Below are 72089 nucleotides of genomic sequence, written 5' to 3'. Positions count from 1 at the left end.
AGGTACATTCCGAGAGAGATATGGCCAAAATACTCGGCAAGCTGGAAATATACCAACACTCATCATCACTGGGAAATAGTCCGGGAAGCAGGAAAAGAATACCAAACCCATACGAAGTCATCCGAGAAAAGATCACTCACGATGTTTCCAGATTAAAGTTGCGGATTACATCTCTCAATCCAAAGGAGAAAGAACACAGCGGAGAGGGACCGTCAAGTTCCAAGCATTACTAAAACGTTGCCTAGAAGACAACCCTAGATTGAATGAAGGATAATTATCTAAATCCCTGCTAATCCCACCATAATCCTACATTACCTACCAAAAAACCCTCAAAATTCATCTACTCATGCTAAGACAAATTTCCACATCTTTCCATACTATCCGGGCCCCACTTCCACTTGTTTTCACATACTTCCACATGTTTCCACATGCTTAGTCACATGTTGTCACATGCTCTTTCATACTTTTACATGCTATACCATGTATATTTCACCCTTTTCACATATTTTAGGAGCTTTTTAGTTGTTTTGCCTAAAGTCCTTCACATGCCAAGAGGTACCCACTTGTAGATAATTTTGCCATGTAAGATAGGTTTATTTTATCATAAAAGTTTGTCTTGTAATAACCTCCTAGTCCTATATAAATGAGGCCTTGTAGTAGTTGGAGGATCATCTTGTAACCTTTGTAAATCTTTTGTGATATACTACATATGAGTGCTTTCTAAATTTCCCTCTTGTTCTTTCTTTCGAATGGATAGAAAGGACAGTCCATATATGAAAATAGAGTAAGAATACTCTTTGAAAGTTAGTTTATTGTAGTACAGAAATTTTCTGCATTATAAACAACTAACGTTGGTTATAGTACAAAAGTTTTCTGAGTTGTGTAGCTTAGCAAACTGTCCCTTATGGGTTGTTGAAGTCAGCCCCCTTTTAGGAAACTTTTGCGACTATAAACAAATTAATTGTTTGTGTAGCTTGGCAAGCCGTCCCTTATGGGTTGTTGAAGTCATCCCTTTTTGTAGGGAAACTTTTATATCTATGATTTAGTTTGCTTTCTTGGAGTCTCTTGCTCTCTTCTCTATACTGTGGTATCAGAGCCAGCCCATCCTTTCGGAGGGAGGAACAGTTAACTAAATATGTCTGTGTCATTTCTATCATCCTCGTCCCTTGCAAAAATGAATATGTCCCCTACTCTATATAAAACCTTGTCCAACTAATATGATTACCTCTATGAAGTAGATATCCTACCCGACGAACAGAAAGTATCTTCCACTGAACTACCTCTCACAAACCCTTACTCAGCCTTTGCCAAAAACTTATTTGCACCCTGGACCCAAATCCGTTCCTTAATCCAACATAGACCAAAAGGAGTCAAAGAATATGTTGTTGCCTCAAAACTTGACCAGCATCCTATTCTTGCCACTCGAGACGAACAATTCATCACCCTTCAAAACCCAGATGATTATCCTAAGCAATGGAGAGATCATGGTTTTACCCATATCCATTTTGGTGCTATCCGAATCGCTTTAACATATCACGGAAGAAAAGGTCAACCTATTGTAGTTCGACTTTATCTTCTAGATACAAGATATTTGGAGTACCAACATGCAAATTTGGGTATTGCAGAAGTTATCCTGAATGCTAGGACTGTCTTCATAACTATCTTTCCAAATTTTAGCATGTCCCTTTGTGATCCATACTTAGCCGTAGCACTAAAAATCCAAATCCAAATTCATGGAGCCCCTCAAGCCGAAGATTCCATCCAAGTCACTCTCCATCATCAAATGGCATGGAGAATCCAAAATCATGATATGGATCTTTGCCTACTCGTAGGAGAAAATGCTTTACTCTTAAATATTGATGCTACAAAAGGAAACACCATGTGCACCCAAATACCTAGAAAAATTTCCAGAGATGAGCTTGTAAAAAGTCTCCCTGATTCCTGGATCGCAAATTTTGAAAATTTAAGGGAACCAGAAGAATCTCTATAATCTGATGAACCAACTTTTACCAAAAGAAATGACAAAACCGTTTCTATAAGCTTTGACCATTCTCATCTCAAAAAAACCAATAAAACCATCTTCTCTTGCCAAATGATTCAACCCAAAGATACAATAGATACATACCATGAACCTGGCGGAGAGTTCTTTTGGAATATACAAAGCATCATGGAAGAACATGACTAGTGTCAAAATTTTGACAAAGAATGAAAAAGGGCTTGGTGGTTCAAAAGCCCCTTTACGGGACACTGCCCTTGGGATCTTGGTTGTGACTGCCAAGAATGTTGGAAGATCCAAAGCAATGAAACCTTTACGGGCTTCGTGTCATTGGGAAAGGTTCGGCCTCAATGAAACCAAACCAAAATTCAAGAAAAAGGGAAAACCACTGAAAAACAATTTCGAGCCAAATATGAAAATAAAGATCCTTCAATTGGCTCATTAAGTCGTCCAGGTAAATATGAATTTCTTGTCAGTTACAAAACCCAAGAATGGCAAAATTACAAGAAAAATTCACTCTAAGCTAGGAGGATAGTGAAACCACCCCCAAACACAAATCACCATCAGCTCATACCCAGAATCCAAAAAGCTACCTGAACCTAAAACTTCACCAACTCAAAAAACTACAAATCCGACACAACCACAGATAGTCATGCTAGGTCCTTCAAGATCCAATCATACTCAAGATTTTCCTTCACTTCAACCTTTTGAAAAAGAGGGTATAAGCCATGCTCCAAAAATTCCCAATAAAAACATAGTGCTACCTACTGGAGAAAAACCCCCAACAAGTGACATCGAAGCAACAATGAACTGGCAATCCGAAAACTCCATTTGCCAAAACAAAGCACTGAACAACATAGGCAATACCATAAATAACGTGGCCCATACACAAAACAAAATGATAAGCAAAGTGGAAACAATTGAGGAAAAGATGGAGCAGACATCGTCTCACCATGTAGGACTAATCAAAGCCTTGGAAATAAGATTGGCCAGTTTACAATATGAGATTTGTCCGCCAGGAACTTCACTTTTCCAGTTCTTTCAACAACAACAAAGGGAGATGATTTCCATCAAAGAACAGATTCAACTTTTGAGAAATGACCACTTTGAGACTCAAAAGGCCCCAGTTTTCCCCTCCAAACCAACCTTCTTCCCTATGTCTCCACAAAGCATATTCCCAACCTAAATTAGACTACACTTTTTCTACATTTCCATCTACCTCACAAAATCCAATCTCTTTCACCCAACCCTTAAAAGAAGAACATGATTTTGATATTGCAAAAATGGTTTTGGAAAGGAAAAAAGCTCTTGCAGTGCAAAAACAAATCAAGAAAAGGCGAGACCAAGGAGAAAGTTCAAAAGGATCGAACCCCGAAAATCTGGTGATTTCTGACCAAAAGGCTCCAGATCTCTATGTCTCCCAGCCTAGATACATATCAGAAGAAGATACTCCATGGTCGGAATCCCTAAATTCATCAGACAATGAAACAATGGAAGATAGCTCTCAATCAAGCAATAAATCCACAACAAACTCTTCCGAAGACGATAATCCCCCTATGTTTGTAAACCAGCCAAGAGACCCAGAAGTATATGAAGTATGAGGAACAAGAAGGCATGACAGATGAGACAATCCCAGAAAGAAGATATGAGCCCATGGCATCAAAACTAGTTGAAACTTGTATGCGGCGAAATCAGAGGGCTTAATTTCTTGCTATCAAGCCACTTCGGAAGAATATCTCGAGACCCCAAGGACATGGAGTCGCGTCCGAGTCCCCTCCCTTGGGGCTTGTCGAGGCCCGACTTAAAGAAGAGGAAGATCGAGGGTGGAACGAAAAATGGAATTCCCAAGGAACGCGACTAAGTCTGATAGAGCCGGCCTACCCAGAGCCTATGTCGAGGCGTCACTTCTAGCCATCCCATCTCCATGCTTTTACAATTAATGTATGGTGTACTATAACCGGATTCCCCTCCTATATAAAGAAAATTTACATAACTTTATAATGGGCTGTTGTTGCTCCAATTGTTCTACACAAGATCAATAATATCTCTCTCTCTTTCTTTTCTCCAACTTGCTCGCTCTTACTCGCTCGAGGCCACTCTTAGCATTTATTGATTTCATACTTGTTCTTCATTTACTGCTTGGTATTGGCCATAAAGAGCCTTCCTTAATTATATTCTAACTGTTATCCCTTTCCCGGTTACCCCGATAGCTCAAACTCGAGGCCGATATCGACCCCGAGGCCTTTCATCGACCAGTCCGAAGCTCAGGCAGCAAGCCCCTCGGTTTGATTACTGCTTCATTATAGTTTGTATTTCATCGTTAAACATCACACCCCTACCATCAACTGCTCTAACAACTAGCATAAAAAATAGATCACTAATTTTTTGAGTCCCATTTATAAATTTAATTGTTGTTACCACTTTCACGGTAAACAGTTTGGCGCCCATCGTGGGGCTAAAAATAATAGTGATTATTTTCTTGCTAGTTTAATTACACAAATGCAAGTTATTTTTCACACTTTTTCTTGTCCAAGATCTCTTGATTTCAGGTCGAAATGTCTAGCTCCGTAAACAGTGTTGAGAACGACTACCTCAGAAATCACGGCAAAAATGATGTGGCTATTCTAGTCATTGGCGCGCCACTGCAGAACCCCGATAATACACCTGGACCAATTCCAACAAATGTGGGTTGGCAAAACGTGCAACAGGTCGACGAAACCTCACACACCAACTGAAACATACAGCATGGCGGCCAACAGGAAGCCCAAAAGACCCCGGCTCGGGAAGCACAAGAAGTTAGTTTTCACGATATTTTTGAAATGTTGTAGACACAGCTGTTGGCTATCGCTCAGTTGCAAAGCCACCCGAAGACTCCCAGCACAGTAGCACCGGAAACTACTCCCCCAGTCGAACAGGTCCCCGAGAGATCGAGCAATAATGGAATGCTAGCCGACCCCGCCATAGTAATGATGCTTGTGGATCTCACCAAAAGGATCGAATTGGGCGAGAAAAAGATAGCAGCCTACGCTAAGAAGGTTGAGACCTACAACTCGAGGGTCGACCAGACCCCCGATCCTCAAGGGCTCAGATTAGAAGAAGTTCATACAAAGGTCGTTCCCCGAGGAAGCAGCCCCGAAGCCCATTCCAAAGAAGTTCAGAATGCTAGAACCGGAACTCCCTAAGTACAGCGGGACCACCGACCCTAACGAACACGTTACTGCCTACACCTGTACATGCGCGGTGAAAGGTAATTACATAAAAGACGAGGAGATCGAGTCCGTCTTATTAAAAAGGTTCGAAGAAGCGCTCCCGAAAGGGGTCGTGATGCGGCACCATAGCCTAACTCCCGACCCCATAAACTCACTTACCGTACTGGTGTATTCCTCCAAAAAGGAACACGCTGGTGCCATCGAAGCAATGGTGAGAAAGCCCGACACATCCGAGATTGAGCGAAGGAAGAATGAAATACTGTGAGAATTCGCATCTCATTCCCAAACGGAACGAACGGAACTACCACCGGTCTCAGACGACGAGGCGGTGTAGGCCTTTACTCAAATCTTAAACAAACAAAGCCTGATGATTTCAAGGTAGTTGAAACAGAATTTGTTCGGGTACCCAGCCAAAATCTGGTCGGATGCCCATATCCAGCACCAGTCGCAAACCAGGGTTGTGGATGACCATCCAGAAACCCCCCTCCCCCTGAGCTCAGTATACCTAAGCAAGCTCATGGAAAAGAAACCAATGCCAAACAGAGAAAGGTACCGCCCATACGACGCAAATAGGAGGAACGCCCCGAGACACAATCTACCTCGCAACAATCGGAGAATAGATCGAGGACAATATGCACGAGGAATCATTAAAAGAGCCAGAATCGACGGGTACACAAGGCCAGCGAGGGTGCCTCGCTCATCAAGATACAATTTAAACATCGTTGTATCAGACATCGTATTAGCCATCAGCGAAACCAGGGATACCATATGGCCCAGACCTATTCAGCAAAATCCCTCTCAGAGGAATCATAGCTTGGTGTGTGTACTGTATAACAAGCACGGCCACGGGGCCAAAAATGGCCACCACCTCAGGAGGAAAATAGCTGAGCTACTCAATAAAATTCACCGCTGAGATCAATCGAGCGATCAGACTCGAGTTCAGTTTCGAGTAAGGAAGGCGTCCAAGCAGAACGAAGCAAATGATTCGCGACGTATTTCCACGATAGTGGAGGAGCGATGACACTCTTCAAGAACTCATAAAAGGGAGTGTAAAAATGCTCGTCACTAGAGCAAAATGCATCCGGGGATATATTCCCGAGGACGCCCTCACATTCAGTAAAAAGGACACCGAGACCTTGTCTCGGCCTCACACTGACGCATTGGTAACCTTCTTCCACATTCGATCCATTTAAAATAAAACATATTCTCATGAATTCAGGTGGCTCGATCAATGTTGTCGGGCCGAGGTTGATAGGGAAGCTCGGACCATCAAACCAAATCACACCCACGTCTCGAATCTTTAGTGGATTCCATATAGTGGTCGGGACGACGAGACGAAAGACCAATCTATAAGTCTGCGCGGCTGGCGCATACCGGAACGCCAAGTCATATATCATCAAAAGAGGCGCAAGGCATGAACGCCTTATTCAGACGGCCGCGAACACACTGCATGAAAACGATACCTTTCCCTCTTCGCCAAAGAATGAAACCCCCAAAGAAGGACGGAATTGAAACCGTCTGCGGGAAACGACACGCAGTAAGGAAAATGTTTGCATCACATAATACATCGCCGGTACCAATATCTCTACTCTCGAAAGAGTCAAAGGGTAAGTGAACCACGCCTTCGGCCAAGCCCGATTAAACACAGTAGAGGGTTGTACTAGAGTCCTCGCTCCAAAACAGCAGGGACATATCGAACCTCGGAACATCGCCTGCACATCTCGCGGTAAAGTAAAACTGCCTCCCTCCTTTGTTATTTAACACTAACATGTATGTAGACACCCGACCAAGGCGTTCGGAAATGCTAACTCCACCGGAAGATCCCAAGGCCGACACCCGTCGCACTCTTTCCCCTCGGCCAGACTTTCGCCCTGAAAAAGGTCTCGCCAGAAAGATTCTTTGCAGAGCAACGTGCCTCTTAAGGAGGATCGAACAAGCTCATAGGATTTCTTTTGCAATCAACCCCGAACAATGGAGGGCACCCCCCTTAAAGGCGTCGTCCCCTCGGAGAGGCCGGGGAATAACAAACTGAGTTCTAATAGGAAATCATGTACCAGGCCAAATGGTCAAAGGAGTTGCGCCCACGAGGGCCGAGCTCACGACAATGAGGTAACATGTATTTACGCCAAGCAATTAAAGAATATCTTTCAGCATCTCGCACTCCAAAAAATAAAAATTCAGCATGCTCTTGGCAAGGATTCCCCCCATCAGGTACATCCCGAAATACTCGGAGACTTAGCGTCAATGGTGTAGCACCCGCATGACCTCAGGGTCGGAACCCTGTGCTCATAAGGCCTTAACGAGGCAACTCTTAGTTCATGAATAATGGCCTTCGAGCCTAAGCAAACTCGATGACTCAGAGATTGTCGTCAATCGCCATACACTGGAAAACTCGAGGCCGTAAGACCCCGAGCGGGTAGACTTGGTTTAGCCAGATCTATTTTACGTATCAACAAAAACTATAAGACCTCAACAGGCATGACAAACTATAAGACCTCAACAGGCATGACAAACTGTAAGACCTCAACAAGCATGAAAAACTATAAGACCTCAATAGGCATGAAAAGTTTTATATGACCTTACTACAGGCATAAAACTCAATCTCGAAGTTTAGGCTATATGTCGCATTTGTAAGACTCCTGAAAGGGCATACCCTCGATATAGACGCCTAAACTATCACTCAGGATCAAAAATGGCTCCGGCCAAACACATATGACTACAGTCAAAACGGCTGTACCAGCCAAATTAACGCAACTCGGGGATGCCCGTCCATCGCTAAAAAAATCATAGGCCATTACTTTGAATCTAATTCAAAAAGAATCGATTAAAACATGATACCCTCAATAGGCAAACGAGCTTCGACCATGTCAGCTCCAAATCACAAGGCTTCGAGCTACTCAGCTTACGAGCTAAACCTTCTGAAGTGCTTGAACATCGCCGCTAACGACTTGAAATCGAGGTTCTTCCCGAACCGATGATGAGTTAGGAAAAATTATTTCAAAAAGACCTTAACTAGAGGAAAACAAAGCCTACATATTCTTATCGGCAAAGCGTAAGAGCCATTGTCGCCAGCCAAACGAGCCTCAGGGCCACACACTAAAAGGTCTCAACGACCAAAAGCGTAAGAACCACTGCCGCCAGCTAAAAAATTGAAAACTTGAGGATTAAAATGAGTTCGAGTCATCACCCGATTCGGAGAACAGAGCCAAAATAGTTAACTATACATGCCTAAGGGCACAGTGTAAGAGCCATTGTCGCCAGTTTCACGAGCCTCAGGGCCACATACTTAAAAGGTTGATTCGACCTAGGGCATATAAAAGCCATTTTAATCTGCCCATATAGGCACAAGAAACTTGAGGGTCAGTTAAGCTCGAGTCGCAACACAACTCGAATACTGAACCCAAAATAGTTAAAATACAAATGTCCAAGGGCAAGGCGTGAGAACCTTTATTGTCTGCCCGCGCAGGAACAAGAGATTAAAGGTCAAGAAAGCTTGAGTCAAGCCTAACTCAGAGACTAAACCCAAAAATAGCTGGGAAAAGCACAAAAGCTCTAACACCTACTCGTGTTAAAAATTGCACTTGACAGAGCATGAAAGAGCCTCTAGGCCTTTCTAATGAGCTCCGGATCCGTAGGCCTCCCACCAAACACCGAAACCAGCCCACCTGGTCGAAATAAATGTAGAAAGAGATACAAAAGAGATAAAGCTTCAAGTTTTCTTTTATTTACATATGCAAAGGGTGCATTCTCCATCGACAAAATGGCGAAATCTATGCTCGGATCTAGAAGGCTACGGACTACCATCCCTAGCTTAGCTCTCTATGACATCGGCAAGAAGTGACCGAGCATCATGCTCATCTGCCCTTGCACGAGCCAACTGCTCTGAAAGAACGAAACACCTGGCGCTGATCTCTTCGAGTACCTCTCTTCGGGATCTGCAACAAACATATTCCTCGATCCTCTTTTCACGATCGAGGGCCCGCTTCAACTCGGCTTGGGCATCAGTAGCGTCCTTCAAATGAATCGCCTCTCCTGATCAACCTTAGTCCGACTCAATGTTGCTTCAGCCCGAGCATCGATTATCTCAACCCTGACCTTCGAGAGGTCGGCCTCGAGCTTCGCGATCATATCCACTTGGACTGAAGCATTGTAACGAGCCAAGCAGAGTTGGACCTTGAAGGCGGTAACTTTAGCCAAGGTACCCTTCTCGTCCAAAGCTTGAGCCTGCACCTGAGCCCCCCGTTCACCACAAGCATTCCTAACTCGGTCGGCTTCGCCCCTAAGGTACTCCAGAGCCTCAGTCTTTTTCTGCAACTAAGATAGGCGAAAGGATTACCCTTAAGGGACAAAAAGGTGAAACGCATACTACGAGAGGTTATCTTCTCTATGAAATAGCTCTCGTAATTCGAGCTCCGATACACCTCATATCGCCAGTGCATCAACTCAACCTCCTTCTCCTCGCTTGAGAGCCTAACGGATTCACCCTCATCCAGAGCTTTCCGAAGCCTAGCCCCATGACGGAGCAGCTCAGACCTGAGCCTATCAAAGGCTCATAGAAGAAAAACTCGATAAGGAAAGGAAGACGTGAAATGCAGAAGGACTATGCTAAAACTCACCGCGAAGTGAACCGGTAGACTTCCTCAAAGGCCGAGCACACTCCTGTTGGTCCAGCCCCTCCGGCCCTAGATGAACCAACCTCGGGTGAGGCATAATAACTCGAAGGAACCACACTTCCGGAACCTAAGACTTCGGGAACAGCAGGCTCGGGCGATGTTCTCTTCTCGAAGACACGTGCCTGTTTAGCCCCGCTAGAAGCTCCATCGCACTGAGAGTGCAAATCTCGTTTATTACCATCGTCCCTTAGCTCGGAGGCCGACGACTCCTCCCCCTATCCAAAGGAACACAGCCTCGCCCCAAGGAACCGCCCGATACCTACAACGACAAAGCTAGTACAAAAGAAAGAGAAAAATGTCATCTCAAACATACGAAGACCAAGGTAAAGGTAGCATACGTGCATACCTTGGTATTTCGCTTCCCATCTGCCTTAGGATACAGCTCGCCACCTACGCTCACCACAAGTCGAATGGGTTGTCAACCTCTGAACCTAGACGGGTAAATCGAGAACTTCGCCCGGCGTGCATGAAGTTGCTGCAAGAAAGAAGGCAACATAATTACTCAACTGGTTTTCACTATAAGTCAGTCTAAGAAAGCACGAGACACTCTACTCACATGCATAATTCCATCCCTCAGGGAATGGCATGAGCTCCATGGGGATAATGTCAGTCGTTAGAACCCGGATGAATCAACTGACCCACTCTTGATCCTCATTTTCCTCATCATTAACAACAAAAGTCATGGGCGAACGACACCGCAGGGTTACCAGTCCTCGATGGTGAAAGGGATGGTACAGCCTCACGACGTGACTAAGCATGAATTCAAGCTCGGCCTCCTCCGCAAAGAATCTCATCATCAGCACCACTCGCCAAAATGACGGGTGTATCTGCGCCAAAGTAACTCGATATTTTAGGAAAAAATCAAGCACGACCCTATCAAGGGGGATTAACACAAAAGGGTATAAGTATACATTTAGCAATCCATCAGTGGAGTTCGTAATCCTCTCATCCTGGGAAAGCGCCTGCAATGCTACCCCCTCGCCCCATCTGCAATATCTCCTCACCATCTAAAGATGTTCCTCTCTTATCAAATACATAATCTTTAGAGTAAACTCCCTCGGATCCTGAGCACCGGGAGTGGAACTCTCCCCTCCCTGCCGGGGCCGGCCCTGAAGTAGCTGCCAAGGCTATGGTAGAATTGGCAGACTAAAGCAGGGGCATACACCAACACTTTTGCGCTTAAGGTAACAAAGGACCCGATGCCAAGGCGGAAGGATAGCTATCTAAAATATGGGATCTTCCTAAGAAGCAAGAGCCACCCCATATATATGTGGGAAACAACAATGATTCGCCTATCTAGGGTAAGCCCGGGAGGCTAACGGCCTCGGTACAGATCCCGGGGTGGTACCCGACCAAGAGACCTCCATAATCTCCAGTCTCGAGGTGGTTCCCGACCTCGAGTACCTCCATAAAAAAGAAGTGAGGCTTAGGAAAGCCTTCAGCGCCATCATAGAGCTCGAAGCGACACCACCTCTCGTGGGTTTCTTTTTCAAAAAGAAAAATAAGCACTTCAAGCTCTTCCCAAGAGGGCTCGACGTCAGGAAGTCACTTAAGTATGAATGGCCCTTACTTAGAAACTTGCCTATAAACACCTTAAAAGGTTACCTCCATCAAAACTCAAAGGTAAAAGCTCCAAATGCCCAAAATTGATTTTCACTTTGGTGCTCTATCTCCACGAGGCTCGAGGGCCCCGATGATCCAAAATTACCGGACCGTTTTAGGCTTGATCTAGAAAACAACAATGAGCTCGGAGAAGAGCCATTTTTGTCGACCAAAGGCCAGAAAAATATTGGCAATCGTCAACAGTGGCATACATTCAAAATCTCCGTAAACGCACAAGAGAAGCTCGGAGAGATAGCGGACCAGGTGAGCCTCCGCCTCCCTTGCTCGGCTACTTAGAATCTATTTCATGGAACATTTAGTCGTGCAAGCTACCAGCTCGGGGCAGAGCGCCACGTCGAGCCGAGGTATGAAGGTGAGCAGCGGTGTATAATCCGAGCCCCTTTTTGAGCAACGGTATATAATCCGAAGAGCTTTTCATGAGAAAGGAAAGCTATCCCCCGTAAGTCATCATCTCGAGCAAACAAGGGCAGCAACAACAGTCATAATAGCAACCACATCAGTGATAAGACGGCATGGCCATGCTCAACAAGGGGAAGCTCTGGCAAAAGGCCGCAACACAGCGTACGAGAGCTCTGCCAAATGGCCTTGAGGCCACAAACACCAAACATGATGTTCAATAATAGAGGAAGATGACAAGAAGAAATGGGCGAATGAGCAGACGAAGGTACTTTGATAGAATAACAATGCCAGAACACCCTCATTCATAAGGGGTAATGACACGGTCATCGAGGCTTTGGAAGACTGACCGGTGAATGCAATTACTGCATTCTTGAAGAACCGAATTGATGGTGGTACTTTCACCTTGAAGAATGGGAATCGGTAGTGCATTGAATGATGTCAAATACACAAGTCCGTGGGACATCCCGGTTGTCGCAAAAACTCGTGCCGCATATTCCATCATTGGTATGACGTCACCACGAGAAGCTCGTAGAGTCAGGTGTTAGAATAATTTCCCATCACTTCGTTCTGGGAAACGCGGAGACTATCTATATGCGGCAAAATTAGAGGGCTTAATTTCTTGCTATCAAGCCACTTCTGAAGAATATCTCGAGACCCCGAGGACATGGAGTTGCGAACGAGTCCCCTCCCTCGGGGCTCATCGAGGCCCGACTCAAAGAAGATGAAATCGAGGATGGAACGAAAACGGGAATTCCCAAGGCACGCGGCTAAGTCTGACAGAGCTGGCCTACCTAGAGCTTGTGTCGAGGCGTCACGTCTAGCCGTCCCATCTCCATGCTTTTACAATTATTGTATGTTGTAATATAACTAGATTCCCCTCCTATATAAAGGGAATTTAAACCACTTTGTAATGGGTTGTTGTTCCTCCAACTATTCTACACAAGATCAATAATATCACTCTCTTTCTTCTCTCTAACTTGGTCGCTCTTACTCGCTCGTGGCCACTCTTAGCATTTATTGCTTTCATACTTGTTCTTTATTTATTGCTTGGTATTGGCCATAAATAGCCTTTTTAATTATATTCTAACTATTATCCCTTTCCCGGTTACCCCCGATAGCTCGAACTCGAGCTGGATATCGACCCCGAGGCCCTTTATCGACCAGTCCGAAGCTCGGTTAGCAAGCCCCTCGGTTTGATTACTGCCTTGTTTTAGTTTGTATTTCATCGTTAAACTTCAGACCCCTAGCATCAACTGCTCTAACAACTAGCATAAAAATAGATCAGGTATTTTTAATGTCCCATTAACAAATTTAATTGTTATTACCATTTTCACGGTAAATAGTTTGGCGCCCGCCGTGGGGCTAAAAATAATAGTGATTACTTTCTTGCTAGTTTCATTACACTAACGCAAGTTATCTTTCACACTTTTTCTTGTCCAAGATCTCTTGATTTTAGGTCGAAATGTTTGGCTCCTTATCTATGATTTAGTTTGCTTTCTTGGAGTCTCTTGCTTTGTTCTCTATACTGTGCAGAGCAAGAGACTCCAAGAAAGCAAACTAAATCATAGATACGAAAGTTTTCCTACAAAGGGGATGGCTTCAACAACCCATAAGGGACGGCTTGCCAATCTACACAAACAGTTACTTTGCTTTTAGTCGCAAAAGTTTTCCTACAAAGGGGTTGGCTTCAACAACCCATAAGGGATGGTTTCCAAGCTACACAACTCAGAAAACTTTTGTACTATAACCAACGTTAGCTATTTATAATGCAGAAAACTTTCGTACTATAATAAGCTAACTTTCAAAGAGTTTTCTTACTCTATTTTCTTACATTGACCGGCCTTTCCATCCATTTGAAAGAAAGAACAAGAGGGAAATTTAGAAAGCACTCATATGTAGTATATCACAAAAGATTTACAAAGGTTACAAGATGATCTTCCAACTACTACAAGGCCTCCTTTATATAGGACTAGGAGGTTATTACAAGACAAACTTTTATGACAAAATAAACCTATCTAACATGGCAAACATATCAACAAGTGGGTCCCTCTTGGCATGTGAAGGACTTGTGGCAAAACAATTAAAAAGCTCCTGAAAACATGTGAAAGGGGTGAAATATACATGGTGTAGCATGTAAAAGCATGTGACAGCATGTGACAGCATGTGACGAAGCATGTGGAAACATGTGGAAGCATGTGAAAACAAGTGGAAGTAAGGGTTTTTTGGTAGGTAATGTAGGATTATGTTGGGATTAGCAGGGATTTAGATAATTATCCTTCATTGATTCTAGGGTTGTCTTCTAGGCATCTTTTCAAAGACCTTGTGTAGTAATGGCTGGAATTTGAGGGTCCCTCTCCGCTGTGTTCTTTCTCCTTTGGATTGAGAGATGTAATCCGCAACTTTAATCTGGAAATATCGTGAGTGATCTTTTCTCGGATGACTTTGTATGGGGTTTGGTATTCTTTTGCTGCTTCCCGAACTCTTTCATAGTGAGGATGATTGTTTGTATAATTCCAGCTTGCCCAATATTTTGGCCATATCTCTCTCGGGATGCACCTATTTTGCTGGAAAATGATTCTTTGTGCCTCGCTATATTCTTCTTCCATTGATAAAATGGACACGGGATATTTCCACTAGAATGATGCTTCTGCTTGCGCCTGGACTTTTTCATTAATAGTCTTCACTGGCCTATCGAACATGAAAACCTTTGCTATGTAGGAATCGCTGAAACATTTCACCAATATCTTCTAGGCTTGAACCATAGTAAAAATACTTTAAGAGCTGGTGCAATGTTATCAAAATCCTTGAAGATGTTGCATTTGAATTCCATGAAAATATAATACTGATGGCATAGGTACCAGAAAAAATATAATAGTTCTTGTGGAAAATCCTTGGCTTGAGCTATGAATATATGGCAGAACGGATATTCTGGATTGACTCCATAAGGCTTAAGAATGGATCCTCCATATTGTTGGAAACCTTAGAGCTCGTAATAAGTTCTTCTTTCCATTAAAATTGATAGATCAAAGGGATCCATGTGGTTGAACAACTCTGGCAGATGATCTGTTGGTTTCAATGAGCTTGTTCCTGGTACATTTGAAAACATGAAGATGTGGCTGATTAGCTATTGTCTTGACTTCAGTTTTGCGGGGGAAAATCTTTTTGAAAATTCTTCTGTGAGAATATTATCCTTTCCTTTTAGGTGCTTGACTTGAAACTTGTATGGGGAGAACCATTGTGCCCATCAGAGAAGCTGAGGATTGGGAATAATTTTTGCATTTATATGGATCATTTTTGGGAAGGCCTTCATATCCATTTCTATCATAAATTCTGTATGTATCAAGAAAAAGTTGAATTTCTTGATTCCATTCTTTACTGCAAGAATTTCCTTGAAAGTGGAGTGATAATATTGCTCGGCATCTTTGAACTTTCCACTGGCATATCCACATATTTTCCTCTGGCCATCTTTTTCTTCAAATAGAACAACACTCCAATATTCATTGCTGGCGTCAATTTGCAGTATCTTCTTTACATCTGAAGGGATTTAGAGGGACTTGACATTTTTAGATATCTCCTTTATTTTTCTGACGGCTTCATCTTGTTTCTCTCCCCTTGATGGAGCATCTTTCTTGAGCATTTATGTGAGCGGTGAAATGTATGTAAAGATATTTGGAATGAAATCTCTTACATAATTTATTACACCCAAGAACTATTGGATCTGCTTTGTTGTGAAGTTGGTATCTAGAAATTTGAGCAATTCCTGACATATATGTGGTCCTGGACTGTATTCCCCTTGGAAAAAATGCATTCCAAGAAAATCGATCTCCTTTTGAGCAAGAACCATCTTTTTTGCAGAAAGCATAATCTCGTATTATGTTATCAATGCCCCAAATTGACGAAGCAAGTTGACATGTTCTTTCAATGTATCGCTAAATAACAAGATGTCATCGATGTAAACTAAAGAGGTATGGAGGATGGGTTGGAATATTTTTATCATGGCTTTGTGGAACAAGGAGGGTGCAGTTTTCAACCCAAAGGGCATGACTCTCCATTGGAAGTTGTCAAACCTCCTTTTTCCTCAATTTCTTCCAACTAGATTCTGTGTTTGAATGTGCAAAGAAGGCCGACATGGTAAACCAAACATCAAACTCGTAAAAAAAACAACAGGTGCAAATCGAATGGGAACCACGGACGGAAACTAAAATCGGCTACTTCGCAATTGAACACAGACCTCACATGTATTGGAAATGAGCTGCCGGAAAACATGTATATTTGGTCAGATCCATCATCCTCGTTGCAGCAGTAATAAAGAAAATGGATAGACGAGAGAGAAAGAAGAATAGTGGCCATCGCCGGAGCTCGAAACCAAACAGATCGGTGTTCAAGCTTTACTGTCCAATTTGAACTTTCTAGTCAAACTCCAACGAGAAGTGTCGATTTCTCCAACCAGTGGAGCTCCGTTTGGTCGCTGCTGTAGGTTCTGAGTGTGGTTGCTCGCCGGAGTTCAAGTCGTGGAGGGGAGAGAGTGAAGTTTCACTGATTTTGGAATGGAGAAGAAGAAGATCGCTGGGGGTGGGGTGTGTTCTCTATCTATGGCTGTCAGTTGATGCCCTCTTTTAGGAGTCTAGAATCTAGGTTTATATTTTTTGTGCATTCTTTTTCTTATTGCTCTTAGGTCCTTAGGGTCTTTTTTATTTATTTTTTGTTCCAAAGAAGAGTCTAGAAGGGTCCCTAGGGTTAGTTTAATGGGTATTGGGTATTGGGCTTAATGGGATAATTTGAATTGGGCCAAGAATTGGGCTCTAAAACTGTTAAAATTATGGTCTAACACCTTAATTAACTCCATTTAATATTAGATAAAAATACTACACAATGCAAAAACTAATCCTAATTGATTAAACTAAACTATATTAAAACATAAAATTATTATATATATTTTTTTTGTATTTTCAAGATTATAAGGTATTATTTTTGTATTTTTTAATTAAATTTATGAAAGATATGTAAACTAAAATATTTTTGTAATTTTTATTTTTTGTGACAAAATAAGGTAAAAGAGTGAAAATTAGTTGAAATAAAGATATTAGGCCCAAACTAAATATTTACATGCTAAAATATAAAAAATCTTGGGGAGGGTAAAAAATCACATGTCTGCAGAAGTGATGATCGGGGATGCAAAATCCCGTTTTGGGTCTTTCTTCAGGGTGGATTCCCAATTGCCAAAATCCAGATTTTAAATCAAACTTGAAAAAATATTTGGCCTTGGCTAAGTGGGAGAAAAGAGTAAGTTTTCCTCTTGTCTGCTCAACTCTTTTGTTGACATAAAATGTTTCGCATGCCCATTATGAATCCGATGGCTCTATCAGATCAAATTTCAAAAGTTCTTCGCATTCTTTCTTTGCAAGCTGAAGATGATGCGGATTCATGCCTGAATGACTGGCTTTTGTTGGATTGATGTTTTCATTTTTCTTGAAAGGGAGATTGATAAAAAACTCTTTGTTTTTCCATAACGGGCTTTTTCCTTTCTTCATGAAATCCTTGTGGGATTCAGCACATGAATGTTCAATGAGATTTTGCTCAATCTCTCTGATTTGTTCGTCCTTGGTGATTTGGAATAGCCTTGGAATCTCAGAATAAGGTTTGAACTGCTTTTTAAAAGTTATTCTGTTACCCTTGATTTGGAGTTGATCAGTAAGTTGTTTGTAAATGTCGAATCCAACAATAAGATCTTTTCCTAGTACATCAGATCCTATCAGCTTGGTTTTGTACTTCAATCCTGGAAAGAACTCAATTGTGACCGGATGCTTTGTGATGACGGTGGTAGTCATGATTCCATTTGATGCAGTGTTAAAATCCATAAAGTGCGGCACCCATTGATCTTCAGAGAGAACAACAGGATTTATGAGTGAGGAAGCAGCTGTCGATGAAAGCAATAACTCGAGTTGGTTTATCCCATTTGGATGAATAGACCTTGAGTTCTACTTGAGAAACGACTACGAGAGCGTTGATCTCCTCTCCGACTTCAATCACTGGTTCTGAAATTCAATAGTGATCATTGCCTTGATCTTCATAGACATCAAGAGAGAATAAAGTTTCTTCATTAGTTTCATCATCAACAGAGAATATGGATTTAAGGTCCTCCTCTTTTCCGAGATGTATGCCGGTGTAATCTTCAATCTTTTCCATGAGTTTGATAGACCTTCTCGACTGGGGACAGTTTTTAGTGAAATGTCCAATCTTGTGGCAAATAAAACATCTATTTTTTTGTGAAAATTTCCTGGCCTTCTACGTCTGAAATATTTTGTGCATCTATTGGACCTTGATTTCCCGTCTGGAATTCGTGGCCATATAAACCTCCTGAATTCTCTCCGTCGCCTAGATGTGTGGCAGGAAAATCCTGATCCGGTGATTAGATCACATCTGCCGCATGATTTGTCAAGAGCTGGATTATGTTGGATAATTTGCATTAAGGTGGAGCGCTTCGTACAAATGTCATCCAATGCGACAAAAATAGCTTGCCTGATGAAACCAATTTGTGGGATTTTTATAGACTGAAACTTCTCTTCAATGATGGTCATGGTTCGGCTTGCCAACAACTTTAGAAGGGAAGAGACAAAGGCTTGCTTTAGATTGATGTCTCCACCAATTTGGAAGTATATCTTCGCCATTTTTCGAAAATGCCTGTCAATGTCATTTCTGTCGAATGACACACACTTCATCTCGAAGAGTTGTCTTCGCATTTTCTCCTATCTTTGGCCAGTATCCCCACAAAAACTTCATGTACGATCCTGATGTTGAAGGAAAAATCTTTGGAAGTAAGAAAAGTATTTTTGTCTTGAATTCTAATTGAGTTCCACCAATCTCTGAAGATTCCTGAGAATCGTGAAGTGAGTTCTTACAGGATGATATACTTTTCTCGTTCTACCAAATTTTTGGTCACCATCCAAGTATAGAAGTCTTGGATCCTTTGAGTCCATATTGAAACCTAGACATCATCTAAGGTGAAAGTGTGGAAACCAGTTCCAACTGGTTTTGACGCCATGGGCTCATACCTTCTTTTTGGAATTGGCTCATCTGTTACGCCTTCTTGTTCCTCATCTACTTTTGATACTTCTGGGTCTCTTGGCTAGTTTACAAATATTGGGGGATTGTTGTTTTTGGAGGAGTTTGTTGTGGATTCATTTCTTGTTTGAGAGCTATATTCCATTGTTTCATTGTTTGATTAATTTAGAGATTATGACCATGGAATATATTCTTCTAATATGTATCTTGGTTGGGAGACACAGAGATCTGGATCCTTCTGGTCAGAAATCATCAGATTTTCGGGGTTCAATCCTTTTGAACTTTCTCCTTGGTCTTGCCTTTTCTTGGTTTGTTTTTGCACTACAAGAACATCTTTCCTTTCCCAAACCATTTTTGCAATATCAAAATCATGTTCTTCTTTTAAGTGTTGGGTGAAAGAGATTGGATTTTGTGAGGTAGATGGAAAAGTAGAAAAGGTGTAGTCTAATTTACGTTGGGAATATGCTTGTGGAGACATAGGGAAGAAGGTAGGTTTTGAGGGGAAAACTGGGGCCTTTTGTGTATCAAAGTGGTCATTTCTCAAAAGTTGAATCTGTTCTTTGATGGAAATTGTCTCCTTTTGTTGTTGTTGGAAGAACTGGAAAAGTGAAGTTCCTGGCGGACAAATCTCATATTGTAAATCGGCCAATCTTAGTTCCAATGCTTTGATTAGTCTAGCATGGTGAGACGATGTCTGCTCCATCTTTTTCTCAATTGTTTCCACTTTGCTCATCATTTTGTTTTGTGTATGGGCCATGATCTTTATGGTATTGCCTATGTTGTTCAGTACTTTGTTTTGGCATATAGAGTTTTCTGATTGCCAGTTCATTGTTGCTTTTATGTCACTTGTGGGGGGGGGGGGTTTCTCCAATAGGTAGCACTATGTTTTTCTTGGAAATTTTTGGAGAACGGCTTATACCCTCCTTTTCAAAAGGTTGAAGTGAAGGAAAATCTTGGGTATGACTGGAACTTGATGGACTTATCATGAAAATCTGTGGTTGTGTGGGATTTGTGGTTTTTTGAGTTAATGAAGTTTTAGGTTCAGGTGGCTTTTTGGATTCTGGGGTATGAGCTGATGGTGATTTGGTTTTGAGTGTGGTTTCACTATCCTCCCAGCTTGGAGTGAATTTTTTTGGTAATTTTGGCCATTCCTGGGGTTTGTAACTCACAAGAAATTCATATTTACCTGGACGGCTTAATAAGCCAATTGAAGGATCTTTATTTTCATATTTGGCTCGAAATTGTTTTTAGTGATTTTCCCTTTTTCTTGGATTTTGGTTTGGTTTCATTGAGGCCGAACCTTTCCCAATGACGCTGGTGGTACTCATCATATTCTCCAATTGGATCTTCCAAACATTCTTGGCAGTCGTAACCAAGATCCCAAGGGCAGTGTCTCATAAAGGGGCATTTGAACCACCAAACCCATTTTTCCTTCTTTGTCAAAATTTTGACACCAGACATATTCTTCCACGATACTTTGTATATTCTAAATGAACTCTCCGCCAGGTTCAGGGTATGTATCTGATGCATATTTGGGTTGAATCATTTGGCAAGAGAAGATGGTTTTATTGTGTTTTTTGAGATGGGAATGGTCAAAGTTTATGGAAACGGTTTTGTTATTTCTTTTGGTAAAAGTTGGTTCCCCAAATTGCAGAGATTCTTCTGGTTTTCTTAACTTTTCATAATCTGTGATCCAGAAATCAGGAAGAATTTTGACAAGCTCATCTATGGAAATTCGTCTGGGTATTTGGGTGCACATGGTGTTTCCTTTGGTAGCATCAATATTTTAGAGTAAAACATTTTCTCCTCCGGAAAGGAAAAGATCCATGGCATGATTTTTGACTCTCCACGCCATTTGGTGATGAAGAGTGGCTTGGATGGAATCTTTGGCTTGAGGGGCTACTTGGATTTGGAATTGGATTTTCAGTGCTTCGGTTAAGTATGGATCATAAAGGGACATGTTGAAATTTGGAAAGATAGTTATGAAGACAGATCCAGCATTCAGGGTAACTTCTGCAGTACCCAACTTTGCATGTTGGTACTCTAAGTATATTGTATCTAGAAAATAAAGTCGAGCTACAACAAGTTGACCTTTTCTTCCGTGATATGTTAAAGCGATTCGGATAGCACCAAAATGGATATGGTTAAACCATGATCTCTCTATTGCCAGAGAAAATCATCTGGGATTTGAAGGGTGATAAATTGTTCCTCTCGAGTGGCAAGAATAGGATGCTGGTCAAGTTTTGAGGCAGCAACATATTCTTTGACTCCTTTTGGTCTATGTTGGAATAAGGAACGAATTTGGATCCAGGGTACAAACGATTTTTTGGCAAAGGTTGAGTAAGGGTTTATGACAGGTAGTACAGTGGAGGATACTTTGTATTCGTCGAGTTGGATATCTACTTCATAGAGGTAATCATATTTTTTGGACAAGGTTTTATATAGAGTAGGGGACATATTCATTTTGGCAAGGGACGAGGATGATGGAAATGACTCAGACATATTTAGTAAATTATTCCTCCCTTCGAAAGGATGGGCTGGCTATGATACCCCAGTAGTCATCTCTATACTGTTTACCAAAACCTTTTTCAAATTATGTCAAGCACTCTAACTTACACTTAGGTTATTAAGTCATATCCCTCTTGTCACGACCCAAACCGATGGGCCGCGAGGGCACTCGGTACCTTACTCAATCGAGTACCAACATAACGTATCATTTCATGCCATACCATCATAAATAACTGAGCTGGAGAGGATGCCATGAAATAGGTAGAATACAACAGGTAATGCCAACTTATACTTAAGACATATGGGCCTTTAAGACCAAAATGACCACTTGAATACTGAACATAGACTGACAAGGTCATACAATCTTTTACATACATGACATCTATCTACAAGCCTCCTAGAATACATAATTTTCATAAAGGTCGGGACAGAGTCACGCCATACCAAACAATACACATCTAACTCATACTAACCAAACAAGAAACTCCGAAGCAAAGCGCACCAACATCTTCCACTAAGCTGATAGCTACTTGGAGAGTTCTCGGCCTGTCTATTGGGACATACGGGCATGAAACGCAGTGTCCCCAGGCAAAAGGGACGTCAGTACGAATAATGCACTGAGTATGTAAGGCATATAATTAAATACATAACAGACATGGAGGAAATATATAGTAAATGGCTTCACTTGTAAATCTGAATAACTTTGTAAATCATGAAATAATTATAGTATCATGCATATGCGTATGAATGTCTTGTCATGTATAGGTACATGTTTCATGACATCATCAACCTCTGAGGGCATCCCATCATATCATCTTGGCTACTGTGGGAAAACTCATCAACATATACCAGCTGATAAGGTGGTGGTGCGTATATAACGCCATAACCTTTCCCATATCCCATACATATATATACATACAAATATACGCGTATATAACACCATCTGGTCATGGGTCAATGTACATGAATAAAATGCATAAAAAGTACGTTAATAAAATCTTTCAGAATGTCATAAGACCATATTGCCTTTGAGTAATATCATAAAGTAAACTCTTTTCAACTTTCGTATTTTTCTGAGACCCATGAGCAGATGATATAATATTATGACACATGGAAATTCAAGAACATAGATATCTCTAATACTTCTATGAATAGAGTCATTTATGGAATTTGTGCATTTGCTCGTTTCGTTTGTGTCGTATAGATCATGTCAACAGAAAGAAGGGATAGCCTTAACATACCTGAGCCGATTCTCTTGACCACCCCTCTAACGTACGTCATTTTAACAAAAATGTAACGGCGTATCGAAGTAGAGGAAAATCTGTATGATACTCTTGAGAAAGATCGTACCATACTCCATTGGAATTGCAAATCCCAAGTTGTTATAGTATTAAGTGGTCTTTGAATGAAATAGTGAAGCCACTTCACGTTGCTACTGCAAATTCCTATATTTGCTGGAGCCTTACATGTTACATAGTAGGGGTAAGCTTCCAATCGACTCCACCTATGTCCCAAAAGTTATTGCTTAGATTCCCAATGTCTACAATGTTAAGGAAGTATCAATAGACCAACTTTTTCATCAACTATAAAGATGTAAACTTTATTAAATAATTAACTTAATCTCGCTCCACTTTTGAGCTCACTCCTAGTTAAATATAATCAAACTTATAACTCTGACTTGTTACATAGTAGAGGTAAGCCTCCAATTTTTTGAATTAAAGACATTTAAGTCTTAGTGGTGTGGGACCCACTTCATGTGGTGATTTAGCTACATATTTCTCTTAAATCTGACACATTTCAACATAAAATAAGAGTCACTAATTATCTTAGACTGGCTGCTACATTGGGTAGGTTGATCTTATAAAAATATATTCCCAATTAATTAGGTAATGTCCCATTACCCGGTAATTAAGTAATTACCCGCAAAATTAAAAATTGTTCCCACTTACAAAAAATATTACTCAATTTTCACATACCTTATAAACCTTACTATTATGGTCATGCAGTACCTCGTATGATACTAGTCCATAAATAACGAGTATTTTAGCTCGAGCCGTATTTTATCCCAACATGTCAAATTGGACGAAAATTTATTTTCTTTGACTTGCTTCCCCGCTCACCTTCACAAATTTACCTATTACTTGTTTGAATAGCATAATCCTTGTAATCTGCAAATAATCTTTTCCTTGGACTGATTTCAATTACCTTAGGACAAATTCAACGTACAACACTATAGGGTGCAACATCGTCATAATGTAGTACTGCGGGATGTGACATCTCACTTCCAGGCTCTCATTAATTTATTTATGGCGTATTTTCATGTATGAAAGTAAGGGGTGCAACATCATTCCCTCCTTTAGAACATTCGTCCTCGAAAGTTGACTGATGCACTTATCGTTCTCAAATCCATAGCTATTGCGAATACTTCAGTAGTCCTTTTGCCATCTAGGGAACTGTTATACGATTTAGGCTTCTTTCCCACACCATGACTTGTGACTGTTGCTACGACTCTGACCTTATAAGCGCGCCTATGCGACTCTTCTCTCCTTTTCTTCCAAATTTTAGCCAATCTCTAGGCCTTACTTTGTAAACATATACAGATCTTGATAATACGTCCCTCTAGGCATATATGGGTATATTGAAGTTCTTCGCTTGAGTACTTTGTTTACGAATATTGTTATGCCTTATTTCATAGATGAATTTATAAATATGTATGACTTTACTGCCATAATTCTTACTTTAATTTATTGTTACTGAGGTCTACTACCAATCTCCAGGTTACTCTCGTTGCTTATCCTATATGCATAAATCTAAGTCCTTTAATGCTTCTTCATTACTGTTCATCTTAAGAATGATGGCCTGATACCATTTCATACTTTGTAACTTTTATCCATCCATTGTTGATTCACCTTAATATCGATAACTTGACCTCTTGTGTAACACTACCTCTAGGGAACACGTCTCATCGAGGAACATCTAAAATGATTAGACTGATCCACCTAGGGGCGATACCATGCTTCCATAACCGTATTTCATAGCATCCTAACGTGATACATCCTTTGGGGGTTATTCTAATCCCGTATAACTCATGAAATCCCCTTTCATTTCTTCAAATCGTAACTCAATTGAAGTCCAAACGTGATCCTTTATCTACAATAATTACACCATTATTTTACTACCAAGGCATCATTCCATCTTTTCTGAAAGCCATTAGTATTCGACTCCTTTGAGTTCATTCACGATATACTGAACTTTGTATAACTTAGAGAAACCATCATATCTTCTTTCTTTCATAGGCTTAATCCTGAGGACATCCATTTTGTCACCTTCTCACTCGCCCTTTCTTATCCTTACTCCTATCTTCCTAAAGCATTGTCGCTTTATCATCCTTTAGCTTGCGATCTACATATATCTACTTATATTACTCGCCATCTTCCTTCAACTTGCTTGCACCATATATTTTCTATATTATTCTGTAACATCAAGTGAGACATAATATCATCTCCAACTCTTATTTGTTCTCTTGACTAGATCTCTCAGTACCTAGAAATCATAGTCTGGAAGATATGCCACTGACGAAGCCGCTATCATTCCTGGATATTAAATTCTCGCGCTTCTAGCTTTCTATCCAAAGTATGGACTATCCACAACCTTCTACATTTGAGAAACTCCTACGTTGTTCACTTTTACCTGACTTACCTTAAAATCTTGTATCATTTCTTCTACCTTTTTTATGACCTCCCTTCCACCAAGGTATAATTCACATCCACAACTTGAAGCTCTATTATAATACTTGCACCTCTGGTGCATACACAATCCAGCGGGAGCTTCATACTGACTTCTTATGAGGCTGTTACTTTTATAATTGGCTTTATGATATAGCCATTATAGAATGTGGTTATTGTACTATCTCTCTTGTACCTTCGATATTAAGGGTAATCCTGCAATGTTCTTGATCATGATTTTTTTATACTTTTTTAGGTCCAATAATCAAACACTTGATTTACTTAGTTGATGTAACTCCTTAGTTTCCTCTTCCTTCTGATTAACCTTTATGTAGGCTTAAGTTATCTTCCGATTTGCGGCTCTTGTATTAATTACTACTTTAGCCTTTCATAGGCGTTATGAAATATCCATGATACAATCTTCCCAATCCTTTGTCAATGCCCTGGGCTCAATTATTTCTTTTAACTTATACCGGAGTCTTATATGTCTATATGATTGCCAACATATATGTTGCATGTATAAAACTTTGAATTCTTAAGTGTGCTCGTAACGTAACTAACTCTAGATCATTGATCGAATAATTCCTTTTGTTCCTTCTCAACTTTCTTTAAATGCAAGCAATTACTTTCCCATGTCGTTCTGTCACTTGCTGCATGAATACTTGGCTAATCCTAGTTCCCACGTATGCCGGAATTTTTGTGCAACTCATATGATCTCGAATATTGCTTTTGACTTTACTTCCCGTTCATTACGGTAGGTGCCACTTTCTTATAGAGTGCATACAATGTTGTTGTAAGACTGTTGTTATAAGAGCATTCCCTCCTTAGGTCACTGCGCTTAGGTTGAGGCCTTCTTCCTTACTTTCTCAGCTAGTCTTTCATTGTAGTATTTAGGGAGGACCCTCTGACTCTTGTAAAGCGGTGAGATTATTACGGACCTTTTGATGTCCTTCCTTTCCTATAATTATCCGTAGTTACATACTTTAACCCCTTTGCTTGTAGGGTTTCTTCTGAACTTGATATTTTGACTGACTTCTCAGTGGCACTTTCTTTTATCTCCATAACACTTATAAGGTACCTTTAACTACCCCAACTCTTAACTAAATATTTCTTAATGATCACGATGTCATATCTGTCATGTTGGGTTTTACTATGTTTATCCTACACGATCTGTTGACTCGTCTTTAATCTCTTATTTAGCCATAACTAGGCTCTTCCCAAACCAATTACTAACTACTCATTGGCCAATTCTCCTATTAATGTTTCTTGTAATCTTTCTTGGGTTATTTTCTTTGTCTTAACTTACGTCTCGCACTGCCTCCTTATCTATCAACAACATATCAGTCAGGGACCCTTACTTCCTTTTCTTGATGTTGTGTTTGCATAATGTTCTGGAATCATAGCATATCTGTAGGCTTTGAATAAGAGAAATCTTATTTTTATCGCATTCTTCCTTTACCATTCCATAATTACTAGAATCACTTATTTAACACCACATCACACCATATTTCCCCCTTTAAGGGAGTACTGAGAGTTAGAGCTACGAAGACCTACCTATAGATGTTTTACCTCTTTATTTTTGGCGTCCTTTCACATCATCGATGACCCTTAGTTGCCTTGAGGTAATCCTTCTATACCAAGGATAACAAAATTCCTTACCCACGAGGGTGACAGTTAGTATAACTGGAACATACAGTCCCTTAAGCTTAACTTTGCTCACATTGCTTGCTTTAGGGAAGCATCTTCCTGAATGACCACTCTCTGAATTTCTCATGAATCTTCTTCTGTTGTCCATTCTATTATTGCTGGAACGCAATTTCTGAAATTCCCATGATGTCGACCATTATCAAGTTACTCAGTTCCCAATTCATATTTAGCTTACCTTGTTCATCATCCCATACTGATTTCTACTACTTTAGGGTCTAACTTTTCCTTTTGTTAATCACATTAGAGTCGCGAACGTATTTCTCGAAATGATGATGCGACTTTTTGGCCTATACTCTTTTGTTGTCTCAAGGCCTGGCTCGTCTCTCGTCTCTTTTTTCATTTGACTATAGATTCTGTAACACTCTACAGTTGTCATCCATGTATCACGTCTCACTCATAATTCTTTCTTATCTCACTTCTCATTACTCTGCTAATATTCCTGCCTATCTCTTTCTTATGAAAACTTCAACACGACATTCTTTTGCTTTTAGCTCCCCTTGCTTCATTCATCGGTTCTTCTGGTTGCTCAACATCCTTGCTCTACTAGGGACGAGAGTCACACTAAGGTAATATTTATCCCTTCCAGGCTTTCAGTGCCTCTCTTCAGAAATATTTTTGATCATGCTAGGATACAGATCTAATTGTAATATTCTTCGGAAATGTCAATTGACACAAAAAATCCATCTATCATTTAGGGTTATTCTAACACCAGCCGGATCGTGAAAATCTTTATTAACTAGGTACCATGTTCCCTTCTTCACCTTGCTTCTTTTACTCGTTGAAACTTGTATTTACCTTCTAAATCTCTCATTGTCTTTCAATATAAAGGTGGATATATATTCTTTCCTTAAAGCTCCTTTTTCCAGAAGCTCAACGGGTTCTTCTAACTCAACTCTTTAACAACCGCATTCAATCCCTTGCCAACCATCTTTCTACATATAGGCATCACCGTATTCTGAATAAGATCGAGTTTAGGGAATTGAGTTCCTTTAATTAAGCTCTACCACACGATCTAGAGTAAGAACAAAGAATGATAGTCATAAATGTCCTATAGCCTCCTGCTTATAACTTTGGTGCAACACACACCCATAAACAAGACTCTACTAGACATGGCTTGTAGACTCCCTTGGATAGAACTGCTCTGATACCAATTTTGTCACGACCCAAACCGATGGGCCGTGACAGGCACCCGGTACCTTGCTCAACCAAGTACCAACATAACGTATCTTTTCATGTCATACTATCATAAATAACTTATCCGGAGAGGCTGCCAAGAAATAGATAGAATACAACAGGTAATGCCAACTTATATTTAAGACATATGGGCCTCTAAGACCAAAATGACCACTTGAATACTGAACATAGGCCAACAATGTCATACAATCTTTTACATACATGACATCTGTCTGCAAGCCTCTAGGAAAACATAATTTTCATAAAGGTAGGGACAATGTCCTGCCATACCAAACAATACACATTTAACTCATACTAACCAAAAAACAAATCCGAAGCAAATGGAGCGCACCAACATCTTCCGCTGAGATGATAGCCTACTTGGAGAGCTCTCAACCTGTCTATCGGGACCTGCGAGCATGAAATGCAGCGTCCCCAGGAAAAAGGGACGTTAGTACGAATAATGTACTGAGTATGTAAGGAATATAAATGAGTACATAATAGGAAATATATAGTAAATGACTTCACCTGTAAGTATGAATAACTTTGTAAATCACGAAATATTTATAGTATCATGCATATACGTATGAATGTCATGTCGTGCATAAGTACATGTTTTATAACATCATCATCCTCTGAGGGCATCGCATCATATTATCTTGGACACTGTGGGCAAAATCATCAACGTATACCAGATGATTAGGTGGTGGTGCATATATAACGCCACAACCTTTCCCATATCCCATAATTATATATACATACATATATACATGCATATAATATTATCTGGTCATGGGTCAATGTACATGAATGCAATGCATGAAAAAGTACGTTAATAAAATCTTTCGGAATGTCTTAAGACCATTTTGCCTTATCATAAAGTAAACTCTTTTCAGTTGTCGTATTTTTCTGAGACCCATGAGCAGATGATAGAATATTATGACACATGGAAATTGAAGAATGTAGATATCTCTAATACTTCTATGATTAGAGTCATTTATGGAATTTGTGCATTTTCTCGTTTCATTTGTGTCGTATAGATCATGCCATAAGAAATAAGGGATAGCTTTAACATACTTGAGCCGATTCTCTCGACCACCCCTCTAACATACGTCATTGCAACAAAAAATGTAGCGGCATATCAAAGTAGAGTAAAATCCGTGTGATACTCTTAAGAAAGATTGCACAGTACTTAGAATCGCAAATGCCACGATGTTATAGTATTATGTAGTCTTTGAATGAAATAGTGAAGCCATTTCACCTTGCTACTACAAATTCCTATATTTGTTGGAGCCTTAAATTGTAAATTCAATGATGCACTGCTTCCAAGATCAATCGACTCCACCTATGTCCCAGAAGTTATTGCTTAGGATTCCAATGTCTACAAGGTTAAGGAAGTATCAATAGACCAACTTTTTCATCAACTATAAAGATGTAAACTTTGTCAAATAATTAACTTAATATCGCTTCACTTTGAGCTCACTCCTAGTTAAATATAATCAAGCTTATATCTCTAACTTGTTACATAGTAGTGGTAAGCGTCCAATTTTGTGAATTAAAGACATTTAAGTCTTAGTGGTGTGGGCCCCACTTCATGTGGTGACTTATCCACATAACTCTCACAAATGTGAAACCTTTCAACATAAAACAAGTCACTAATTAGCTTCGATTAGCTGTCACGTTGGGTAGGTTGATCTTATCCAAATACATCCCCAATTAATTAGGTAGTGTATCGTTACCCGGTAGTTAATCAATTACCCGCAAAATTGAGAATTATTCCTACTTACTTAAAATATTACTTACTTTTTACATACCTTATACACCTTACTATTATGGTCATGTGGTACCTCGTATGGTACTAGTCCATAAATAACGAGTATTTTAGCTCGAGCCATATTTCATCCCAACATGCCAAACTTGGATGAAAATTTATTTTCTTTGACTTGCTTCCCCTCTCACCTTCACAAATTTACTTATTACTTGTTTGAATAGCATAATCCTTATTATCTTCAAATACGTTTTTCCTTGGATGGATGTTAATTACCTTACGACAAATTCAACGTACAATACTATAGGGTGCAATATCGTCATAATGTAGTACTGCGGGACGTGACATCTCACTTTCGGGCTTTCATTTATTTATTTATGGCATATTTTCATGTACTAAAATAAGGGGTGTAACACCTCTGGTATGTGTACTGCTTAAAGATCCCTTGAGATCTCTCTAAACTCTGGCATATCAGGGTTGGATCTTCCACACTGCACATAATCAGTCTTTGTTTGAGAAAAGTATGGGTGTGAGCACTTCCTTGGATGCTTGAGGTCCTTAGGTAACTCTGACACACCTGGACAGAAATGTGGCAATAAAATCTTGGGCATTTGAGACTACTGAAGGCTTGGTACACCTGGATTTGCTTTGGGCCTACTTTAGGATACCTATAGCTTAATTTATATTATATTTATATAATTTATTCAATCATTGGTTTGTAATAATTAATTATAAACAGATATTGGAGTGACTAGTGAAAAGAGAGGGTAGTTGTATGGTATTGTGGGTAAAACTGGGTAGAAAATGTGTTATAGGCTTTATGTTCTACAAATCTGTATTAGAATCCATGTTCTAGGACAATGTGTTGATTTGCATTTAAACCATGATGACTTTGTGCATTAGATAACTTGATTTTAGGACCTTCACGTTTATTGCTTCAGTATACTACATATCGCTATTCCATGCTTTAATTTTGCACAAGTATTGTAACTTAGAGATCATGCTACTAGATTAATAATCATGTCTTAATAAAGCTAGCATTCCTGTATACATTAGATACCATATCTTTAGGAACTCTGTTTGCATTTCGGCTAAATAAATAACTACCTATTAAAAGGTTTAAACAGCCTCACACATAGGTATCATGTCTCAAAAAATATAAATAAAGCACATGTTATAACTTGTATCGCCTAGATCAGCATGCTCATAGGTTGAACAATCTCAACTATTCAAATAGTTCCTATAATTGTGATTACGCATAGTCCCCACCCCTAGGCAAGACTTAGGTGGTTAATTTCCTTATATATAAAACTGGAAGCTGCGTTTTAATTATGTATAAACTGCTAAAGTCTTACAGGTTTAAGATCAGTAGGCAAACTAATTTGGACCCTATTATTAAGTTTTTGAAATCTCGTTGCAAGATCTGTGTATTAATGATTCACCTAGATATCCTGTCCTAGGATTCTTCTTCTAGAAGTTATCTGAATCTGTGTTTTAGATGTGCTATTATTTGCCTATATGCATGCGAAGGTAAATATGAGCCTTTTAATTATTTTTCCCTATTTGATTGTCCTACGTGTTATTTGTTTGTCGCCTAGATTTATACCTTTTAAATACTTTAGTTTGGTCTAGAACTACCCAGATTTAGAGGTCCTAAGTTCTTCCAGGACCATAAGGAAGGGATGGGTAGCAGCACGCTTAGAGGTCGTTAAGTAAACTTGCTTATATAACCATTAAGGGGAGGGTAATGGGTAGTAAAAGGATATGATGATGATCTGCGCGCTAATGTCACGAGTAGCCCTTTAGTTGAGGAGTATTATCGTGCATTGCATAGATTGATCATGTACGCTAATCAACTTAGGACTTCCCTTTCCCAATTTCTACATGTGTTTAAAGTGTTTAAATTATCTAAACTTCATTTTTCTTTGCATATATGTGTGTTTAAGCTGTCTAAACCTCTTACCTTCAAAATTTCCTTGATCATATATGTGTTTAGACTGTGAAAACTACTTTTATTTTCAAATACGTGCTTACTTGTTAATTGACTAATTCACATAGTTTATGTTCGGCCGGAACCCACCATTGTGGACCGCGAGGGGTGCCTAACACCTTCCTCTCAAGGTCATTTCGAGCCCTTACCCTAATCTCTAATAATGCAAACTAGTTACACGAGTTAATTACTCTAGGTGCCCTAACGCACCATAATCCGTTAGGTGGCGAGTCTTCAAATACCCAATTCCCAAAAGGAAACGAGTTGTTCCCCCATGAATGTCGAAACTCGGACTCTGCGAGGAAAAAGGAGGTGCGACAACATTTTTAGTAAACGACCTTGGAATCAGGTTTGGACAATCTTGATAGGTTTGTATGATGATATTCTACTTAGGCTTGAGTTCGGATCGGGTTTCTGATGATCCGGGAGCATTTCAGTGCTTAATATTGAAAGTTGGCGCATTGCAGGTTTTTAAGTTCTTTAAATATATTTTGGAGTAGGCTTTGGTGTTATCGATATCTGTTTGGGATTTTGAGCATGTGATAGTTCCATTTGGTTATTTAAGACTTGCACGCAACATTTGGTATCATTCGGAGTAGTCTAAGTATGTCTCGGCGCGTTCGGAGCTAGTTAAGAAGTTTGGAGTTCATAACTTGATTCAATTTGATTTTTGGGTGTGATTCTTAGTTTTGATGTTGTTTTATGTTTTTCAAGAGTCCGAGCAGGTCTGTATTACGTTTATGGACTTGTTGTGCATTTTGACGGGTTCCTGGGTAGCTCGGGTGAGATTCGGACCGGCCAGAGCTAAATACAAAATGCTTTCACTACTCGTTCTGGTTTCCATCTTCGTGATCGCGTGGGTGAGGTCGCATTCATAAAGGAGGAAAATGGTGGTCGGGGAATTTGTACTGCACGTTCGTGACAACCAATCCGTATTCGCAAATGTCTAGGACCTATGGCATTCGCATTCACGTGAATTAGTCCTCGTTCGCGTAAAGTAGGCTGGAGCTGGGTGGCCGCTGTTAATCTTCGCGTTCGCGAAGAGGACATCGCGTTTGTGTAGGATAGGCCAGGCAAGACTTCACGTTTGCAAGGTTTTTGTTGCATTCACGGTAGTCAATTTTCTTGGGCCTCGGCCACTTGCCTTCGTGATAGCGAGGCCTCTTCCGCGAAAGCAAAGAAGGGACGCCTGGGCAGTGTCTTTCAAAATATCATGACTTAGGCTTTTTGGTTCGCGATCGTGAAGAAGGGACGCCTGGGCAGTGTCTTTTAAAATGTCAGTACTTAGGCTTTTTGGTTCATTTCTTTCACTTGTTGGATGATTTTAGAGCTCCTTGACGAGGGGTTTTCACCTAGCACTTTGAGGTAAGTAATTTCTATACACTATGAGTTTAATACATGCATTATAGGTAGATTTTTCCACAAAAATTGTGTGGATTTTAGGAGAATATTGGAAAACCTAGGTTTTGATAATAATGAAATTAAACCACGAAAATTATATGGAATAAGGTAGAAATTATATATTTGAGATCGTGAGGTTATAGGTAATATTTATCTGCAAACATTTCCGGAATCGTGGCACGTCGGCACCAAGTTGAGGCTTTAGAGTGAATTTGTAGGCCAGAAAGTGAGCTTTGGGACAAGGTAAGTCTCTTTCCTAACCTTGTAAGAGGGAATTTAACCCCTAGGTGTTTTAATTACTATTTTCTTCTTAGTAGAGGCTACGTACGTACAAAGTAAAGAGAGTTTGTGTGTAGCTATAAATTATGCTTATGTCCGGGTAGTTTTAGGACCCTATCATGAAATTACTTGTATAGTTTGCACTCTACTTATCAATTTAGGTGTTTAAATTATATTGAGACTTGATAAAAGATTCATAAAAACCGACTTCAATTACTTTAAGTTATGGCGATCCAGTTGACCGTTGATAGAAATTGTACCTCTTGTGTTTATTAGTCTTGTGATAAACGTTAAATCGAATGTTTGTAGAGTATTCTCTCTTCTTGTGGAGTGGGCCGAATGCCTCGGCAGTATAGTATATGGATCTATGGTTCATGACGGCTGACCCTTAGAACTGCAAACATTATTCATAATCGATCGTAAGACCTCGACATAACTCGTGTGTGATAATGCTCGGAGTCCGATTACACTTGACATTATTTTTATGACTTGAGAATTTATAATTTACTTGATGGACCAAAATTGTTGAAGGTAGTATGTGTTAGTTCATATTAAATTGACTTTTTGTTAAAACATCACTTGTTTATTGTTTGTTATTGTGTTATCATTATTATTGATGTATTCCATGCCTATTTAAAATTTTCGTAGTTTATTTATTAGACAATAGTAAGTGTCGATGTCGATCCCTCGCCAGTACTTCTTCGAGGTTAGACTGGATACTTACTGGGTACATATTGTTTATGTACTCATGCTACACTTTTGCACTAATCGTGTTGGAACTGTGGCATGTGCATCTATTAGTCATTCAGGCGCGCATCCCTGTTACCCTGAGGCCTAGTAGTGAGTACGCTCTAAGGCCATTCTGCAGCACCCGCAGTCTCTCTTTTATATTCACTTTCTATCTATTTTATTTAAGATAGTAGCATAGATGTTTTGTATATTCTACTAGTTTCTCATACACTTGTGACACCGGGTTTTGGGAACAAGCTAGAAGATATTTTGTGATTTTAAGTACTTATTTCACTGTATTTACTCTCTAATTAGCTTATGCTTTACCTTATTTTAACTTCTCACTATTCATTTACTTAATAAATAAAAATCAACTACTTTTAAATTATTAAAACGGAACAAGCACATGACTAGTTTTCCGTTTTCGTCGTAAATTCTTTGAATTTCTCAAAGCATTTAGACTTACGTCGCAATAGATAAATGTATCCATATTTTGAGTAATCATCTATAAAAGTCAAAAAAAACTCAAAATCACCTATTGCTTGTATATTCATAGGACCACATAAATCATAGCGAACTAATTCTAACTTATCACTGGGGAAATGTCTCTTGGTCATTTTTCCTTCTAAATAGGATTCACATATTGGTAGTACCTAATGAACTTAAAGATCCATCTGAAACCAACCTCGAAGTCATATTTTTATTTATATTATCTAGACGTAAGTGTCACAGCCATTTTCCTTATACTTTGACTATTAGTTCAATAAGTTTGACTCAACTCAGAAATATGTTTCCTTTTATGTGATAGATTATTGTTATTTAACTCTATTGATTGTAGCACATGAGGAGATATATGAAGAATAAAAAGGTCATGTACTCTATCAGCAATATAGATAAAATGCTTATTAAACTTACTAACATCAGAGTTATTAGTAAAATAAACATTATAACCAGCATCATTATTTTTGAAACTGAAATCAAATTCCTTCTGATAGAAGGTACGTAGAGAACATCCATTAAAACTAAAACTCTATCACTACTAAACGAAAATCTAATATGTCCTAATGTTAAAGCTGGTATTGGCTCGCCATTGGCTTGAAAATTGCAAACTTCATTCTCACTTAGCCATTGTGTTTCCTGAAACCTCTGCAAAGTAGTGTAGATATAGTTAGTGGCTCCTGAATCTACACACAAAAGCATTGTAGAGGTAGCCGCTAAATAAATTTCAACGATATTTAAATTTGAATTACCTTACTTATTCAACTTTGCCAAATAGGTAGGGCATTACTTTATGTGATGCCCAAGTTGCTTGGAGTGATAGCATGTCTTGACTCAAATACTAACACGTCATTACGGTGCCTATCGTGGTACTAGGAAAGCCGACATTTCACAAATACTTCCAACATTTAATAGAAAAAAAATTAAGATATTTTGAATAACCAATGTTTTCATCAAAACAGGGTAACAACCATAACACAAATGCAGAAACTTAACTACCAAATATGGGTGTCAGTGAGCTCATAGCAACTACACAACCAGTCTAGAAAAAAGGGTTTACAATAGTCTGTATCAAAATATGAATAAAGAAAAGACAAGGAAAGAGAAACAAGGACTGCGAATACCGGGCAACTACCTCATAAATTTCCAGTGATCAACCGTGCACGAGATTGATGCTCACCGCATTCAGAAACACCTGGATATGCACATGAAGTGCAGGGTATAGCGTGATTACAACCAACTCAGTAAGTAACAATAATAAATAAGTAACTGAAAGATAGTAATGAAATACACACAGTTATAGTTCATTTTTAGTAATTTCAGCAAGAAAGTAGACATGCTTTCAAATCCGGCAGTTTACGTCAAATTAGTTTATGCATTACCAAGTTCAAAACAAAACGGATACAATATCTTCCAGAAATTTCAAAACAGTGACATATAGCAGCTAAGTGCATCAACAAATGAAAGAAAGTACAACCTCTTAGGACAAAAGTCACTCCCCTCATCACTCAGAAGAATAGTTATGCTCAACTTCTCAAAACAACACAAACATGGAACCAAAAGTTAAGAACAATCATTATGTCTTCTCCGTTGCAGCGCGCAACCCGATCCATATATATATATATATATATATATATATATATATATATATATATATATATAAAGCCCTAAGGCTCGTTGGGACGTGCAACCCGATACATATACATACAGCCCTCAGGCTCGTTGTGCCGTGCAGCCAAATGCATAGATACACATATAGCTCACAGTTGGGCACTCAGGCCCTAACTTAGTCACAAACCTCTCCAGTCTCTCGGGCTCTCAAAAATCATAAAAATTAGCACAAACATAGATAATAAAACGTATCAACAAGAATTAGGAAGAGACTATGATATAATAGCAAGTAAAACCATGACTGAGTATAAGACAACAAATTGCAGATAATTCAACAAGTATACAACCTCTGCGGGTCCCAATAGTGTCATCGCATGGCCTGAGAATGATTTCTAACATGATTTGCAGTCAATTTCTATAACATAGGGAGAGCATATAGCTAGCAACAAGTTATTCAACTTTACAATTCCACGGAATGGACCAAGTCCCAATTCCTACGGTGCACGCCCACACGCTCGTCACCTAGCATGTGCGTCACTACCAAACAAATCACATAACTCATAATTCGGAGTTTCATACACTCAGGGAACGATTTAAAACTATTACTTACCTCAATCCAAGCAAAACTCTACTCCAATATGCCTTTGCCACGCGAAACAGCCTCCAAATGTCCCAAATCTAGCCACAAGAAGTACAATACAATCAACATAGGCTAATGGAATTAATTCCACAAGAAAAATACAAAATTATAACCAAAATACATAATCGGCTCAAACCCGACACCCATGTCCACATCTCTAAATCCGACAAAAGTCATATAACAATTGTAGAACATAAAAGGAGCAGAAAATGGGGGAACAAGGCTACAATTCTCGACACGACCAGTCGGGTCGTTATATAGCACTTCCTTTGGGCTTTTTGACACAAGCAGTTGCATCTCCAAGTGCCAAAACTTTGTGAGCCTTCTTCTTTTTCTTATCGCCTCTCGGCTTAGAAACCAAAGATTTCTCAACATTCAATGCCACAACTGGAGCTTGTTGTTTGATTCTAGATGTTGCTGCTTGCAGCTCATTAAAAAATTTCCCTTGTGACAAATCCATTTTGTTCATATTATAGATCAAGTGAAATTGATGAAAACTTTCAGGCAGAGTCTTCATGACCATCTCAACTTGAGATTCTTTATCAATCACAGCTCCAAAGACCTCCAGTTCATTGAGAAGACCCATCATCTTCATAACATGGTCCCTAACTGATAATCCTTCAGACATCTTGGTATTCAAAAGGGCTTTCATGGATGTCCGCTTAGCCGCACGATTTTTCTCACCGAACATCTCTTTGAGACTTTCAAGCATATCATAAGTAGTCCCTATAGATTGTTGCTGATATTGCAAAACATGGGCCATAGAGCCAAGAATGTAACATTGCGCCATCTCAGCAGCCTTAACCCATTTATTATAGGCCTTAACATGATCATCAATAGCATCCTTATCAGGTTTTTCTAGGCACTCCTTAGTTATTAAGAATTTGTAACCTTCAGCAGTTAGGAAAATATCAAGGTTCCTTTTCCAGTCAACATAATTCGGCCTTTCTGAGATATATTCACATTAAATATATCATTAGTTATGCAATAAGAATAATAAAATTTAAATTAACACATTACACATATAACCATGCTCATTGAATAGTTAGGTTCGATCGGGAAACTAAACAATTCATGCAAAATATATGAATTATGTCAAATATTCACCCCATAAATGAAAATATGACCAACTCGGATGGAGAGTAAATTGTAAATTTAAGATAGGTAAATATCACTTTTATAAACATGATATGTTCAAATTACACTTAAATAAACAGTGTAAGGCAATCGGTGTCAAATACAATAACCCAACAAGATTGGGGTCGAATCCATAGGGAATAGGTGTGTAAAGGTTACTTGAATAGTGTGAAACTTGAGTTAAGTTGTAATTCTATTCCTTTAGCTTGAAAAGCGAATGATTTAATTGTAAATTAACAAGAGAGCTATTTTGTTGTGAGAATGTAATTAATTTGATTAAGGAAACCAAGGCTGTGTCGCTGTCACAATGTAATGTTATCGGTGTTAATATGATATATTTAAAATGGAAGTTCTTTTGATATGCAAATGGTTTCTAAATGACTACCCAATATTTTCCAATAGTTGGGTAGTATTTTTACTTTATGATTTTCCCAAATATAAAATACTTGCAATTAAGAATCACTGATTTATGCCAAGTAGAACCCACTTATTCCTAAGTGATCCTATTAAACAAGGTTTAAGACCTTGAGTTCTTGATATTCACTTCTACCAAACCCTAACCCACTTTTCCAAGTAAATATAGAGTAAAATGGAATAAGTCAATATTTGCAACCAGCAACAACAAATAAAGCATAAGAAATGAATAAATATAAAACAACCATTATATACATATTCAATGTTAAACACCTATTAACATTACACCCATTTAAGATCCACAACCTTAGTATTCAAAAATAGCTACTCATACTAGAATACAAAAAACAAATCAACAACAAAAATCATAAAGCTTACAAAGGTACAAGATTCTCTCTTCAAAAGCTTCCAAAAAAATGGTGTATTCAATGCCTTCAATGTGTCTATTTTTCAGACTCCATGACCCATAAAAATCCTAAAAAATCTATTTATAGTGGACAAAATGTAGGGTAAAGATTGGGAAAAAATGCCCCTGCAGAGCTCTCCCGCGACCGCATAATGGTCGAAGACCATGTATGTGGTCCGCATAGTTGACAATTTCATCACGGACTTCCAGGTCTTCAAGCCCAGATTCACCGCTTTTCCATTATGCGGTCCGCATATCCGTTATGCGACTGCATTTTCCATCCTAGAAATGTTACGCAGATTCTTCAATTGTAATTGTGCGGTCATTATGCGGTTCGCATAAGTGTTATGCTATCACATAATGGACCGCAGATTCTTCTCTTCAGTTGGCCAAAAATCTGCTTTAGTTTGCGACGATTATGCGGTCTGGATATTACTTCTGCGGTCGCATACTTGTAGCATTCCTGCCCTTTTGTGGCTTTTTAACTTCTTTTCCATGATTTTAGGTCTTCAAGTCTCACGCACTACAAAACGGAAAAAACTTCATAAGAATTAACTAAAAAAGCATTGAAAGATGAGCTATAGTCTACGTAATTGGTATCAAAAGTGCCAACATTCAACGGCATATTAACACCCCCATCTTAAACTCATGCTTGTCCTCAAACAAATATAACAAAATTATCCTATCCTATACTACTTCTATTTATGACATGTCACAAAATAGTAGTGACTGTAGATTGTTTTTACTGGTAGCTAACAAACATGTAACTTCTTTTATTTACCCTTCATAGAGGATAACTATCACTTAACAATTCGACTAATCAGCTTGTGAACTTCGATCCTCAACCAAAATGCTACTCACGGCTAAGTGTGTATTTGTATTCTACTTCAAGAACCTAACTTCTGCTAAATCTTGCAATTCGTGCGCTCTCACAACAAAGAAAATCTGTAACTCACACATATCTATAGGGGATGCAATTAAAACACTCTTGCACTCAGAATGAAAGCTACATGCTACAAGTATTATTCCATATGTTGCCCTGATTTTAACTTGTTGCTATCTCGGGAATGATTGGTTGTACATCACGAAGGACTTTTCACGGGTTACAATGTAGGTTTTGGGATGGGTTAGATGAATATTTTGGAATGTAGTGGCTATACCCTCTTTGAACTCTACATATATTTTTCTTCTTTACTACATAGAACTTATTGACCTCGAGTTACCGATATAGAACCACCTTAAAGTATTTCCTCAGTTTCTACAAGACCCCACTCTTTTTCTCTTCTCTATTTTTATTTTTTTATTTTTTTTATAATTGCTTATCTTTTTGGAGCTTGATTTTCTTTATATATACAACTTTGAGGTTGTTTTTTAACACATAGTATTAAACCTTACCAATTTCCACTTTGGACCGGCACTCCCAACTTAGGCTTTTAGCTCGTTCTGACTCGTTCAAGGAGGGATTGTTCAAAAGAAGGAATTATTTCACAAAAGAGGTAAAGGTTTGTAATGTGGAAGCCAATAAAAGTTAAAGGCTCAACGGGGATAACCAAGCTAATTGATGTACCAGGGAGGTCAATTAGGTCAAAATTATCTATTAGACACAAAGAGATCCTAAGATCATTTCAGCACCCAATCATTAACCTGACAGTTGCTTTAAGAAACCAACTAGGCAAGTTCTAGGCATCATCAGTTAAGCAATGAATTAATTATCCAAATCCTCACTCACTCACAACGCATGAACTATTCAACTCAACATAGTTTTAATCCTCAAGTGAATGCAAGGCAACTCAAAACTTTTATCTCATGATATGTAAGATTTTGAGTAAGCATAAAGTCAAAGCGCAAGCCTCAAGTTCACAAGAATGACTAACCATTACCAATTTTTGTTTAGATATATACAAAAAAAGGAAGGGTAACTTTTATTCGCAAAATATCATTACATACTTGAAGCTAGAACAATCAACACCGAACAAGTGAAAACATTTAATGCTACTAATGGTTCTACTATTACACCCATGGAAAAGAACCCGGCGAAGAAAAACCAAGGGGAATTCATTGCTAATAATCAATCTATAGTACTAGAGTGAAGAGTTTATGTACAATTTTCACACAAAATATGACAACCCCACCCCCAAGCAATAAGCATGCATTGTCCTCAATGCATAGAGAATGTAAAACCGGAGCTTACGAACTTCCTGGGGTGCACTAGGCGCTCGGGGGCACTGAAGCATTCGTGGCAGTTGTGGAGTCAACTACTGGCACTGTGGCAGCAACAAGTGGAACCTCGGACTGTATGGTCGTCTCTGAGGTTGGAGTAGGGAGCTCCACCTATTGTTAAGCTTGGTCTGGGACCTGGGAGCTGCTAACCTCTCCCAGTGAAGGTTGAGCGGTTGATGGATGTGCCTTGGCGACCATGTCGACAAGAGAATGTGCAATTGATGTCTACACCGCTGCTTTCTCTTCCTCCTATGAATCTGTAGAAGCAGCCACTTGCTTACCCTTATTGTCCCGATGACCCTCAGTCTCATCGGTTTCCTCATTTTCAGTATCTCACTCATTAGAATCCTCTTTCGTCTCTCCGAATCCCTCCTCTGAAGAACTGTTAATGTGTACAATGGAAACTAGAGCCTTTGAGGTCTCAACACTTTGTGCCTCCAGAGCTGTCATAATGTTTGTGAAATCGAACTCTAAGCTCGGAATGGAGGTGCCAGTACCGTGCTCGCCTTCTGTCGGGAGGAAGGAGGTCAAGTCAAACTCCAAGTTCTGCATCTTCTACAACTCTGATTTTAGCTCATCGACATCATTCCTGATTCAAGGCATATCACCAACTTGACTTCACTCGACCCTCTCAAAACGCACTTCAAATTGCTTTAGACGATCTTCATAAGATTTATGTTGTTGTTGAAGAGTGCTCGCTGAGGCTTGGATGGGTCAAATCCTGTCTGGATGAAATTTGGGATTTCTTTTATCAACCGGTCTACCTTATCATTGGCGTGATGATCTAGTAGACCCAGCTTTAAAAGAGCTGGTAAGGTAACATGTGGCTGTGCAATGGTTGGCTTAGGAGTGGCTGTGGAGGTAGCTAGGGCAGGAGGGGTGTCAGGCAGTGTGGGGGCAGTGGGTGTTGCTGAGTCTGATGGATGAGGGACTGAAGTCTCTAGTTGGTTGTCCGTCTCCTTGTCTATTGCATCATTTATCCGAGGGATTTCAATATCTTGAAGAGCGCTCTCAAGGCGATCATGTTTTGGGATAGGGGCACTCCTATAGCCTTACATAGAGTGGTTATCAAACATAGGAAGGGAAGTGATGTTGGTTTTTTGTTTTGCTCTGATCCCCAGCTCCTTGAATATAATATGTCCCATATCAACCTTTATGCCTATCATGATGCATGCTATGAGGAGTGCCTTGTCAATGTTAATGTCAATTTCATTCCTAGTCGGCATCAGACAGGAGCAGACAAATCTGAGCCAATATCGGCCCTCTTGGGTGATGGATCAATCAAGGAGGATGCCCCATTTGCTATGACAGATACAATCTAGGCATGCTAATTTTCCTTGTTGGCGACTTTGGCATCATACTCAACCGTGCATGACGACCAATCCTCAAAGTATAGGTCATTAATGGCGGCATCATCATAGAGTACTTGGACCCCTCGAATTAAATTATAGGTCAACCGTGTGTTTTTGCAAATAGAGCAATTAAGTCAATTAGACATGTTTCTCTAAGCTAACAACAGGCTTAAATTCCAAGTAGTGCAAGAAGGAAAGGAAAAACACAATTTAAGCTATTTTTAATGAAAATAGGATTTTCAACAATTATCACAAGTACGCACTCGTCACCTCACGTACAAGGCATTTCAATTATCACAATACCAATCCTAAGAGGAATGTCCCCACACAAGGTTAGACAAGCGACTTACCTCGAACCAGCTCAAAATCAATCCAAAATTACGCTCTTGCCACGAGTACTCGACTCCAAATGGCTCAAATCTGTTCAATTCAATTGCATAATGTAAATTACACTTCAAGTAACTGATTCTTCAATTAAATTCTAAGCTAATACGCGAAATTAGGTAAAATGACCAAAACGCCCTCCAGGCCCACGTCTCGAACTCGGGTAAAATTTACATTTTTAAAATCCTCATACTCTCACAAGTTCATTTATATCAAAATTATCCCAATACGACATCAAAATCATGATCCAAATTCAAATGTTATGTCTAAGAACTTTTCCAACATTTAAAGGATGAATTTAAGCATAGATTCGTGGAAAACAATCATAACCGAGTAAAAATTGCTTACCCAAAACACCAGGTGAAAATCCCTCTCAAAATCACCAATCCCGAGCTCCCAAATCAATTTCTAACTTTTTGAAACTAGAACCCTCCAAACTCTGATTTTCTGCCCAACACTTCCGCTTCTGCGAACAAACGACCGCATCTGCGAAACTCATTAAATCCCAAAATTCGCACCTGCAACTTAATCACTGCATCTGCGGTCACGCAGGTGCGGCTAAGGTTCTGCATCTGTGTTGCCAGCCTTGTTCCCTCTTGGCCGCTTCTGCAGTTTGACTCCACATCTACGGGAGTCACATCTGTGACCTCTCAACCGCAGATGCGGTTATGACAGCAGCCCAAAGAACTTCAGCTGCCAACTCCAAGTTTCCAACTTCCCGTTAACCATCCAAAATCATCACGAGGCCTCCGAGATCTCAACCAAAAGCACATACAAGTCACATACCACTATCCAAACTTATACAAATCTTCCAAACACCTCAAACAACATCGAATTAGCCAATTAGCTTCATATTCAAGCCTAAGAACTTCAAAAACTCTCAAAATACGTTTTCTATCAAAAAGTCTATCAAACCTCGTCCGAATGACCTGAAATTTTGCACACACATCACATTCAACACTAGAAAGCTATTCCATCTTTCGTAATTCCATTACGACCCTCTGATCAAAATCTTACTATCAAACCGGAAACTTCAAAAATTCAACTTTTGCATTTCAAGCATAAATTAGCTACGTACCTCCAAAACATAATCCGAACACGCTTCTAAACCCGAATCACCCAACGGAGCTAACGAAACCATCAAAATTCCATTTCGAGGCCTTCTTCACACAGTTCCGACTATGGTTAAATTTCCAGAACTTAAGCTCTCATTTAGAGACTAAGTGCCCCAAAACTCTCGAAAACTCCAAATAATTCTTCCCGGCAACTCACAATAGCAGAAACAAACACGGGGAAAGTAGTTAATAGGGGATAGGGGCGTTAATTCTTAAGATGACCAGCCGAGTCATCACATCCTCCTACTTTTAAACATTCGTTCGTCCTCGAACGAGCATAGGGACATACCTGAACGAGCATAGTGAAAAGATGAGGGTAACGGCTGCGCGTATCCTGCTTGGTCTCCCAGGTTGCCTCCTCGACCGGCTAGCCCTGCCACTGAACCTTCACTGATGCAATGTTCTTTGACCTTAGCTTTCAAACCTGCCTATCCAATATTGCCACTGGCTCCTCAACATAGGATAGGTCCTTGTCCAACTGGACTGAACTGAAATCCAACACGTGCGATGGACCACCGTGATACCTCCGGGGCATCGAAACATGAAATACTGGATGAACTCCTGCCAAGCTGGGAGGTAAGGCAAGCTTATAAGCAACCTCCCCAACACGCCGCAATATCTCAAAAGGACCAATAAACCTCGGACTCAACTTCCCTTTCTTCCCAAATCTCATAACGCCCTTTATAGGCGAAACCCAAAGTAGAACCCTCTCTCCAACCATATAGGAAACATCAAGAACCTTCCGGTCCGCGTAACTCTTCTGTCTGGACTGGGCTATGCGGATTCTATCATGAATCACATTAACCTTCTCCAAAGCATCCTGAACCAAGTCTGTGCCCAATAATCTAGCTTCACCCGGCTCAAACCCACCCACCAGGGAACTACACCGCCTACCATATAAAACCTCATACAGTGCCATCTGAATGCTGGACTGATAACTGTTATTGTATGCAAACTCCACCAATGGCAAAAACTGCTCCGAAGACCCTCCAAACTCAATCATATGCACACGAAGCATATCCTCAAGAATCTGAATAGTTAGCTCGGACTGTCCGTCCGTCTAAGGGTGAAATGTTGTACTCAACTCCACCCGAGTACCCAACTCATGCTAAACGGCCCTCCAAAACCATTATGTGAACTGAGTACCTCTATCTGAAATAATTGAAACTGGAATACCATGCAGATGAACAATCTCCCGGATATAAATCTCTGCCAACTGCTCCGAAGAATAGGTAGTACAACTGGAATGAAGTGTGCGGACATGGTCAGCTGATCCACAATCATCCAAATGGCATCGAACATCCTTAAAGTCTGTGGGAGCCCAACTACAAAGTCCATGGTGATCCACTCCCACTTCTACTCCGAAATCTCTATCTGCTGAAGCAACCCACCCGGTCTCTGGTGCTCAAACTTCACCTGCTGACAATTGAGGCACCGAGCTACAAACCCAACTATATCCTTCTTCATTTGCCTCCACCAATAGTATTATCTCAAATCATGATACAACTTTTTGGCACCCAAATGGATGGAATACTGTGAACTATGGGTCTCCTCTAGAATCAACTCTCGAAGCCCATCAATATTAGGTACACAAACCTGACCCCGCATCCTCTATACCCCGTCATCACCAATAGTCACATATCTGGCATCACCATGCAAAACATTGTCCTTGAGGACAAGCAGATAAGGGTCATCAAATTGTCGCTCCCGGATACGATCAAATAATGAAGAACGAGAGACCACGCAAGCTAAAACCCATTTGGGCTCCAAAAGATCAAATCTCACAAACTGGCGGGCTAAGGACTGAACATCCATCACCATGGGCCTCTCTGCTGCTAGTAGATAAGCCAAACTCCCCAAACTCTCTGCCTAGTGGCTAAAAGCATCAGCCACCACGTTGGCCTTGCCCGAATGATACAATATACTGATATCATAGTCCTTCAGCAGCTCTAGCCATCTCCACTGGTGCAAATTAAGATCCTTCTGCTTGAACAGTTACTGCAAACTTCGCTAATCAGTATAAATCTCACAAGGCACACCGTACAAATAATGACGTCAGATCTTCAAGGTGTGAATAATAGCAGCTAACTCAAGGTCATGAATAGGATAATTCTTCTCGTGCACATTCAATTGTCTGGACGCGTAGGTAATAACCCTACCATCCTCCATCAATACCGCTCTAAGGCCAATCCTCGAAGAGTCATAATAGATAGTATAAGACCCCAAACCTCTTGGCAATATCAAAACCGGGGTTGTAGTCAAAGCTGTCTTGAGCTTCTGAAAGCTCGCCTCACACTCTTCCTTCCACTGGAACGGAGCACCCTTCTGGGTCAATCTGATCATAGGTGCTGCAATAGATGAAAATCCCTCAACAAATCGATGGTAATAACCCGCCAAACAAAGAAAACTGCAAATCTCCATCGTTGAGGATGGTCTGGGTGAACTCTGCACTGCTTCCACTTTCTTCGGATCCACCTTTATCCCCTCAATAGAAACCACGTGACCTAAGAATGCCACAGAATCCAACCATAACTCACATTTCAAGAACTTAGCATATAACTCCTTCTCTCTCAGAGTCTGAAGCAAAGTCCTCAGGTGTTGCTCATGATCTTACCGATTCCGAAAATACACCAGAATATCATTAATAGAGACAATGACAAATGAGTCAAGATATAGACGGAACACACTATACATCAAATGCTAAAGGCTGCTAGAGCATTGGTCAGCCCAAATGACATAATAAGGAACTCGTAATGACCATACCGAGTCTTGAAAGCAGTCTTTGGGATATCTGGTTCTCAAATCTTCAACTGATGGTACCTTGAATGCAAGTCAATCATAGAAAACACTCGTGCACCCTGTACCTGGTCAAACAAATCATCAATACGAGGCAAAAGATAATGGTTCTTCACTGTAACTTTGTTCAACTGGCGATAATTAATGCACATACGCATAGAACCTTCCTTTTTCTTCACAAACAAGACAGGAGCACCCCAAGGTGATATATTTGGCCTAATAAAACCCTTATTAAGCAATTCCTGTAACTGATCCTTCAACTCCATCAACTCAGAGGAGCCATATGAAATGGAGGAATAGAAATGGGCTGAGTTCCCAGCAACAGATCAATGCCAAAATTGATATCTCTATCAGGCGGTATGCCCGGAAGGTCAGCTGGAAACACATCAGAAAAACACTGTACCATTGGGACTGAATCAACAGAAGGGGTATCAATACTGACATCTCTCACATAAGCTAGATACGCATCACACCCCTTCTCAACCATACACTAAGCCTTGAGGAAAGAAATAACTCTACTAGGAGTGTGATCTAAAGCACCCTTCTACTCAACACGCGGTACACCTACCATAGCCAGCGTCACTATTTTGGCGTGACAATCAAGAATAGCATAATGGGGCGATAACCAGTTCATGCCCAAGATAATATCAAAATGAACCATGCTGAGCAACAATTTATCGGCTCTGGTCTCAAAACCACTAAGAGTAATAAAAAACGACCGATAAACGTGGTCCACATAAGAGAATCTCCCACAGGAGTAGAAACATATATAAGGGAACTCAAAGAATCCCGAGATACACCCAAATACGGAACAAAATAAGAAGACACATAAGAATAACTGGAGCCTGGATCAAATAGAACCGATGCATCTCTGCGAAAACTAGGACAATACCTGTGATGACAGAATCGGAGGCAGCAGCCTCGGTACGGGCAGGAAGGGCATAGTATCTGGCCTGGACTCCCCCTCTAGGGTAACCTCTACCTCCCCGACCTCCACCTATAGCTAGCTAAGCAGGTGGGGTAGCAACTTGTGTTGTGATCATAGCCTGAGAACTTTGCGAAACGCGTTGTGGCTGAGAAGTCTGTGAGGGCGCACCTCTCCCAAGTATAGGGAAATCCCTCACCACATGGCATGTATCACCACACTCAAAAAAAGCTCTGGGAGGATGTGGCGACTATGACTGGCTTGGGCCAGGTCTACTGGACTGACCTCTGAAAGCACCCCGCGTAGGAGGCGCACTAGATACTGGAGGTGCATAATAAGGCTCCTAAGGCCTAGGAGGAGCTAGAATACCACTGGATGCTAGAAGAGCTGAATGAACCGGGCGACTTATATAAATCCTACCATGACGACCTGCAGCTGGGGCACGGGCACCAGAATAATGGCCCAACTCTCGAGACCTCTTGGCCTCCCTCCCCTCTCTCTCCCTAGCATGCATACCCTCAATCCTCCTAGCAATGCTCACCACCTGCTGATAAGAAATATCCATCTCCAACTCACGGTCCATGCTAGACCTGATGCTGGGAATAAGCCCCTCAATGAACTAGCGAACCCTCTCGCGAATAGTAGAAACCAAGGCTGGTGCATGTCGAGCCAAACTGGTGAAACGGACAGCATACTCCGAGACATTCATAGCACCCTAGTGCAAATGCTCAAACTCTATACCCCATGCGTCCCTAAGGCTCTGAGGAACATACTCTCTCAGGAACATATCTGAAAACTGAGTCCAAGTCAGGGAAGCTGCCTCATCCAGACTGTCTAACTCATAAGTACGCCACCTCTCATAGGTCGCCCCTCGAAGATAGAAGGTAGTGAAGAAAACCCCGCTCGATCCAGAAATACCCATGGTATGAAGAATACGGTAGCACTCATCTAGAAATCCCAGAGCCTCTCGTAGATAAGTACAGATGTCTCTGTACCGATCCACGAGACTCTAATAAACCGGCTTATGATTCATGACTCCTATGAACCTAGAGCCCTGATACCAACTGGTCACGACCCCAGTTCGCCCTCCATGAACCATCATGACGGAACCTGGTCTCTACGATTAGGTATGCCCAAAAATGCAAAAAATAAACCAAATTGCAGAAGAAATAATTAAAACCGAAATAGCAAAGTAAAACAATGTTTAAAAGTTCTGCACGGCATACAAAAAATCAACTATCAAAAACTAGATACATTTCCCAAAACCCGGAATCTCATGATCACAAGCCTTTGAATGTCTACAAGTGTCTAACTCCAGAATGTCTAACAAAGAACGAAAGTTCAGAAGGGCTAATTCAAAAGGAAGAGTAGAAAGGGACTCTTCGGTCTGCAGACACGACAGATATACCTCGGAGTCTCTGCAGTACCTCGCCTCACTAGTGATAAGTCTGAGTAGAGGTACCTGGATCTGCACATGAAAAACACGCGCGGAAAGGGCATGAGTACACCACAGCGGTACTCAGTAAGTGCCAAGCCTAACCTCGGTTGGGTAGTGATGATGTGACGTAGTATGAGATGTGGTTCTCTGAGTTAGCTTATCATGTGGTCTGGTTGGTTCCCATAGATTAAGAGAGGATCAGGAGGTTTGTTGATGGCCTCACATATCAGTTTTGGATTCTCATGACTAGGGAGAGGGTGACAAGTGCTACCTTCAAGGAGGTTGTTGACATCGCTTGTGAGATTGAGTCGGTTCGCCGCCAGGAACGAGAGGAGAGGGAGGCCAAGAGACCTCGAGGATCTGGTAGCTTTAGTGGTGCTCCTTCGAGGGGTCAGTTCCAGTAGGGCAGAGGCCGCCCATTCAGACAAGCCCATTCAGCTCGCCCAGGTTATCATGGGGCATCATGGGGTCATGGTTCTCATAGTTCTCATTAGGGCCAGTCATCACTCAGTGCCCTTCTAGACCAAAGTTCATCCTGTGCTCCATCAGTGTAGGGTTCTTCTATGCCAGGTCCTTCTACTAGTCATTCTAGGGCCAGGGGTTCCCTTTAGTCTCCATCTCCAGCACCTGGGAGTTGTTACGAGTGTGGAGAGTTTGGGAATATGAGGAGGCAGTGTCCTCGTCTTCATGATGTTTCATCTCAGCAGAGGGGTCAGCCCTCGACTTTGGCTCCAATTACTTCACCACCTGCCCAGCCAGTTAGGGATAGAGGTCAGTCAGCTAGGGTCGCCCTAGAGGGGGAGGTCGATCAGGTGGTGGTCAGGCTCGTTTCTATGCCCTCCAAGGTAGACCAGATGTTGCTGCTTTAAATGCCGTGATTTCAGGTATTGTTTCGGTCTACCATAGAGATTCCTCTGTATTATTTGATCCCGGTTCCACCTTTTCTTATATGTCATCATACTTTGCCCATTATCTCGATACGCCCCATGAGTCTCTTGTTTCACATGTTCATGTATCTACTCCAGTGGGCGATACTATTGTTGTAGACCGTGTGTACCGGTCGTGTGTGGTGACTATTTGGGGTCTAGAGACCCGAGTGGATCTTTAATTATCATGTATGGTGGATTTTGATATCATTTTGGGCATAAATTTGCTATCTTCGTGTCGTGCTATTCTGGACTGTCATGCTAAGACAGTCACATTGGCTATACCGGGTGTGCCATAGATCGAGTGGCGAGGTGTGACTGATTATGTTCCTTGTAGGGTAATCTCATTCTTGAAGGCCCAACGTATGGTTGGGAAGGGATGTCTTTCGTATCTAGCCTTTGTGAGGGAAGTCAGAGCTGAGACTCCTAGTATTGATTATGTTCCAGTTGTGGGGGATTTTCTCGATTGTAGATCTACCGGGCATGCCACCGGATAGGGACATTGATTTTGGTGTTGACCTGGTGCTGGGCACTCAGCCCATTTCTATTCCGCCGTATCGTATGGAACCAGCGGATTTGAGGAGTTAAAGGAGTAGCTTCAGGAAATCCTTGATAAAGGGTTCATTCGGCCTAGTATGTCACCTAGGGGTGTGCTGGTTCTATTTGTGAAGAAGAAGGATGGCACTATAAGGATGTGTATCGATTATAGGAAATTGAACAAAGTAACAGTTAAGAACAAGTATCATTTGCCTGACATTGATGATTTATTCGACCAGCTTAAGGGAGCGAGAGTTTCCTCCAAGATTGATCTCCGTTCAGGTTATCACCAATTGAAGATCAGGGACTCAGATATTCTTAAGACAGCTTTCAGGACCTGATATGGTCATTATGAGTTCTTGGTGATGTCTTTTAGGCTGACCAATGCCCCAGCAGTGTTCATACATTTGATGAACAGCATGTTCCGTCCTTATCTTGATTCATATGTCATAGTCTTCATTGATGATATTCTAGTGTATTCGCGTAGTCAGGAGGAGCACTCAGAGCATTTGAGAATTTTGTTGCAGAGATTGAGGGAGGAGAAGCTTTATGCAAAATTCTCCAAGTGTGAGTTTTGGCTCAGTTTAGTGGCTTTCTTGGGGCACGTGGTGTCCAACGAGGGAATTCAGGTTGATCCAAAGAAGATAGAGGCAGTTCAAAGTTGGCCCAGGCTTTGGGAGTTGATTCTGGAAGAGGCCCATAGCTCGCAGTATTCCATTCATCCGGGTGCCGCGAAGATGTATCAGGATTTGAGGCAGCATTATTGGTGGAGAAGAATGAAGAAAGACATTGTGGGATTTGTATCTCAGTGTCTCATTTGTCAGCAGGTAAAATATGAGCATTAGAAACCGGGTAGCTTGCTCCAGCAGATGGATATTCCCAAGTGGAAGTGGGAGAGGATCACTATGGACTTTGTTGTTGGACTTCCACGGACTTTGAGGAAGTTCGATGCTATTTGTGTGATTGTGGATGTGCTGACCACATCTGCGCACTTTATTTTTGTGTGTACTACATATTCTTTAGAGCTGTTGGCAGAGATCTATATCCGGGAGATTGTTCGTTTGCATGGTGTCCTAGTATCCATCATCTTAGATAGGGGCACTCTGTTTACTTTATAGTTTTGGAGGTCTGTGCAGCGAGAGTTGGGTACTCAGGATGTGTTGAACACATCTTTTCACCCTCAGACGGACAGGCAGTCCCAGCGCACCATTCAGATATTGGAGGACATGTTACATGCTTGTGTTATTGATTTCGGAGGGTCATGGGATCATTTTCTACCGCTTGCAGAGTTTTCTTATAACAACAGCTACCAGTCGATTATTCAGATGGCTACGTATGAAGCTTTGTATGTGAGACGGTGTAGATCTCCAGTTGGTTGGTTCGAGCTCGGTGAGGCTAGGCTATTGGGGACAGACCTGGTGCAGGATGCTTTAGAAAAGGTTAAGGTTATTCAGGAGAGGATTCGTACATCGCAGTCGAGGCAGAAGAGATATACTGATAGGAAGGTTCGAGATGTGTCCATCATGGTTGGCGAGAAGGTTTTGTTGAATGTTTCACCCATGAAGGGTGTTATGAGATTTGGGAAGAAAGGGAAATTGAGTCCTCGGTTCATTAGGCCTTTTGAGGTGCTTCGGAGGATTGGGGAGTGTGACGACCCGGCCAGTCGTCTCATGAGTTACCTCTCATTTTCCCCATTTCTACTTCTTTATGCTTTGTTATCCGTGTTTTATGGTATCGGTGATTTTTGGTAAGATTTGAGACATTTAGTCACTTTTAAGGGAGCTTAAGTTGGAAAAGTCAACTAGATGTTGACTTATGTGTTAGAGGGCTCGGATGTGAATTCCAATGGTTCGGTTAGCTTCGAGAGGTGATTTGTGACTTAGGAGTGTGATCGGAATGGGTATTGGAGGTTCGGAGTACATTTAGGCTTGAATTGGCAAAGTTGATATTTTGGTAATTTCCGGTTGATAGGCGAGATTTTGATATAGGGGTCGGAATGGAATTCTGAGAGTTACATTAGCTTCGTTGTGTTATTTGGGATGTGCGTGTGTAAAATTTCAGGTCATTCGGACGTGGTTTGGTTGGGTTTTTGATCAAAAGCGTATTTCGGAAGATTTTAGAAACTTAGGCTTGAATCCGATGTCTTTTGTGTGATTTGATGTCGTTTGAGGTTTTTTGAAGATTGGTACAAGTTTGAGTAAGGTTTTAACATATGTTGGTGCCTTTGGTTGAGATCCCGGGGGCCTCGGGTGAGTTTCGGGTGGTCATACGGATCATTTTGAGTCAAGAAAGATTGCAGAAAAATGGTTTCAGCTATTGCAGGTGATTTGGTCTTCGCGTTCGCGAAGGGCCAGGGAGGGAGGCTTCAGGTTTGGCATTCGCGTTCGCGAAGGGAAGTCCCACATTCATGAGGGCTGGATTGGTAAGCATCGCGTTCGCGTGAGTCATGGTCGCGTTCGCGTAGGTTGGTGAAGGTGAGGCATCGCGTTTGCGATGGTAGGGTCGCGTTCGCGAAAAAGAGTTTTGGTCGACTATATTTTTGTGCTTCGTGAATGCAAGGCTTTGACCGTGTTCGCGAAGAAGGATTTTCAAGCCTGGGTAGAATGTTTAAAAGGTCATCTTGTCCGCGAATGTGGGTCTATTTTACTCCATAGTTGGTCATTTTGGGTGCTTTTTGAGGAAATTGAAGAGGGATTCAAGGGGAAATGTTTGGATGTAAGAATTTTAGAATTTAAACTCGATTCTAATGTGAAATCTACCTGATAAATCATGGAATCTAAGCCTAATATTGAGGAATTAGGGCTTGAGATTAAGAGATTTTAAATGAGAATTTGAGGGGCCATTTGGACACCGATTTTTGTATTCTTGATATGTATAGACTCGTGGGGAGATGAGGATTCTGTTGATGTAATTTTTATCGAGTTTCGAGGCGTGAGCTCGGGGATCAGGTTTGGCCAATTTCGAGATTTTTGGTATTTTTCGATTGTTTTCGCTTGGGCTTCATTCCCTTGGCATATTTTGACGTCCTCATTCTGATTTTGGATAGATTAGACGCGTGGAGGCCAATTCGAGAGGCAAAGGCGTCGCGGAGTAGTATTTCACCGGTTTGAGGTAAGTAACCATTGTAAATCTGGAACTGAGGGTACAAAACCCCGGTATTTGACTTGTTTTGATAAAAGCGGTGGCGCACATGCTTGGTGACGAGCGTGTGGGCGCGCACCAGTAGGGATTGTGACTTGGTCCATCCCGTCGCAACTATTAAGCCGCGCATTTGATTTGGAAATATTATGTTATCCCATATTTTGGATATTTATATTGTATTATGGGCTATATGCCATGTTTGGGGCCTTGTGCCGACATGTAGCAACCCTTAGGGGCATTTAGAATAATTTCCTCACTTTACTTGCTAGATGCAAACCCTCATTCCTGTTTTACCTGCTTAAATGTTTAAAACTGGTTTTATTGCTCTACCCCTAATTTTGAGGACTGTTTGGGCTGAGTTCCCTAATTTCTATTGTTGTGCTCGAGAGGCTGTGAGGTTAAAGACTGATAGAGGTTGAGAACCCAAATTGTGAGGATATTTATATACGTATATATGGATGGGGCTGCACGCCGTAGCGATACTTATATGGATCGGGCTGCACGCCGCAGCAGTATATATATATTGGATCGGGCCGCACGCCGCAGCGATATGACGCTTGGGTTGTAGGAGCCCCTTCGGAGTCTGCACACCCCCAATGAGTGTAGTCGACTATTATATATGGATCGGGTTGCACGCCGCAGTGGTTACTATAATTTCTATTATTATGAGATATTAATGAACCGAGTGCTGAGAGTGAGTGCTGTGTGACAAGAGTTGAGTCACGAGTGACTGAGAGGCTGCCCGAGGGGCCATATTCTGAGTGATTCCTTGCCCGAGAGGCCTTGTTATGATGTTTTTACTGATTTCACTCTTCTTTTAAATAAGCCTCTATATGATATACTGCTAAGTATTTGATTCCAAATGTTTAAACTAGAATTGTGATCTTATAGCGAAAATTAATTCTTAAACTGTAAAGATGACTTGTTATTCTGTTGATTATTCAGTTATGTATTTTTGAACTGCTCGTCACTGCTTTCAATTCATTATTTACTTTAGTTACTTACTGAGTTGGGGTACTCACGTTACTCCCTGTACCTTGTGTGCGGATCCAGGTGCCCGAGCGGCCGAGTGAGCATCTTCTGCTGATTCAGTTTTTGTCGGGGATTTCGAGGTAGCTGCATGGTGTTCGCAGCCCTGTGCTTTCCCTCCTATCTTATTATTTTTCCACATCTTCTAGACTATTGATGTACTAGGTATTCAGACTTGTGTTAGAGGCTCTAGACTCGTGACACCATATCAGTTTGGGTTGTGTGGTTTATTATTATTATGACTTCCGCATATTTTTCTGTCGTTTTAAACGTTTATTATGAAATCAGTATTTAAAACCTGTGTTGAATTATTACTAAAGTAAATGGGTTGTGGTTAGTTGATTGATTGGCTTGCTTAGTAATGTGATAGGCGACATTACGACCGGTATTTGGGGTCGTGACAAGATGGTATCAGAGCGTAGGTTACATAAGTCTCGCGAGTCATGAGCCGGTTTAGTAGAGTCTCGCGGATCGGTACGGAGACGTTTGTATTTATCCTCTAGAGGCTGCAGAACTTTTAGTAAAAACTTCATATTCTTGAAATTTTTGTCGTGTAAATTTGTTGATCCGAGTACTAAACTTCTATTATTCCATTCTCTCACAGATGGTGAGGACATGTGCTACCGGGCAGGTCGGATAACCGCCAGTACCACCAGCTGGGGCTGCCAGAGGCCTAGGTCGCGGTCGAGGCCGTGGCAGGGGCAGAGCAGCTAGAGCAACACCGGCAGATCCACCAGCTGCCCCAATTCTGGATCAGGTCCTAGTTGTGGACGCTACAGCAGCACCAGCCGTGCCTATTGTGATTCCAAGTCTTCATAAGGCTTTAGCTCAGATCTCATTCATGTGTAACGGTTTGGCTCAGGCGATCTCAGTTACTACGGCCGCAGCTACTTCTCAGGTAGGGGGAGATACCCAGACCCCCGTTGCTCGCACACCTGAGCAGGTTGTGCAGGGACTCCATGTCGCGCCCCCTTTTTCTCGCGAAATTGGGCTTGTGACATTTAGGAGGACAACTCGTTCCCTCTTGGGAATTGGGTTTTGGAATTTGAAGAGTCGCCACCTAATGATTAAGTGCATTAGGACACTAAGAAGGGTTTGAGTTTGAAGGACTAGAGTTCGGGTAAGGGCTAGAAATTATCTCAAGGGGAAGGTGTTAGGCACCCCTCAAGATCCACTAGTGTGGTTTTCGGCCATGTTATAATTGTGACTTCACATAATCAAACAAGCAATAAAGGGCTCAAAGAGAGGGGCTTGCATGGCAAATAAATTGAAAACTTTTGAGGAACAGCAAAGAGGGCAGAAATTTATGAAAGATTTAAGCAATTCTAAAGAAAGCAGATAAGGACAGGTAAAGGGGAAAGGGGGTCCTAGGTTTATGATTAATATGGATCACATCAATGCAATACCCAGCAATCGCTCCTCAGGAGAGGGGTTGCACGTGGTATTAGCGCACCGGTCATCATATCCATATCTACCCTTTCCCATCCCGTTAAGGTATTAGGAGCGGAATAGTATCGTTACTTATTGCATGCTAGTACCCGCCCCAATCCTATCAGTCCCGGAGGCATTTGGGACTACTAGTCCTAAAGGGAAGGGAGATCTGGTTTTCAGAGTTTTAAAAGGACAAAATTCTAGGGCGACAATCAAAACATATAAGGCAGGTATGGGGATAACACAAAACAGCTTAAAGGGCTCAAACAGGCCTCCTCATTTAAAGACAGATTATTTAGCATGTCTTAAATGTACTGGTTATGGTCTGAAATCAAATTAAAGCGTGGGATAGACTGATTCACATATTTCTCAGATGAGGAGTCCGAATTAGCCTTCCCTAGTTGTAATTTATCAAAGACTGATGCAGTTAATTAATTAACTAATGGTTTGCCTAAGTGAGACCTCTAGGCATGATATCTAACAGTGCTTGCTTTGATTTTAAAGAAAACTTACTGATTATAGAAAAAACGAAAGTTTCGCAGATTTTAGACAACATTGCAACTGATTTTAAACTTGCAGATGACATAAGCGAATCAAATTCAAAGGTTACTCTTATAGGCATGATTTCTAGGCGTTGTTGATTACGAAAGTGCAGGCGTCCTATAGACATGGTATCTAGAATGCAATTGATTATTATTTAACCTATGACTATTTGCCTAATGATAGATATAAAATGCAGAATCCTATAAACAGGTTATCTATATGATATGCGGAAGTGAAGAAAACCTATAGACATGATCTCTATATATGCAGAAGTGCGGAAAACCTATAGGCATAATTTATATATGAAATGCATAAGTGCAGAATCCTATACTCAGGATTTCTATATGGTATAGAAGTGCAGAATCCTATAGTCAGGATCTCTATATGAAATACAGAAGTAAAACAGGCTGTGATTGCAGAAATAAATACCTAAGATCATGATGTCTACCCGTATGCATACATAAGTGACCCTCCCCATTTCACTAGAACCCCATAAGTTATTACAACATATTATAGACTAAGAAAAGTAAAATTACATCAGAAATTAAGCTACAACCAAGGAGCCTAATTCAGACTCAAGGTCCAACAATATGGGGTGAACCAACTTCCAGGAACAGATTTCCAAAGCCTTCTCTTATTTGGGATGTGTCAAAGTTCCTCAAGAGCCTCATATGGACTCCGGGTAGTTCTTACAACCCAAATATATTGCAGAATTAAGATAATGCAGTGTGGAAATGACAGCTTTCAGATGTCCAAGTTTAGAGGGAACTCAAGGTCCCAAAGCAAGGCTCATAAGAGAGGGGCAGAACTTAGAATCTAAGAGTAAGTGTAAGTGCACAAGGGGACAATCAGGGAGAGCCATGGCAGACTAGTGGTCATGCCCAGCAATCAGGAGTGCTGGCACACCCTTGACTAGCCTATTATCCACATTTTGAGAGTTGGGATCCGTTTAGGATCAGGTTCAGACCTAAGAAGCAATTCGGATGTTGTCAGGCCATGAAACTTAACTCAAACACATAGAAGAGAGTGGGGGTATAGGGAGTTCACAACAAACAGCAGATGTAAAGAGAGAGAGTAGCATATTCAATACAGAACATGAATAGCAAAGTAAACAAGAGCGTAGCAACTGAAAAATAAACACATAGGGATGGTACAGAAATCGAAATTATGGCATACCAGTTCAGGGAAACAAATAAGTGAAAGCTGAAGTCTTGTAAACCAAATTGCAAGCAATCAGTACAAAAGTTCTCAGAAGAGAGTAGAGTATTGAAAGAGTATTGAAATTGAAAGGTGTGTGTGCAAAGTGTTGAATTCGAAGTATTGAACTGAAGGTTCCAGGTTGTCTAAGTGCAGAAGGGTCGTGCCCCTTTTATAGTGAAAAAAACAAGTAAGAAAAGGTAAGGATATAGTTTGCAATCAATCACACAGAATCTCCCTTCAGTTAAAGGATTCTGATTTCAAACGGGCAGAAAATAATTAAGGAAAGAATTGGATTAAAATCTTTTCCAAAGTAGTACAAGAAGGGCAAATACATAGAAACTATTTAAGGAAAGAGTTTGATATCAACATAGTTTGTGCAAATAAGGAAAGGCAATCAATCAATAGCCAGTAAAATCAGAAATTGAGTTTTGGTATGAATGAATCCAACTAGAAAAGGTGAAGAAAGGTTTAATAAAAGAAAATCAGTAACAATCAATCGAACCTTATTAAAAAAGGAATTCTGAATCAATCACAAATTGGCAAAATCTATTTTGAAGGAAGAATTCCTCATATATAAAGAATACAGACATGTCAAACAAGAAAGAACTGTCATGCTAATTAGAAAGAATCTAGCATAGAAAAGAGTTCAGAGTCAAAAAGGGATACAAGTTTAGTTTGGCGGACTCATAATGAGTCTGAGAGTCCAGGGTTCCAAAGTAGAACCCTAGTCCAAGATAAAACTTGCCAAAACCCAAAGCCTAGGGTTTTCAGCTTTAATCAGAAGCAGAAACGAAAGGGCAGATTACAGGCTTAGAGACTCATGAGAAACAAACAGACATGATACATAGTCAAGAGCATAGAGAACACGTTTTGAGAAAAACTCAGAACTTAAACAAGTTCAGAAGAAAAAGTGATACAAACTTAAGAAGCGGTAGATGAAACACATTTAGCAAGAACACGAACAGAGTCCAGTAAAGCAAACAAAATTGAAGAACTTAACAGTAAACACATATAGTAGAAGAGTAATGAAAATATAACAAGGATAATCATGTGAGCACAGGAGTAACATGTATAAAAGAGAAGTAGAAGGACGGTACATTCGTAGTAAAAAGAAGTCACACGAGCATGATATATACAAACACATAAAGAAAAGAAGAAGAAGAATCAGAAAGATGTTTTTTTCTTTTTAAACCTTTCAGTAACCCTAAATCGAAGACAAACGATTTTGAAAAGAAAATTTGGGAAAAACACTTTAAAACTAAAATAGAACACAGATATAACATGGATCTAAGAAAACACATAGAGAAAAACCTCGAATAGCTAGGGCTTCAGAGAAACCCTAGAAAGAGAAAGGCTTGGAAGAAGGTCCGATCATGAGTCGGATGAGGTCAGAAAAGGCTTCTAGTGCTTGAATATGCTAGAGCATGGTCGGAGAAGCCATAGATCTACAGATCTGAGTAGGATCTAAAGAGAACCATCAGAGTCGGGCTTCAAATCATCGAACAACTTAGGTTTGATGGTGAGAGAGGGTGAGTACAGGCCATCCATGGCCTGAGAAGCCATGGATTCCGGTGAAGTAACGGTTGAAAAGGGTGGAAGTTGACTAGGGTTCCGAAGAACGGATAGTTAGGTGAAAGTGATTAGGGTTAGGGGTGTTTGGGAAATTAAAAAGGAAAGGGGGAATTATGGTCGTTGATCAAAATGATCAACGGCCTGGATCAAAAGGAAATCCGGGCGGGTTATTTAATTGGGTCATGGGTCGGGTAAAACATGAAATTGGGCCGGTCCAGCTGGGGGTTAGGATTGGGTTAATTTGAGGGATAAAATTGAAATATAAATAGGCTGTAATTGAAATGAAATGAGGCTAAATGTTAAATAGCCAATTTTTCCCTTTTATTTTATAAAAAAATGGTAAAAATGATTTCAAAAGCAAATTAAAAGTACTGACCCAATTAATAATGTATAAATATTAATTTAAAATACTGGAACAAATTTTACAATTAAAAATGCTAATAATCTTAAAATAAGCTATAATTGCAATTATATGCAATTTAATCTTTTAAATGCCAAATAAATTTGTAAAAAATGTACAAAAATTATTTTAACTATATTTTGGTATAAATATGGGAATAAAATAAATCATTCACCAAATTGATAATTTTGGGAATAATTATGGATTTTGTACTACTAAAATAGACAATAAATTGATTTTAAAAATCTTTAAAAATTAGGAAAAATACCAGAACTCTTGGGCATGCTTATTTATGCATGAACATGCTATTTTGAAAGTATTTTATATATAAAAATACATAGGAAAAAATTGGGTATCAACACTCAAGACACCGGGGGCACCTCCAGCCCAGTCGGTTGCACCAGCTCAGGAGTTTGTGGTACCAGTTATGCCGGATGACGAGCAGCGTCGACTTGAGAGGTTTGGTAGACTCTAGCCTCTGACATTCAATGGTGCATAGGGAGAGGATGCCCAGGGTTTCTTGGATAAGTGCTAGAGGATGCTTCGTACAGCAAGGATTCTTGAGACCAGTGGTGTGGCATTTACTACCTTTCAGTTCTCTGGGGATGCATTCTCTTGGTGGGAGGCGTATGAGAGGCGTAGGCCTATTGGTGCAGCGCCCCTTACTTGGCAACAGTTCTCTGTTCTCTTCCTAGAGAATTATGTACCGCAATCGCGCTGAGAGAAGCTGCGCAGGTAGTTTGAGCAGCTACGTCAGGGGGAGATGACGGTGACGTAGTATGAGAAGCGGTTCTCTGAGTTATCCCGTCATGCGGTTTGGATGGTTCTCATAGACCGAGAGAGGATCAAGAGGTTTGTTGATGGCCTCACGTACCAACTTCGGATTCTTATGACTAGGGAGAGGGTGACAGGTGCTACCTTCGATGAGGTTGTTGATATCGCTCATGAGATTGAGACGGTTCACCGGTAGGAGCTAGAGAAGAGGGAGGCCAAGAGGCCTCGGGGATCTGATAGCTTTAGCAGTGCTCTTTCGAGGGGTCAGTTCTAGCAGGATAGAGGTCGTTCGTTCAGGCAGGCCCATTCAGCTCGCCTAGGTTATCGTGGAGCATCATCAGGTCATGGCTTTCATAGTTCTTATCAGGGCCACTCATCACTTAGTGCCCTTCCAGCTTAGAGCTCATCTCGTGCTCCATTAGTCTAGGGTTCTTCCATGCCAAGTCCTTCTACTGGTCATTTCGGTGTTACGGGTTCCCTTCAGTCCCTATCTCCAGCACCGGGGATTTGTTACAAGTGTGGAAAGTTTGGATATATGAGGAGGTAGTGCCCTCACCTTTATGATAGTCAGTCTCAGCAGAGGGGTCAGCCCTCGACTTCTGCTCCAGTTACTTCACCACCCGCCCAGCCAGCTAGGGGTAGAGGTCAGGCAGCTAGGGGTCGTCCTAGAGGGTATGGTCGATCAGGGGGTGGTCAGGCTCGTTTCTATGCCCTCCCAAGAAGACCGGATGTTGCTGCTTCAAATGCTGTAATTTCAGGTATTGTTTCAGTCTGCCACAGAGATGTCTCTGTATTATTTGATCCTAGTTCCACCTTTTCTTATGTGTCATCATACTTTGCCCGTTATTTGGATATGCCCCGTGAGTCTCTTGTTTCACCTATTCATGTATCTACTCTAGTGGGCGATACTGTAATCGTAAACCATGTGTATCGGTCGTGTGTGGTGACTATTGGGGTCTGGAGACCCAAGTGGATCTTTCTATTATATATGGTGGATTTCGATGTCATTTTGGGCATGGATTGGCTATCTCCGTGTCGTGCTATTCTGGACTGTCATGCTAAGAAAATCATATTGGCTATACCGAGTGTGCCACAGATCGAGTGGCGAGGTGTGACTGATTATGTTCCCAGTAGAGTGATCTCATTTTTGAAAACCCAGCGCATGGTTGGGAAGGTTTGTCTTTCGTATCTAGCCTTTGTGAGGGATGTCGGTGTTGAAACTCCCAGTATTGATTTTGTTCCAGTTGTGAGGGATTTTCCAGATGTGTTTCCTGCAGATCTGTCGGGCATGCCACCAGACAGGGATATTGATTTTGGTATTGACCTGGTGTCAAGCACTCAGCCCATTTCTATTCCGTCGTATTGCATGGCACCCGCGAAGTTAAAGGAATTGAAGGAGCAGCTTCAAGAACTCCTTGATAAAGGGTTCATTCGGCCTAGTGTGTCACCATGGGGTATGCTTGTTCTATTTATGAAGAAGAAGGATGGCACTATGAGGATATGCATTGATTATAGGCAATTGGACAAGGCAAAAATTAAGAACAAGTATCCTTTGCCTTGCATTGATGATTTATTCGACCAGCTTCAGTGAGCGAGAGTGTTCTCCAAGATTGATCTCCGTTCAGGCTATCACCAGCTGAAGATCTGGGATTCGGATATTCTTAAGATAGCTTTCAGGAACCGTTATGGTCATTATGAGTTCTTGGTTATGTCTTTTGGGTTGGCCAATGCCCCAGCAGCATTCATGCATTTGATGAACAGCGTGTTCCGGCCTTATCTTGATTCGTTTGTCAAAGTCTTCATTCATGATATTCTGGTGTATTCGTGTAGTCAGGAGGAGCACGCGGAGCATTTGAGGGTTGTATTGCAGATATTGAGAGAGGAGAAGCTTTATGCAAAATTCTCCAAGTGTGAGTTTTGGCTCGGTTCAGTGACTTTCTTGGGGTACGTGGTATCCAGCGAGGGTATTCAGGTTAATCCGACGAAGATAGAGGCGGTTCAGAGTTGGCCCAAACTGTCCTCAGCCAAAGAGATTCGCAGTTTTCTTGGTTTGGCGCATTATTATTGCCGGTTTGTTCACTGATTCTCATCTATCGCATCGCCCTTGACCAAGTTGACTCAGAAGGGTGCTTCATTTGTATGGTCGGACGAGTGTGAGGAGAGCTTTCAGAAGCTCAAGACAGCTTTGACATACCTTCAGTGTTGGTTTTGCCAGCAGCTTCGGGTTCATATATTGTGTATTGTGATGCTTCAAGAGTTGGGATTGGTTGTGTGTTGATGCAGGAGGGTAGAGTTATTGCTTATGCTTCTCGGCAGTTGAAGCCCCATGAGAAGAACTACCACGTTCATGATTTGGAGTTGGCTGTCATAGTTCACGCATTGAAGATTTGGAGGTATTACTTGTATGGCGTATCTTGTGAGGTGTCCACTGATCATCGCAATTTTCAACATTTGCTCAAGAAAAAGGATCTTAATTTAAGGCAGCAGAAATGGTTGGAGTTGCTTAAAGATTATGATATCACTATATTGTACCATCTAGGAAAGGCCAATGTGGTGGCCGATGCTTTGAGCCGAAAGATAGTGAGTATAGGGAGTTTGGAATATTTTCCAATTGGGGAGAGACCTCTTGCAGTTGATGTTCAGGCCTTGGCCAATCAGTTTATGAGTTTAGATATTTTGGATCCTAGTCGGGTATTAGCTTGCATGGTTTCTCAGTCTTCCTTATATGATCGCATTACAGAGTGCCAGTATGATGATTCGCATTTGTTTGTCCTTAGGGACAGAGTTCAGCATGATGATGCCATAGATGTGACTATTGATGATGATGGGGTATTGAGGATGCAGGGCTGGATTTGTGTGCCAATATGGATGGGCTTTAGGAGTTAATTCTGGAGGAGACCCACAGCTCGCGGCATTCCATTCATCCGGGTGCCACGAAGATGTATCAGGATATGAGGCAGTACTATTGGTGGAGAAGAATGAAGAAAGACATTGTGGGATTTGTAGCTCGGTGTCTCAATTGTCAACAGGTGCAATATGAGCATCAGAGACTAGGTGGCTTGCTTCAGCAGATGGATATTCCCGAGTGGAAGTGGGAAAGGATCACTATGGACTTTGTTGTTGGGCTTCCACGGACTTTGAAGAAGTTCGATGCTATTTGGGTAATTGTGGATAGACTGACTAAGTCCGCGCACTTCATTTCTGTGTCTTCAGAGCGGTTGGCAGGGATCTATATTCAGGAGATCGTTCGTTTGCATGGCATCCCAGTTTCCATCATTTCAGATAGGGGCACTTAGTTTACTTCACAGTTTTGGAGGTTTGCGCAGCGAGAGTTGGGTACTCAAGTTGAGTTGAGCACAGTTTTTCACCCTCAGACGGACGGATAGTCCGAGCGCACTATTCAGATATTGGAGGACATGTTGCATGCATGTATCATTGACTTCGGAGGGTCATGGGATCAGTTTCTACCGCTTGCAGAGTTTGCCTATAACAACAGCTACCAGTCTAGTATTTAGATGGCTCCATATGAGGCTTTGTATGAGAGGCGGTGTAGATCTCCAGTTGGTTGGTTCGAGCCCGGTGAGGCTAGGCTATTGGGGACAGACTTGGTGCAGGATGCTTTAGACAAGGTGAAGGTGATTCAGGAGAGGCTTCGTACAGCGCAGTCGAGACAAAAGAGTTATGCTGATAGGAAGGTTCGAGATGTGTCCTACATGGTTGGCAAGAAGGTTCTGTTGAAGGTTTCACCCATGAAGGGTGTTATGAGATTTGGAAAGAAAGGGAAATTGTGTCCGCAGTTCATTAGGCCTTTTGAGGTGCTTCGAAGGATTGGGAATGTGTCTTATGAGCTTGCTTTGCTGCCCAGCTTGTCGAGTGTACACCCGGTATTTCATATTTCTATGCTCCGGAAGTATATTGGGGATCCGTCTCATGTTCTAGATTTCATTATGGTTTAGTTGGATGATGATTTGACCTATGATGTGGAGCCAGTGGCTATTTTGGGTTGTCAGGTTCGGAAGTTGAGATCAAAGGATATAGCTTCAGTGAAAGTGCAGTGGAGAGGTCGGCCCGTGGAGGAGGCTACCTGGGAGACCAAGCAGGAGATGCGGAGTAGATATGCTCACTTATTTGAGGCTTCAGGTATTTTTCTTGACTCGTTCGAGGACAAACGTTTGTTTAAGTTGGGGAGGATGTGACAACCTGAACAGTCGTCTCATGAGTTACCGCTACGTTTTTCCCATTTCTGCTTCTTTATGCTTCGTTATTCGTGTTTTGTGGTATCGGGTTGGTCGGATCGAATCCGGACTGATTTTTGGTAAGCTTTGAGACACTTAGTCTCTTTTAAGGGAGCTTAAGTTGGAAAAGTCAACCGGATGTTGATTTATGTGTTAGAGGGCTTGGATGTGAATTCGGATGGTTCGATTAGCTTCGGGAGGTGATTTGTGACTTAGAAGTGTGATTAGAATGGGTATTGGAGGTTGGGAGTACATTTAGGCTTGAATTGGCGAAGCTGATATTTTGGAGATTTCCGTTTGATTGGCGAGATTTTGATATAGGGGTCGGAATGGAATTTCGAGAGTTGCAGTAGCTTTGTTGTGTCATTTGGGATGTGCATGTAAAATTTCAGGTCATTCGAACGTGATTTGGTTGGGTTTTTTATCAAAAGCGTATTTCAGAAAATTTTAGAAACTTAGGCTTGAAATCGATGTGTTTTGGGTGATTTGATGTCGTTTTAGGTGTTTTGAAGATTGTTACATGTTTGAATAAGATTTTAATATATGTTGGTGCCTTTGGTTGAGGTCCCGGGGGCCTCAGGTGAGTTTCGGGTGGTCATTTGAATCATTTTGAGTCAAGAAAGATTGCAGAAAAATGGTTTCAGCTGTTGCAGGCGATTTGGTCTTCGCGTTCGCGAAGGTCTAGGAAGGGAGGTGTCAGGTTTGGCCTTCGCGTTCGCGAAGGGTAGTCTCGCATTTGCGAAGTGTAGTCCCGCGTTCGCGAAGGGCTGGATTGGTAAGCATCGCGTTCGCGTGAGTCATGGTCGCGTTCGCGTAGGTTGGAGAAGCTGAGGCATCGCGTTCGCGATGGTGGGGTCACGTTCGCGAAGAAGAGTTTTGGTCAACTGTATTTTTGTGCTTCGCGAAAATGAGGCTCTGACCGCGTTCGTGAAGAAGGATTTTCAGGCCTGGGCAGAATGTTTAAAAGGTCATCTTGTCCGCGAATGTGGGTCTATTTTACTCTATAGTTTGTCATATTTGGAGCTTTTTGAAGGAGATTGAAGAGTGATTCAAGGTAAAACATTTAGAGGTAAGAATTTTGGACTTAAAACTCAATTCTATTGTGAAATTTACCTAATAAATCATGGAATCTAAGCGTAAGATTGAGGAATTAAGGCTTGAGATTAAGAGACTTTAAATTAGGATTTGAGGGGTCATTTGGACTCCGATTTTTGTGTTCTTAATATGTATAGACTCGTGGGGAGATAAGGATTCTGTAGATGTAATTTTTATTGAGTTTCGAGGCATGGTCCCGGGGATCGGGTTTGGCCAATTTCGAGATTTTTGGTATTTCGATTGTTTTCGCTTGGGCTTCGTTCCCTTGGCATATTTGACGTCCTTGTTCTGATTTTGGATAGATTCGACGCGTGTTGAGGCCAATTCGAGAGGCGTCGCAGAGTAGTATTTCACCTGTTTGAGGTAAGTAACCATTGTAAATCTGGAACTGAGGGTACAAAACCCCGGTATTTGACTTGTTTTGATAAAAGCGGTGGCGCACATGCTAGGTGACGAGCGTGTGGGCGTGCACTGGTAGGGATTGTGACTTGGTCCATCCCGTAGTGAATATTAAGTTGCGCATTTGATTTGGAAATATTATGTTATCCCGTATTTTGGATATTTATATTGTATTATGGGTTGTATGCCATGTTTGGGACCTTGTGCCGACCTGTAGCAACCCTTAGGGGCATTTTGACTAATTTCCTCACTTTACTTGCTAGAAGCAAACCCTCAGTCCTGTTTTACTTACTTAAATATTTAAAACTGATTTTATTGCTTTACCCCTAATTTTGATGACTGTTTGGGCTGAGTTCCCTAATTTCCATTGTTGTGCCCGAGAGGCTATAAGGTTAAAGACTGAGAGAGGTTGAGAACCCAAATTATGAGGATATTTATATACATACATATGGATCGGGCTGCACGCCGCAGTGATACTTATATGGATCGGGTTGCACGCCGCAGTGATATACATATATTGGATCGGCCTGCACGCCGCAGCGATATGACGTTTGGGCTATAGGAGCACCTCCGGAGTCTGCACACCCCCAGTGAGCGTAGTTGACTATTATATATGGATGGGGCTGCACGCCGCAGCGGTTACTATGATTTCTATTATTATGAGATACTAATGAGCCGAGTGTTGAGAGTGAGTACTGTGTGACGAGAGTTGAGTCACGAGTGACTGAGAGGCTGCCCGATGGGCCATATTCGGAGTGATTCCTTGCCCGAGAGGCCTTATTATGATGTTTTTGCTGATTTCACTCTTCTTTTAAATAAGCCTCTGTATGATATACTGCTAAGTATTTGATTCCAAATGTTTAATCTGGAATTGTGATCTTATAATGAAAACTGATTCTTAAACTATAAAGATGACATGTTATTCCGTTGATTATTCAGTTTTGTATTTTTGAACTGCTCATCACTGCTTTCCGTCCATTATTTACTTTAGTTACTTACTGAGTTGGCGTACTCACGTTAGTCCCTGCACCTTGTATGTAGATCTAGGTGCTCGAGCGGCCGAGTGAGCATCTTCAGCTGATTCAGTTTCTGTCAAGGATTTCGAGGTAGCTGCATGGCATTCGCAGCCCTGTTCTCTCCCTCCTATCTTATTATTTTTCTGCATCTTCTAGACTATTGATGCACTAGGTATTCAGACTTGTATTAGAGGCTCTAGACTCGTGACACCCGATCAATTTGGGTTGTGTAGCTTATTGTTATTATGACTTCCGCATATTTTTTTATCATTTTAAAATGTTTATTATGAAATCAGTATTTAAAACATGTGTTGAAAATGGTTTATTACTAAAGGAAATGGGTTGTGGTTAGCTGATTGATTGGCTTGCCTAGTAATGTGATAGGCATTATCACGACCGGTATTTGGGATCGTGACAGGGAGGTGGCTTAAAGCTTGCTTTGCCGCCCAGCTTGTCGAGTGTGCATCCGGTATTTCATGTTTCTATGCTCCGCAAGTATATTGGGGATCCGTCTAATGTTTTGGATTTCAGCGCGGTTCAATTGGATGATGATTTGACTTATGATGTGGAGCCAGTAGCTATTTTGGGTCGTCAGGTTCGAAAGTTGAGGTCAAAGGATATAGCTTCAGTGAAATTGAAGTGGAGAGGTCGGCCCATGGAGGAGGCTACCTGGGAGACCGAGCGGGAGATACGGAACAAATATCCTCACCTGTTTGAGGCTTGAGGTATGTTTCTTGACTCGTTCGAGGACGAACATTTGTTTAAGTTGGGGAGGATGTGATGACCCCGGCCAGTCATCTCATGAGTTACCGCTCTGTTTCTTCCGTTTTTGCTTCTTATTGCTTTATATAATGGTTATATATGTGATCAGGTTGATTGGTTAGGGTTCGGAAAGGAATTGGTAAGGTTTGAGACATTTAGTCTCTTTTGAGGAAGGTTAAGTTGGAAAAGTCAACTGGATGTTGACTTATGTATTAGAGGTCTCGGATGTGAGTTTCGATGGTTCGATTAGCTTCAGGAAGTGATTTGGGACTTAGGAGTGTGATCGGAACGAGTTTTGGAGTTCCGGAGTATATTTAGGCTTGAATTGGCGAAATTGGACTTTTGGCGATTTCCGGCTGGTAAGTGAGATTTTGATATAGGGGTCGGAATGGAATTTCGAGAGTTGCAGTAGTTCCATTGTGTCATTTGGGATGTGTGTGCAAAATTTCAGGTCATTCGGACGTGGTTTGGTTGGATTTTTTATCAAAAGCAAAATTCGGAAGATTTTGAAAACTTAGGCTTGAATCCGATGTGTTTTGGGAGGATAAGGATTCCGTTGATGTGATTTTTACCGAGTTTCGAGACGTGGGCCCGAGGGTCGGGTTTGGCCAATTTCGGGATTTTTGGTATCATTTGATTTTTTTCGCTTGAGTTTCGTTTCCTTAGCATATATTGACGCTGTGATTTTGATTTTGGATAGATTCGACGCGTGTTGAGGCCAATTCGAGAGGCGTCGCGGAGTAGTATTTCACCGGTTTGAGGTAAGTAACCATTGTAAATCTGGAACTGAGGGTACAAAACCCCGGTATTTGACTTGTTTTGATAAATGCGGTGACACACATGCTAGGTGGAGCATGTGGGTGTGCACCGGTAGGGATTGTGACTTGGTCGTCTAGTAGCGACTATTAAGCCCCGTATTTGATTTGGAACCTTATGATATTCAGTACTTTAGTCATTTATACTGTATTATGGGTTGTATGCCATGTTTGGGGCCTTGTACTGACCTGTTAAGACCCTTAGGGGCATTTTTATTGTTTTTCCTCACTCTACTTGTTGAAAGCATATCCTCAGTCATGTTTTACCTGTTTAAATGTTTAAAACTGGCTTTACCACTCTACTTATAAATGTGAGGATTGTTTGGACTGAGTTTTCCTACTTTCTACTGTGGTGCCCGAGAGGCTGTGAGGTTAATGACTGAGAGAGGTTGAGAACCTAATGGTGAGGATATTTATATATGTATGAGTTATGGATCGGGCTGCACGCCGCAACAATACTTATATGGATCGGGCTGCACGCCGCAACGATATATATATATATATATATATATATATATATATATATATATATATATATATATATATATATATATATATATATAGAGAGAGAGAGAGAGAGAGAGAGAGAGAGAGAGAGAGAGAGAGAGAGAGAGAGAGAGAGACCCCAGTGAACGTAGTCAACTATAAATTACGGATCGGGTTGCACGCTGCAGCGGTTACAATGATTTCTATTACTATGAGATATTAATGAGCCCGAGTGCTGAGAGTGAGTACTGAGTGACGAGAGTTGAGTCACGAGTGACTGAGAGGCCATATTCTGAGTGATGCCTTGTCCGAGGAGCCCAGTTATGATATTTTCACTGATTTCACTCTTCTTTTAAAATAAGCCTCTGTTGTAAGAAATCGCTTAGTATATGATTCCAAGTATTTAAACTGAAATTGATGATTTTTTGACGAAACTGGTTTTAAACTGTGAAGTTGACATGTTATCCTGTTGTTTATTCATTTATATGATTTTTAACTGCTCGCCACGGCTTTCAAACCTCATTTACTTTAGTTACTTACTGAGTTGGTATACTCACATTACTCCCTGCACCTTGTGTGCAGATCCAGGTGTCCGAGCGGCAGAGTGAGGGTCCTCAGCTGATCCAGAGTTTGCTAGAGATTTGCAAGGTAGCTGCATGGCGTCCGCAGCCCTGTTTTCTCCTTCCTATCTTGTTCTTTTCTGTAATTTCTAGACTTATGATGTATTAGACAGTCAGTTATGTATTAGAGGCTCTAGACTCGTGACACCAGATATTTGGGGTTGTGTAGTTTCATGTTTATTTGACTTCTACATATATTTTGTTGTTTTAATTGCTTATTATGAAAATTTTAGTATTTAAACCCGTGTTAGAAAATGACTTATTACTAGGAAAAAGGGTTGTGTTTAATGTTTGGGTTGGCTTGCCTAGTAATGTGATAGGCGCCATCACGACCAATCAAATAGATACGTGATCAATGACCATTCATGCCATAATAATAAAATTATTTTCTTATTTCATCTCAAACCTCCTTCTAGAGGTGAGTGTGGTTTATTCACTACCACTGTAGCATGTTCATATTCTTTCAAGAATGAATATGTATTCATAAATCAGATGTTATCACATTCACATCATGAATGGACCATAATCATCTATATGTGCTTTATAAAATCTCATGTCAAACCGATGACAAATATTACTTTCATAGAGTGAAGGATTATTTTGAAAATCCTTATTATTCTCATTATCACAATGATGACGATTATAATTTCGTCTATTGTCATGTCCACATCCATTGATACCTTCACGGTAATAATTTTGTCTTCTTTCAAACTTATCACATATTGCTATCACATTCTCTTAAGGGGATGAGAATGGAGCAAATTCAATGGGAAAGCTTTTCAATTCTTGGCCCACAATCATACATGAATTTAATCATGGCAAGAAAGAGAAATTTTACCACTTCGAGTGGTTATAATTTCTTACTAACTCCACTAGAATTATAATCAAAATTTATTGTCTTTGCTTGTATTTAAAATCAAATTATAGAATAAAAGAGAAAAACACGGTAAAATACATACCTTAAATCCAGAATTTAATCACGAAGGAAATTCATGGAACAATTGACAATCATTATGCTCAATCCCAAAGCTTCTACTCATTCGGTTAGAGTCTCTTGCCGATAACGTGTTGTGAAACAATAAAAGAAGAAGAACAGTATTGTAGAGAAAAGTAGAGAGAAGAGAATCTTATTGATATGGGATCAATTACAATGAAATAGAACCCCTCTATTTATAAGGGAAAAGTGACTTACCCATCAAATAACAAACCCTAGAATCTCTCTAGAATATAGACATTCACCTTAAATAAAATTCTATTTATAACATTATGATATTTATAACAAGTGATAAGTAAATGCTTATGATGTTACAAAAATATTTTGTTCGCGCGATGTACATACTATTTAAAGAGTTAAAAAAAATTGCAAATATATTGTAAATGTTTGAAATTATTAATTATTGTTATTTATAATAATTTTTTATGTTTTAATTAAGTAATAATAAATTTTATATCGAAATTATATTCGATGTGTAAATTAGTCTTCTTGACTATATAAGTGTAACGGAGGGAGTAGTTTGCATTTTCATGGACAGCAGACAGAGAACAAAGAAGATTATTCTTTATGTGCCTAATACAAAATACAAAAAATGGTAAGTGTACAATATTTTAAAGTTCTTACAAAATCTTAGCAATATACTTTAATTTATATTTGTGGCAGCTAAAAATTTTGTATACCATATCAAAATCTTACCAACCAAATGAATTCTTCACGGGAAGCACGTCAAAATCAATCCAAGCAATTCCATCCGTAATTCTCTTCCAATTAATTATCTTCTCCAACGATGAGCTTAAAAATCTTACTTTTTTGTCGTTTTTTGTTTCGTGTTTTAATATACAATTAGACCTCTCTTTAACAGCATCCCTATCTAACAGTCATTCACTATAAAGTCTAGTTTTTCTCATAACCGGTTTTTTATGTTATATTTTACCT

The 72089-nt window shown here is 40.7% G+C and overlaps 1 protein-coding gene across 1 annotated transcript; it reads right to left on the bottom strand.

The window, feature by feature from the left end:
- Positions 1 to 37244: 37244 nt before the first annotated feature.
- Positions 37245 to 40968, bottom strand: LOC142163265 (uncharacterized). Its single transcript, XM_075220536.1, has 2 exons — positions 40896 to 40968; positions 37245 to 37939 (listed from the first exon to the last, which is right to left on the bottom strand). Exons 1-2 carry the CDS (start codon positions 40966 to 40968, stop codon positions 37245 to 37247), a joined length of 768 nt encoding a protein of 255 aa, XP_075076637.1.
- Between the last annotated feature and the right edge of the window lie 31121 nt (positions 40969 to 72089).

The sequence above is a fragment of the Nicotiana tabacum genome, chromosome 8 (genome assembly GCF_000715075.1).
Source record: "Nicotiana tabacum cultivar K326 chromosome 8, ASM71507v2, whole genome shotgun sequence".
Lineage (NCBI taxonomy): Eukaryota > Viridiplantae > Streptophyta > Magnoliopsida > Solanales > Solanaceae > Nicotiana > Nicotiana tabacum.
This window is presented reverse-complemented; position numbering and strand designations above follow the sequence as displayed.

Bases quoted from the DNA above. Each gene is read 5' to 3' on its own strand.
- LOC142163265 (XM_075220536.1), bottom strand. From the start codon at position 40,968: ATGGGTGTAATAGTAGAACCATTAGTAGCATTAAATGTTTTCACTTGT. The intron at 37,940-40,895 runs GTATGTAATGAT...AATATATCTCAG, and splicing joins GTTGATTGTTCTAGCTTCAA to AAAGGCCGAATTATGTTGAC.